Here is a 72,089-nt window from a genome sequence, read left to right as displayed (position 1 = left end):
AACAATGCCTAAATTGATAATGAGATGGGATCCTTTGTGCTCCAAAATAGGGGCTATTTATAGGATTTCTAAGACCAGGGGTGAGGTGGCAGGAATTAACGGTCAAGATTGAGTCTGAAGATATCAAGGATAAAATTGGAGGAGGTTGGAGAAGAGGTTGGAGGAAGGGACACTTGTCATCTCTATGGTGGCAAGTTTCAAGGAGCCTTGCTCATAAGAGGGCAAGTGTCCAAGAGAGGAGACATGTAGCCAAAGTGTCATGTGTCTCAAGGGAAGAATATCCACACCATAAGAGGTTAGGTTAAGGAGGTTAGAATGTGCAAGATAGGATAGGGTTAGCCAAACGCAAGGTTAGGTGGAATGGGTTAGGTTAGAGAGATGGTTAGGTTAGGTGGTTAGAAGTTAGGAGGCATGAGGGTAATTTGAATTTAAAAATTCAAATAATAGGAAAAGACTAATTAATTTTCAACAACTCATAAATTGATTTATTTTAATTAATTAGGGGATTAGAAGAATTGATTGAAATGGGGGGAGGGTTAATTAATCAAAACGGACCATTGAAATGAACCTATTAGATAAATCCTTAGATTTATTAATAAGTAGATGAAAGGGAGAATTTAATCAAATTTCTAATGAATTCAATTAAATTGGGCAGGAGGATTAACTAAATAATTGCTTATTTAATTAATTATCTTCAGACCATTTTTAGGTGTATACATTTTGCCCCTCTTTGAAGCAAGGTGTGATGATGCGTTGATTCAAAGAATAATCTCATTTTGATGATGATATTGGTTCGATAGGATGCCCCAGACATTGTTTGATAAATTGTGGTATGATGATGCCCTCTTGGGAGATCAATTGAGATAATTGATTTTTGGAGTGTGAATTTTTGTAAAATTGATATCCCGATTATAAATGATTCAATTTCTGCAACTGTGGTTGATGAAAGTGCAAGTTCTATGATCACGATGATGTGGTTCTTGATTATTGATAAAGCTTGATTGATTAGATTGATAAGATTGATAAGATCGAGATTCAGTCTGGTTTCAGGAATGGCACCTCCTATATAAGACAAAGATGATCAAAGCGACTGGTTTCAGGAATGATATATCCTGTATAAGACTTGATCAGAACGTCTGGTTCTAGGAAAGATACATCCTATATAAGACATGATAGAATCGATTTAGATGTGATCGATTGATAGAATTGATAAGGTTGATTGAGTAAAGAACTGACAGTTTGTTGATATTAAGTTGCAGGAGGATCCAGATATGCTAATGCTGGTTCGGTTGAGGGGGTAACATAAGATTTGCACTGGGTCGACAATATCTGGAGAGAGATGAGTCATCAATCTGAATGTGTATACACTTATGATGATAACTTGATGATTCTTGCGATAGATTTAACCTAGGATAAGATGACCTGAGTGTTGCTTATGTAAAATAGATAGTATTAACCATTTCAATACGCAAATTGGAAATGTCTTCGATGATACTCTGATGATCATGTCCTCAAACAAATTTGCACATATTAATGATTAATTTACAGACAACAGACAAGAAAAATATCATGTTCCTTCCTTGTTCCTCTAGTTAGAGACATCCTGGAGTCACTCAGAAATCATAATACCGAAAATCAAGATAGAAAAGCTGAACGATCATGTTAAAATCATTATCCAAAAGATATCATCAATTGAAAGGTGTGTTATGTGCTTAGACTGACATGTGATAGTTTGATGGTTGACAATTTGATCTCGTGTTCAACATTGGATGTGTCTCAGTTTTCGCTTGATAAGAGTTCCCTGACTATTGTTCTCCCTGTTTGATTAAGCTCAAAATGATCAAAAAATTTGCCCCCAGGTAGGTGCAAAATTTTGCCTCAAGCCTAGAAACAAAATCATTATGATATACCCAATGATCCAAACCACGGTGAGAAGCCACCTGGGATGTCTGCGTATATACAAAAACTTTATTATGGATATGAACAGCGTTGATGGAAAATGAATGCAAGCGGAAGGATGCATGAACTAATAGATGGAAGAGCTAGTGGACAGATAGCGCCTGTTTGTCAGGTTTTCACCAACTGTTTTTATTGCACTTTTTCTCATATTTGATTTTTTTTTTTTTTAATTTTACTTTTTTTTAATTTCTGATTTGGGATATTTCTGCTTTTTCACCGTTTTTGGATTTTTCTGTTTTTCACTGTTTTTGGATTTTCTGCTTTTTCACTATTTTTGGATTTTTCTGCTTTTTCAAACATAAAAATTCTTCAGATGCATGCTATTGATGGGTTCCTCGAGCTAATCTTCGTCTTGTGTTGATAGCTGATATGCTCCTCACCCAAATACTATTGTGACCACTAACGGACCTAAATTTAAATATTATTAAATATAAAATTGAAATATTATTAAATATTTTTTTATCAAAGATCAATTTTAAAATTGAAACCAAAAGAATACCAATGTTTAGTATTTTTCTTTCTAATCAAAATTATTTTATATAAATTAAAAATTTAACATTTATGTGAAAAAAAAACTACTTTATTGTTAAAATATAATTTAAAATATAAAACAAAATATAGATAAAAATAAATGTGTTTAAACATTTTTTTAATAAAAAATAAATAAATTTTTTGAATATTTTTCATTTCAATTATCTATAATATTTTATATAAATTAAAAAGTTCAATGCTATCAGATTTCGACAACCCATGGTTGAATTATAAGTGTATAAATTAAAAGTGCATAAAGTTTATTAAACTATAAATTAAAAGTGCATAAAGTTTATTAAACTATTAAATATATAGAAAATATATTTTAATTTATATTAAATGTAAATTATGTAATTATTTATGAATTATGTAATATTATAATTTTAATTTTAATTTATAAAATTAAATATAGAAATATATTAAAAATTTAAAAATAAAATACATTACCAAAATAAAAAAAATATATTAAAAATATTTTAATAAATTTATTTAACAAAATATCAATAAATATATAAAATTTAAAATATAATAATAAATAAAAATATAAAAAATATAATATAAATAGAATACATAATTTCTTTTAAAGGTGCAGCGTAATCCCTTAAATTGCTGGCCAGTCAGTGCCATGTTGATTATGGCTCTAATCCGTATGGTCACTGTGGAGAAAGAATAGACGCGTCTGTACGACAAGTCAGATGGAGATAATTTTTGTCCCAATGGAGACAGTGCAAGGTGCGTACCACCAAAAGTCTCTCCATTGGAAGGTGCGTAACACCAAAAGTCATGTCAGAAACTTTACAGAAACTTCAGCAACACGGAAAAGATACCGGCCTCCATAAATCAGTCCACAGAGAGTCTCTCTTGCACCGAAGGAGTTGAGCAGCCCTATTTAAGACAGGCCTGTTGCAGAAATATTTTAGTATACAATGAAAGGAGGCTATACAATAATGGCGTTGACGATCATAATCATGCAGGTGCAGGCGCTTGCTGTAGAGAAGGATGTAAGACTTCAGCCAAGGCTAGTTCAAACTGGTATTGTGTTTTTATCGTTGCTCTTTTTTTTCACTTGAAATACTTTTGTTTTCATTCTTTTTCAATTTTCTGTAAAATAAAACAATGATTGTGGTTTGAAGTTATTATCATCGATAACAGATCAATGAGACTGCAAAAGGAATTTGTTTATTTGAAATTTGAAGAGGAAAAAAGAAAATAAATTATTGTTGTAAATGTTTTTGGATTACGTTTTGATTTTTTATCGCATCAATGTTGCGGATCAAACTCAATGATCCATCATCAGGATGAGTGAGCTGTAGGTAGTAACATTTCGGATCAAACTCAATGATCCATCATCAAGATGAGTGATCACGAGGATGAGTGAGCTCTACAGTTCACTCGTCCTGATCAGCTCACTCATTTTGATGATGGATCATTGAGTTTGATCTGAAATGTTGATGCAATAAAAATTCACACAGTGTAATCTAGAAACATTTAAAAAAACTGCCCATGGATCATTGAGTTTGATTGGAAACGGTAATGCAATAAAAATTCACAGAATGTAATCCAGAAACATTTAAAAAAACTGCCTACAACTCACTCATCTCATTGAATTTCATTCAAAATGTTGATGCAATAAAAATTCAGAATGTAATCTAGAAACATTTACAATAATCGTCATGATCTGTGGAAATTTGATTGCTCTTAAAAGAAATTATGTAAAATACATTGTTATTTTGAAAAGTCTAAGTTTTAATCCTAAATTTAACTGAATTTAACTCTAATTGTGTAAGGAAATCACAGTGCGGACGACGCTCTCCTAAAGTCAATTTGCAAGGAAATAAAGCAAGTATGTATTAAATTCAATTTACAGAACTTAAAGATGTGCACAGACAAATGAATAAAAAATCAAAACAGACAACACAATAGAGAAAGAACACAAGAGTTTCGTGGGAAAACCCTTATGGGAAAAACCCACCACCTAAAAGAGATCACTTTATTTCAGTAAACATATGATTACAATAAAGTTTCACATATTTCATTCCAGACATTTACTCTGAGAACTCTTTCCATAGACTAATAGAACAAAAACAGTATGCCATTCAAATAGCCCATACTATTTTGGTTCCCTTTGGGAACATATACTTCTGAAACGACCCCTGTCTGTTCAACTATGTGTTCATTCAACCGTCAGGAAGCTCAACCATCTATTCGTTCATAAACTAGTGAGAATGTATTATCCCACATTCACTAGGAGGCGAGTCAGTTTGTATTCTTATACACCAATGCAACCACATTAACTGTCTGCATGATAAAACTTTTGACCATTGACCCATGTGGACACTTGTGGTAAGTAATCGCTCATCGGGAGAACTCCCTCTATCGGCAAGAGCAGTTTTGACTTACTCTGACACCCAATGAACAAGCAATGCGTCTCCATCGACAGAAGACCCTCAAGGTTACTCCAATCGCCCGATCGCCAATAGGCAACTTCATCGGCATAAGACACACCATCGGCAAAACACCCTCAATGATTACCCTGATCACCCGATTGCTAATACGAAACTACATCGGCATAACGCCCGCTATCAGACAGACCACCATCGCGCTACTCTGATCCCGGATGAACAAGCAATGTGGCTCCATCAGTAGAGGCTACGCCGATCAACACGAACAAAGGGTCAAGTGAATTTGAGGCACTTTTCTAAAAAACTCCCACTTGACAAGGAATTCATTGGACTGCTAAACGTTTTCAGACGTTACTGAGAACCATGGGTGCTAAGACCCATAGAGTTAGAACACCACTTGTACTTGTAAGTGCTTACTGGTTTCGTTAAGGCATCTACAACTTTTTCTAGAGTGTCTACCTTATTTAGATTTACTTTTCCATCTTCCACCATGTCACGAACAAAATGATATTGGACATCAATATGTTTAGACCTGGCATGGAATGTAGGATTATTTGCCAAACAAATGGCATTTTAACTATCACAACAAATTTCAATTTGCCCTGCATCAAAACCAATATCAGAACTCAAACGCCTAAGCCAAACAACTTCTTTACAAGCATGTGTGGCAGCCATGTATTCTACCTCTATAGTGGACAAAGCGACTACAGGTTGTCACTTGCTCATCCAACTAATAGCACCACCATTCAACATGAATATATATCCATTGGTAGATCTCCTACTGTCAATGTCCCCTGCCCAATCAGAATCCACATATCCTTGAATGCTGATAGTCCTCTGTGATCCAACCAAATGTCCATGGTAACACAGAGCATATTGAGAAGTACCTCTCAAGTATCTAAACACTCTCTTCACAACATCCCAATGCGGCCTTCCCAGATTCACCATAAATCTACTAAGTACTCCCACTGGTTGGGGAATGTCTAGTCTAGTACAAACCATCGCATACATAAGACTGCTAATAGCACTTACATATGGTACATCCTTCATGTCATCAATATCCTTTTGAGATTTAGGAGTGTCATGCACAGATAACTTTGTTCTCTACGGGATCATAACAACTTGCTATTTACAGTCAAACATATTAAACTTGTTGAGAACATTAGTAATATATTTTCTTTGACTGAGCCAAAGCTTTCTCTTAGATCTGTCCCTTTTAATTTCCATTTTGAGAATGTACTTTGCTGGCCCCAAGTCTTTCATTTCAAATTTCAAGGACAACTGAGATTTCAAATCTAGGATCATACCTTTACCATTTTCAATGAATAACATGTCGTCTACGTATAAAGCAATGATAAGAATCCTATCACCTTCATTTTTGTAGTACACACAATGATCAACTTTAGATCTCACAAATCCTAAAGATAATACATAGGTATCATATTTCTGATACCACATTCTGGGAGACTGTTTCAAACCATAAAGAGAATTTTTGAGTTTACATACCAAATGTTCTTTACCTTTTTCCACAAAGTGCTTTGGCTGGAGCATATATATTTCTTCTTCAAGATCACCATGAAGAAAGGTTGTCTTCACATCCATCTGCTCAACTTCCCAATCATACGCTGCTGCAAGTGACAAAAGAAATCTAATAGATGTCAACTTAGCTACAGGAGAGAATATTTCTCCATAGTCAATACCTTCCTTTTGAGAGTATCCCTTCGCAACCAGTGTCGCCTTGTACTTATCAATGCTGCCACCTGGACCATACTTCTTCTTAAATACCCACTTACAACTCACACGCTTCCTGCCTTTAGGAAATGGTACCAGATCCCAGGTTCCATTCTTTTCCAATGACGTCATTTCATCATTCATGGCTTCCAACCAAGAATCTGAATCAGACATGTTGATAGCCTCTTTCACAATCCTAGGCTCATCAGCATCCGTAAGCAAAGCATAGGCATAATTAACATTCAGCATTGAGTAGTTAAACCTTTCTGGTGAATAACTGTACCTAGTGGTTTGCCGTCTCTCCCATGTGGGTCTCCTTTCTACCTGTGGTGAGACTTCATGAGGTTCAATAGGAGGTTCATCATCATGTTCTTCTTCTGAATTTTCAGAGCTGCTTGAACTCTCTACATTTTCAAGTACATTTGGAGTTTGTAATTCCTCTCCTAGTGGAATTTCAACCACATCTTTTTCTTTCTTTTCTGTTTGTCAATCTATTGACATAGGTTTTAGCTCACGAAAGATTACACTTTTGTTGTACACAACCTTTCCAGTCACATGATTTCAAAGCTTGTATCCTTTCACACCAATGCCATAGTCAATGAAGATACATTTGACATCTTTGTTATCCATCTTAGATCTATTTACTTCAGGCACATGTGCATATGCCTCTGAACCAAAAACACAAATGTGTCTTAAAGAAGGCTTCTTACTAGATGATGCTCCCATAGGTGTCTTGTCAACCAATGTTGAAGTAGGGAAACAATTTAATAGGTAACATGTTGCAGCAACCGCTTCAGCCCAAAAATTTTGTTCTAGACCAACACTACTCACCATGCTTCTTGCTTTCTCCATCAGAGACTGATTCAACATTTCAGCAACTCCTTTTTGTTGCGGAGTGTAAGATGTAGTCATATGCCTCTTTATTCTATGATCTTTGCAATACTGTTCAAATTCTGCAGAATAGATCTCACCACCATTATCAGTCCTTAAGCATTTAATTTTCCTGCTAGTCTGATTTTCAGCCAGGTTCTTAAACTGCTTAAACCGATCGAACACTTCTGATTTACTTTTCAAAAAATATACAAATGCCCTTCTCGAATAATCATCTATGAAAAAAACATAATATGTAGACTTTGATAACGAAGGAACCTTTATTGGACCAAATACATCAGAGTGAATATAATCCAACAAACCAGAAGATCTATGAGGACTAGAATAAAAAGTGACACGGTGTTGCTTTCCATATATGCAGTGTTCACAAAATTTGAACTCAAAATTACAATCATCAAGCCCCTCTACCAGATTCTTATTTTTCAGAGCTTTTAAACCCTTCTTTCCAATGTGTCCGAGCCTATGATGCCATAAATTTTTTTTCTCTACAGGAAGTTTAATTTCCATAAAATTTACATCGTGTGTTAACATAGTAGTTTTTTCATATTTTACAAAGATATTATAATAGCACACAGGTTTAGCATTTAACTTATATAGAGTTCCAATGCGTTCACCCTTAACCAATACAATAGACTCTCTAGTCATCTTACAGCCACAAGACATAAAAGTTACCTAAACTCCAACATCATTCAGCTTACTAATAAAGAGTAGATTTCTAGTTAGACATGGTATATGAAGAACTCCATCAATTCCCTTCATTCTGCCATCAGGAAACTGGATTCTCACTCTACCTCTTCCTATGATCTCTAGTGTTGAATCACTTCCTAGGAACACCTTTCCACCAACATATGGTTCATACTTTGAGAACCACTCTTTGCGAGATGTCATATGAAATGATGGCCCTGAATCAACCAACCATACATCATTAGATGCAGGCACTGCTAGAGCTTCTACAAAGGTGTCTGCATCACTCTGAGAAGATTCTATATATGAAGTATTCTTCTTCTTGTTTTTACTCTCCTCTTTGCAATCCTTTTGAATATGGCCTTTCTGTCCATAGCTCCAACACTTCACCTTGGACTTCTTTCCAAGAGACTTTAACCTCTCTTGTGACTTGGATTTGAACTTTTTGTCTTTCTTTTTGTCTTTCTCCTTTGACATGCCTCGAACAGAGAGAGCCTCTTTAGCCACCTCAGAAGATTTCCTTCAAATCTCTTTTGACAGAAGAGAAGCAACCACCTCATTCATTTTAAACTTGGCAGTAGTACTCCCAATGGCCATTATCAAGTGGTCCCACGTGTCAGGCAGGGAACACAACAACAACATACAATGGTCTTCTTCCGTAATTGTATCTCCCATAGAAGTTAACTGTGCAAGGACCCTGTTGAAAGCATTCAAATGATCTGCTATAGATGTCCCTCCATCCATCTTCAAAGAGTATAACTTCTTTCTCAAGAAATATTTATTCACGAAGGATTTGTCCTGATAAATATCTCGCAATTTATTCCACAGAAGATAAGCAGTCTTCTCCTCATGAACGTTCAATAGAACTGAATCTACAAGGCTTAATCTTATCAGTCCTCTCTCCTTTCGGTCTACTAAGTCCCAATCCTCTTGCTTCATGCCTGAAGGTTTTTGTCCAGACACAACAACCCAAAAATCGCGGTCAACTAGCAAATCTTCAACTTTAAGTTTCCACAACTCAAAGTTTGAGCCATTGAACTTCTCAATGTCCACTCGCCCAGAAGTGCTCGCCATCTCAATCTGCAAATAGAACAAGTAGACTCTCTGCTAGACTCCCACTAAAACAAAACTGACACAAAAAACTAACCCTACCCAACAAGGATAACACAACTGGCCAAGCTCTGATACCACTTGTAAGGAAAGCATAGTGCGGAAGACGCTCTCCTAATGTCAATTTCCAGGGAAATAAAGCAAGTATGTATCAAATTCAATCTACATAACTTAAAGATTTGCATAGACAAATGAATAAAAAACCAAAATAGACAACAAGATAGAGAAAGAACACAAGAGTTACGTGGGAAAACCCATAAGGGAAAAAACCCACCACCTAAAAGAGATCACTTTATTTTAGTAAACATATGATTACAATAAAGTTTCAGATCTTTCATTCTAGACATTTACTCTCACAACTCTTTCCACAAACTAATAGAACAAAACTAGTATGCCATTCAAAAATGCAGAATGCAGCAAATAGCCCATACTATTTCAGTTCCCTCTGGGAACATATACTTCTGAAACGACCCCTATCTGTTCAACTGTCTGTTCGTTCAACCGTTGGGAAGCTCAATTGTCTATTCGTTCATAAACTCATGAGAACATATTATCCCACATTCACTAGGAGGCGAGTCGGTTCGTATTCTTATACACCAGTGCAACCACATTAACTATCCGCATGATAAAACTTTTGACCATTGACCCATGTGGACACTTGTGGTAAGTTAGGCAAACCTTAACAATAATCAAAGAAAGAAATCATGAATGTGAAATATAGAGATTTCTATATTCAGATTTAAATAACAAATAACCTTAGTATAATAGATTTGATTTTATAATGATGTCATGACGTGCCTTTAAAATTAAATAAAATGTATTTATTATAGTCCAAACAATCTGATTTTGATTGATTTAGTTACCAGTAAACATGAATATATAAATATGAAAAAATATAAATTTAACTGTGTAAAGTTATTTTACATTTAATTTTTATATGATTAATTGCAAACTAACTGATACAAAACAAATTTATATGATTAATTCCAAAAATATTAACATATAAATTTATAAATGTTTGTCTCCATCTTTAGACAATCTAACAACACAAGAAATATGCAAAAGCCAATAAGAATAGTAATACTGCAAAGAGTTTCCCGAACGATTTTTAGCAGTTTAAAAATGGTCTCAAAAGGAGTCTGTATGGCCCAATTATAGCCAATGAAATCTATGTTTGGTAATAAGTAGAGATCAATCTCGCCTTAAACAATATTGTATTCCCACGAAGAAATATTGGTATTGAAATCTCGGGCTTAAAAGAACTGGTCTAGGAAGATAAAAATAACTGGAACTGGTCTAGGAAGATAAAAAATATAGTTACTAGGAAATTAAAATGTGCAATGTGCATTCTGCTAAACAGAATTTATCAAACACAAGACACAAACTTTTGTTATTTTGTTGCTATTCCTTCTCTGATCGTACCGAACTATTTGATATAAGTGCATTCTATAGAAAAATATTAGTGAGTTCATATTTGTGTACTAGTTTTTGTTCAAGTGCTTAAGATTTGATTTGATTTTCATCCCCTTCTATGTTGAATTGAGCCGAGGCCTCGTCTAGTATTTGATTACAAATTTTTGGTCTTCTGTCATTCCTTTTCAGGAAAAATAACGGCAATTTTGTGAAATTGGGTGCCACTATAAATAAAGTTTAATTGTTTTCTGAACCATTTTTCAATTCAAGTTCAACATTCAGGCAGGCAATGTACCCTACCAACATGTATAGACAAATTTTGAAATAGAAGGAATCAAAGAATGTTCACTCTGTCAGTAGAAAACGAAAATATAGAGTTGTTTCACATTTGCTCCAGCAAAACAGTTGTGCTTTCCCTATTTCAATGTCCAGATTTTGCCCTTTAAACTTGAGCAAAATTTTCTGCCAAAACGTATGCAGAGACCTGGCAAAACCAGGTGACACTGATATCACCTGATATAAGTCCTGGAAGGGTGGGTGAGAGCTTAAAGACAATTTTTGAATTTTTCCCTCAACCGGGGGTCAATTTCATTGACTCAGTCTCCAAAACGATTACAAGCTCAAGTAACCTACGCATTATGACACTTTTCTAAATATCTCATGAGAAATTGGTATAGAATCCAAATGAACCAATATGTGGCTAAAAGTTTGGGAAAGTGTGCAGTTTTAATCGACAGTCACAAGTGGAAGATGGAAGCTTTCGCAACCGTCAATCTGACTGTCATCAGCAATTAGCAATTTGTTATCTTTGTTTTGCATATAGTTTTGCAATACATTACATCAATGATAGACTCTAATCAAATGAAGAACTCGTTGGACAACTGGTAACTTTGGATTGTGTTTTGATCTCTATATAATTCTCTATTTCTCCGCATCTATCTCTTTTTTCCTTTCTCTGAATCTCTACTTTTCCTTGTTCATCTCTCTTTTCTCTCTTTGTTCCTTTTATTTATTTTTCTGTGTAAATACTATCTAATCAGTATAGAGATATGAAGAAATCAAATCTGCAATGGTTTCCATGGAAGTAGTGGGAGTTATTTGTCAGATGACATTTATGATGGAGAAGTTTAAGTGATTGATTATCTTGAAATTCAAACATTGATTGAATCTAGTTTTTTTCAGAATGTATTAGTTTTGTGAAATATGTAGCACCTTTCACTCTTGAATACTCTACTTCAGATAAGACAAAGTCTTAACTAGTGTTATGTAAAATTGTTACATTGTTTAGTTTGTTTATTATATTTATTTATATATCTGTTTTCCACAGTTCATATAGCATATAAGTCTATAATTAAAAATTGATTTTTTAATATTATTTATTTTTTATTTTTCAAAATAAAATATAATTCATTTAAATTAGTTTATTTTATGTTGAAACTTAAATCCAAATTCTTCTATATATTATACAAAATCTCACCAACATCACCTACGGATAAAAGATCTCATTTCATACTTTTATCCCATTTAAAATTAATATATAAAATAGAACTTACATGATAATCACATTAATAAAAGAAATCTCTGAAAACCTAGATTTTAAAATATAATATATTATTCATAATTGATAAATTTTGTGAATGTCACTTGTTTCCAGCATATTTGTCACTTCATGACATGTGTATTCCTAGTAAGTCTAGGCATTCTACATACTATTCTTGGCAATGCATAAATGTTTGAAATAGACATTTTAATTCAAAGACGATATGAGAGGAGGTAACTTGATGTAGTTTGAGTGCACAAACAATAATCTCTCTAAAGATGGTTGGGACATATTTTGAGATGTTACTAGAGCCATTTATGAGCTTCACATGCCCGCTCGAGACCCTCTCCCCTAGAGCCATTTTTAAGCTCCTTCCATATGTTCAAAGGATCAAAGAATGCATTTCAATTAATGTATGAGTCAGTACTCCACATAGAGCTTTTGATCTTGCACTGAAAGAGTTGAGCACAGATATTTTAGTATAAAAATGCAAGCATTTGGTTTAGAGAAGGATGTAAAGCCTTCAGCGAAGGCTAGGGCATTTTTGTTCTCGTGCAAACTGGTTTTTTTTTCTTGTCAATTTTCTTTAAAAAGAAAATAAGATGGTTGTGGTTTGGAGTTTTGAAATTTTTATTATCATCTATAAAAGATTATTTAGTGTAAAATTATGCAGCTATAGCTGCATAGCACAAGATAGATCTAGCTAAGAGAAAAAAAGACAAACTTGCAGATCCAATGCACAAAAGATAAAATAGAACAGCTAAGAAAGGAACTGTAATAACCATCTTTTTCTTAGCTGCTCTGTTTTATCTTTTGTGCATTGGATCTGCAAGTTTGTCTTTTTTTCTCTTAGCTAGATCTATCTTGTGCTATGCAGCTATAGCTGCATAATTTTACATGGTATCAGAGCAGGTTGCTAGGAAAAATAATCGAAACACTTTTATTTGTAGGCATTGAAGATTGAGTTGTTTTTGAGTGAAATATTCATTGTATTGAAGGTTTTGTTTTTTGTACTTTTTTGGAGATAATTTAAAGAGTGAATCATGTATATGTATAAGGGTTGCAGATGCAGGTATTGTGGGAGCAATCAACATGGGCATGAGTGGTGTCCTCATTTCTCACATAATGCCTTTTAACTCTTTTTTGGGAATACGTCAAAATCTCAAACTGCTCCTTTTCCACCTACGAAAATAGTTGATGTACCTTCACCTTTACCTGTGAGTTTGATAGAGATCTTGGCTTCTTTGAATGCTACTTCAGATTCTTTTCAGCAGGGTCATTCTTGTCCTCTTGATGAACGAGATATCATCCTATCAGACATTTATCATTTGTTTGTTGAATCTCTCTTTGATCATAATGACAATTTTGAGGACACGTGTCTTCTCTCTGATGTTGGCTCACATCAAGTTGCATCTTCTTTTGGTTTGGATTCTCTTGTTTTCTCTCAACCTCTCCATGCTACTATCTTGACACATCCTGATTCTTATCCAAACAAATATCACACTTCAGTGGTCACTGTTTTGGAATCTTGTATTGCAAAGTTGCAGTTCAGCATTGGATTGGAGAAACATGAGTATTTTTCAGAACCATTCATCTTGATTCCTTCATACATTTCACTTGAGTGGGAATCCAACAGTTTGACAGCTCGAGGTTTCTATCTTCCAAAAGGAAGAGGCATCATTTGTTGCAAGGGAACCTACTATAGTATTCGTTTTGCTACATTCTGTATTGACATTCTTTCTCTTCTTTGTGAAGGCACAAATAGCCACTTTCTGCGAGACCTTTTTTGGTTGCAAGACATTGTAGCATATTAAGTGTCATGTAGAGTTAGTGTTTATTGTGAGAGGGGGTTTTGTTCCCACTGGGTTTTCCTTCTTTCCTTTCATTAGGCTTGTCTCCTTAGTTAGACTTAAGTGGGGGTGTTAGTGCAAATCTTCCTGTTTGACCATATAACACTTTGTTTGCTACCGTAATCCACGAAGAACTCATGTTACATGATAGTCAAGGGTACAGTTTGCTCTGCCTTGCATAAGCTAACTAATACGAACATGGTGTTAGGCTTGGTTTATCCGCCTCTTTCATTGCCAGTGGTTGCCTTTATTTCCACCATAATTTTAGCATGGAGTAGTTGTTATGAATTTGTTTCCTCCATTGCTAATGTGATGGTTCTCTATATTAATATGCATTTTTGCATAATGTAATTGACAAGATGGTTATTACAATTCCTTTCTTAGCTGCTTTGTTTTATCTTTTGTGCATTGGATCTGCAAGTTTGTCTTTTTTTCTCTTAGCTAGATCTATCTTGTGCTATGTAGCTATAGCTGCATAATTTTACAATAAGACTGAAAGAGAAAAAAAAGTTTCATTCTAATTTTTTCTAAAATAAAATAATGATTGTGATTTGGAATTTTGAAATTTCTATTATCATCTATAAAAATTAATGAGACTGAGAAAAATTATTTATTTTAAAAGAAAGAAAATGAAAAGAAAAGAAACATGAAGAAAAAATGTGATACAAGTTGTTCTCTTGCTGTGCTTGACAAACTGTGATTACTTTATTTAAAAAAAGCTTCTCTCAAATTAAGGCTAAACTTTGGTCATACATGTTAACTTATTTTGATAAATATCGAAAAAAGACTGGGAGCTTATACTTAAATGGCATAAGCTTTCAACAATTCATGTAGTTTGAATAATAAGATTGTTTTGTAATTTATTTATATATGTTTTTGTATTGAATGATTTTTTATGACACTCAATAATCTATGATTAGGAAAAAAAACGTCTTGACCTTTGACTTTACTTTTATATATATATAGTCTGATCTTATTTATATTTTTTTATGTATTTAAGTAGTGGTGTTTTATCACTATACAAAGTTCTATTGACATTGTTCTTTCAATAGTGTAAGAGTTTTAAATGGTAGTTTAGTTTCTCTTTTTCAGATGGTTTCATACTACCGTAATTTGTTGCCAATTTCTATGAATTGAGACAGGAATCCCTTTCAAACTACTTTCTTACATGATGTCATGCTTCTGTAATTTGCTTTGTCAATACAATTTGATTTATTTATTTTCTACTTCTATTACATTAAAAAAAATATATAATATTTTATAAAAAAATATATATCCTTTCTTTTCCCTTATTATCTCATTCTGAATGTGAAATTAAGATTAAAAATTATCTTGTATGACATTTTTGAAATTGATCCTGGTATAGTGAATTGCCAAAAAGAATGTGATACAAGGTGTGCTTTAGTAGGGCGGGCAGACAGATGTATTCAATACTGTATGATATGCTGCGATAGATGCAAGTGTGTATCTTCTGGCAGCGTTGGATATTTCACTGGGGATTGCGACTGCTACGCAAACTTGAAGAACTCCAATGGAGGTCACAAATGTCCTTGATTTTGAAGGTATTTTATAATAAATTTACTTTAATGATTTAATGTTAAATTTTAATTATATATTAGTTGGCAGTTAATTTTTGAAAGATCGTTTAGGAAGTTGATGTTTTATAAGCATTTGAATAATTCATTATAAAATCTGAACAGTTCAATAATATATTTTTTTTTTATTGTTTTGTCTATTACAATGGTTTGATCTTCCAATTAGTGTTTTCATTAAGTAAGTTGAGAAGGGTACGGACATGTCTACTTAACAGCCTTCAAGACGTTAGAGAGGGGTTTCACAAGGAATGAAACAACAAAAAAATAGAATTTTTTTATTGGAGCTAGGAACCCACGGGAAACAAATGTCCCGACCTTAGAAGAAGAACTACTCTTTCAGAATAGATGAAAGGGGGGAGATGAGGTACTAGGACCTTTCCTCTATCTACTAACAATAGTCCATGCTATATAATATTCTGAACTCCCACAAGGGGGGAAGAGGAGGAGGAGGTCCCCCCTTGGGAGACAAACAAGCAATGAAGGGGGAACAAAAGAAAAGGGTGGGATGAGGCCAGCTACAATTGAAGAAAAAGTGATAGGCTAGGAGAAGAGACTGGTCAGAAGAAGGAACCACATAGAAGGGATAGTAAGCTCTCCATCAAAGCAATCCTTATAATCTTGGAAGAGACATCCATTAAAGAGGTCAAATCCACAATTGTCAAGTAATCATCAAAAGAATTATTCCACCAAGTAGCATGCCCCTTCCAATGGCCTAGAGAGAAATTTGAAGCCAAATGACAATTTTCAAAGTAATGGTGATAGAAAAATAGGATACCCCCATAGTCTAAAGTTTGAGACTAGGGCTGGTCTCCAACCATCAAAACCAACTCTCCATAATGAGGTAAAGAGAGATCAACATCCACCTAAAAGTGATCATAGTTAGAGTACCCCATAAAACAAGTTGACTCATCAACCTTTGATGATTGGTCAATAGAATATCAATGGCTTCACAACAAGTCATCTCTTAGAATTGGAGGGGAAGATTAGGAAGTTGCACCTATACTAGATGCACAAATTCTGTCCAAAAACAAGTTCCTCTCTTTGAAGGAAGAAAATGAAGTAATTAAGAAGCCTTTAGCACAAGGATAAAGCTCAATCTTACCCACTCCAAGTGGTTACCAAGAATCCACCACCCAAACATGGACATTCCATAGGGATGACCAAAAACTAGAAAATCTATAGACCAAGGCCAAATCTAGTAGAACTCTTCATTTTCCACTACGTCCTACCCACAGGCCACTAGAGCAGGGGTCTTAGCACAAGTAAGAGGTCATAATTCATATTCTAATTAGTTGTGCTCCAATTTTCAACATGATATTAGAACAATTATATTCTTGTACTTGTGAGTTAAAATGCAGAGGTTGAAAGATGAATTATCATTTCAATGTCAAGACACTTTCTAAGCATGAGAAAAGGTATTTCTATTAATGCTCACAATTTAAAAATTATTATCTGAAATAAAATTAATGCTTGAACTAAAATATTGTTGTTTCTCAAAGTGTTTATTTATTTAACACATACAAATAAAATATTGATTTTACTATTGGACATGATTATCTATTATATATGTAATAAAATCAAATGAAAACTATTCTTTATCATCTTCTATGTGAGAATTGTGTGAACTATAATCACACCAAAATTGTCAGTGCAAGAGGCATGGTGTGAAAGAGGAAAAGACACAGTTCTTGAGAAATGAAATGATTTCAAAGCCAATGAATGGAGTGCAATGCGTGGGGATTCAAAGTGAAAATTTAAAATATATTGAAGGAATTTGTTCAAAGTTTTAGGTTCCCGATAATCCAAAATGATAGATTAACGAAGTAAATATAACCGAAGTGTGAATGCCTGCAAGTTCTTCATTATATTGTTGGGTGAAGTTTACAGTTATGTATTGATTTTTTGGACCAGTTTTATAGTTTGGAAAATGTGAATAAAAGAAATTAAATTTGTGATTTGAATTTTGTCATGTTGAATTTTGCAATGACCTGAGTCTCATTTAAATAAACAGAAAAAAAAATTTATATGCTTTCGAACAATTTCTGTGTATTTTATTTTCTTCAAGCACATGGTCAAAGCAAACAATACGACATGTTCCCCCAACTTCCATCACCAGAAAGATCTAGTGTGTCATACTCTAATATTAAGGTTGTTTTAAATTTTATTGTGTATGTTTTTTTATTTCAGGCCGGTATTCCCAAAATCTTAGCCACATATTGGTTCATTGGGTTCTGTACCAATTCCTCATGATGCATTTGGAAAGGTATCATAATGTGTAGGCTACTTAAGCTTGTAATAGATTTGGAGACCGAGTCAATGAAATCGACTGCCAGTTGAGAGGAAAATTCAAAATTGTCTTATACCGGGACTGCTAGGTCCCTTTTGGCAGAAAAAGTTGCTAAGTTTGAAGGGCAAAATCTGGTTTAATGGCAGAAATCGGTGGACACTGACATAGAGAAAACACAACTGTTTGGCTGGAGTAAATGTGAAATAACTCTATATTGTCACCTTTTACTGATAGAGTGCACATTCTTTGTTTCCTTATATTTCAAATTTTGTCTATACATGTTGGTAGGGTAGGGTACATTGCCTAAAGTTGAACTTAATTGAAAAATGGTCCAGAAAAACAATTAACTCAATTTACAATGGAACCAAATCTCACAAAATTGCAGTGTTTTACTTTTCTGAACAAGAATGATTGAAGACCAAAAAGATTTCAATCAAATACTGGATGAGGCCTCTGCTTAATTCAACATGCAGAAGGGGATGAAAATAAAATAAAATCTTAAACACCTGAAAAAAACAAATGGTACACAAACATAAACTCTAATAAATTTCTGTAGAATGCACTGACAATTAGTTCTATTCCGTCTGCCTTCATTGTGAAGAGTTTTCCAATCTTAAAAATATCTTCAGCTCCTTTGATGATTAAAAAAAATCTAGATTAATCACTACCTTTCTCTTGTTCATCCTGATATACACCATCATACTAATTCAAAGTTCAAAAATTTTCCAATGTTGGATGACAGGTGCTCTTCTGAAGTGTTTTCCCAAATGTTTGATTAGCTCGCTCGGGATGTTGAAAATAATTCTCTCGCTCGGTTAAGGAGCCCCAGAATCATGTCTCTCCTTGTTAAGAATCTCTTGCAGTTAGAGCAAGATGTCATCAGAAAATAGTCTTATGGTGAGGGTCCAAACTACTTGTTTGTCAAGCTTTAGAGTTTTGTACTGAAAATTTGGGACAATATTTTAGTGGCCTGATACTTTGCATTGATACTATGGTGTTCTATTAGGGTGTGTTGTTATATGGTACCGATGTAATTTTTTGATTAATACAGTGAAATTCAAAAATTTTATGCTAATGGTATTTATTTTTTTTCCATAATGAATGGAAATGAGTAAGAGAGTTTTGGAATTAATCATATAAATTTTTTGTATCAATTAGTTTGTTCACACAAAAAATTAAGTGTAAAGTATCTTTACATGGTGAAATTTAAAAAAAACATATTTATATACTCTGTTTACTAGTGACTAAATCAACCAAAAATAGATTATTTGGATGATAAGAAATACTTTGTAAGAAAATTACGTTTTAACACTGCAAAAAATAGAACGATGAACATTTAGACATAATGATTAAACATGTTAGCCAACTCATGTTTTATCTTATTTTTGGATATAACTTAGAATATATTTAGAATTTTTAGTTGGATACATATAATCAAATGTATGTGTAATTTTCATTCTACATAGTTTTGATTTTAAAGATGCCATGACTTTATAACAAAATCAAGTACATTATACTAAGATTTAAATCTGAATATAGAAATCTATTTCACATTCCAAGATAACATCTTGAAAAATATTTTGTTTCTCTTAAAATATAAAATAAGGAAATTCCTCTTTCTATCTCATTAATCTATTATAGATGATAATAGAAATTTCAAACTTCATATCAATCTTTGAGTTATTTTTTAAAAAATGAAAAATAAAATAAAACAAAATTATTTCAACTGAAAAAAGCACCTATGAGAAGAACGCAGCACAGGTTTGCAATGTCCTTGGTTGAAGAATTAATCCTTCTCTACAACAAGTGTCTACACCTACAAAAGGCAATAAACTTTAAGCAAATCCACAATAAAACAAACTTTAGCATTCCATCTAGTCTTTGTAGAAAGAAATTTCGTGCATGATTATGATGTAGAGGACCATCAAAGACATTATTTTATGGGATGCTTCCATTCTATAGTTAAATATCTCTACAAAAAGCCTATTTATATATGTTCATTCTATTTTATATGGGTGACAATATCCACATTCATTGAAGAATCTCAACACCTATTTGAATGGTTGATGCTTCATATCTTAGATCTGACATGCCATTGGTCCCTTCTAGTTCTACATTGAAACCTTTGGTATTAAAGGTGAAATCAATAGTAAAGGCATTTGATATTTATATTCTAGATGCTCTGATCATATGTTAGGAAATGAGAAGTTATTTTCAACAAAGGATGAAAGTTTTAAATCCAAGATCCAACTTCGTGATGATAAAATCATCGAAGGTTGTTGCAAAAGGAACTAACGAAGTCCACGCAAAATAAGGTATGAATATTTTTTGAGACATTTATTACACTACACAGTTGAAGCATAATTTGTAAGTGTTGTGAAATTACATGAGAAAAACTATTAAATTATCTTTGAAAATAAGAAATGTACAAATTATGATAAAAATTAAGGAAATGGGGTGGTTATAGTTATTCCTTTAACCAAAAATATAGGATGTTTCCATTGAAGTTTGGTGAACATAACAATAGTCTTACCAATATGGCATATGAGGATACAAGTTGGTTGTGGCATCTCAAGTATGGATATTTTTTTTTTTTAGGATACAAGAAGGTTTTGGCCTTACAAGCATTAATTTCTGGTTTGCCCAAGGTTGAAAAACACAAGAATATTTTTGAAGAATGTGCTAAAGGAAAACACACAAGGGAGAATTTTTCAAAGGACAATGCATGGAGGGCCCATCGTCCACTTCAGTTTGTTCATTTAGATATTTTTGGTCCTATGCAAACAAAGAGTTTGGGTAAGTTATCATATTTTATCATTTTTATTGATGATTACTCACAAAAATGGTAGGTGTTTTTTTTGAAGACTAAGGATGAAGCCCTTGATATGTTTCAAGAGGTTTAAAGCCCTTGTAAAAAATAAAAAAACCAAATGCTTAAGAATTTATCGTGGAGGAGAATTTTGTTCAAGAGATTTTTTAGAGATATTATGAAGTGAATGGCATCAAGAGGCAACTCACCACTACATACACACCTCAACAAAATGAAGTGGATGAAAGGAAAAATCGTTAAATGGTTGTAAATGTGAGGGCTTCACTTAGTGAACCTAGGTTATATATCATGTGCATTCATGACATACTAAAGAATCCCCTTATTTTCAAAAAATATTGCCCTAAAATACTTTTTATTTACCCCCTCCCAATACATAGCTTGAATTAAAAGCTCCCCAATTTTGTCAAATATTATAATTTTTCATAGCCTAAATTGAAAACCCCGTTATTTTCACTAATAGGCAATATATTGTATCCTCATTTTTGGGATATTAAAGCTCCCAATATGAATGCATGTGATATAATATTGCCTAGCTAGTGAAGCCCCCATGGGTGAAAATGACAAGGAGCATGTTGCAAACCAAGGGTTTAAACAATATCTTTTGGGGAGATGCAGTTGCTACAATAGTGTGCATCCTCAATTGAAGACCCACAAGAACACTTGACAAGATGACTCCTTATGGATTCTAATATGAGAAAAAATCTGATGTCAATCATTTAAAATTTTATGGTTATTTAGCCTATGATAATGTATTTGATTTAAATAGACAAAATTTAGATAAAAAGTGAACCATGCATTTTTTTTGGATATAATGAGGAAAGTAAGTCTTATAGGTTGTATAATCCTCTCACTAATCATCTTATTGTGTCAAAATATGTAATTTTTTATGAAGGGGGAGTGTATGGCCATCAAAAAGGATGCTGAGAAGGTAAAATCTATTTTGAATAAAGTTATTATTGATTAGATCATGAGCAACCCACTAATGTTTTTGTTTCAAGTGTTACAAATCCACCAAAAATCCCCTCATCTAGTTCTTCAATTCCAAGTGCAATTCTAGCTTCAACTCCAAGTTCTACAAGGAAGGTAAGAAGATTGAGTGATGTTTATCAAAGGAGAGAAAATCAAGCACATGATAAAAATCTAATAGGTGTGAAAGTAAATTTTTATTTATTTACCAAGGCTGATTTTGAACAATCATGTTTTGAAGATGCATGCACTAATGAGGCTTGGATGCAAGCAATGCAAGAAGAGATGGATTCTATTAATAGGAATGATGCTTGAGAGCTTAAAGATATTCCACATGATAAGAAGAAGATTTAGACCAAATGGGTCTATAAAATTGTTTAACAATGATGAGAGTGTTAAAAGGCATAAGGGAAGACTAGTTGCTAAAGGTTTCACACAGAAGTATGGCATTTATTATGAAGACAATTTCACCAGTAGTAAGACAAGAGACTATCATAATTTTGATTTCATTAGAATCTTTGAAGAATTGGAGCATACATTATATGGATATAAAAAGTGCCTTCTTGAATGCGTACTTAGAAGAGGAAGTATATGTGGAATAGCCACAAGGTTTTGAAGTGAAAGGAAAAGAGAATCATGTCTACAAGTTGAAGAAGGTTTTATATGGCCTCAAACAACACCAAGAGCATTGTATGCTATGATTGATGGATACTTTCAAGAGAATGGATTGAAGAGAAGTAAGAGTGAACCTACCCTTTATTACAAACAATAAGGTAATGATATTCTTATTATAAGTTTGTATTTCGATGGTTTGTTGTATATGGGTAGCAATTCTAAGATGATAGTTGAGTTCAAAATTGCTATGATGAATGAATTTGAGATGAATTATCTAGGTCTCAAGAAATATTTCCTTGGAATGAAGGTTTATCAAAGTAAGGATGAAATTTTCATTTGTCTAATGAAGTATGCAAATAATACATTGAAGAAATTTGATATGGTTGATTGTAACCCATCCTCCACTCCAAGTAGTCACAAATTGGTGTTGTGTAGAGATGATTGTGTTGAAACAATTTATGAGACTACTTACATAAGTTATGTTGGGAGTTTAAGGTTTCTAACCCACACAAAGCTTGATATTGCATATTCAGTTTCACTTGTTTCATGGTACATGACAAATCCATCAGAAATACACATGAAGGTAGTGAAGAGAATTTTGAGGTATGTGAAAGAAACTCTAAATTTTTGTATTCATTACTACCTTTCTAAAAGGTTCAATCTTGTTGGCTTTAATTATTTAGATTGGGGAGGTAGTTTTCTATGACCATAAGTCCACATCTATAAATTGTTTCTCTTCTAGTTTTGGTTTGATTACTTGGAGCTCAAAAAAGAAAAGTATAGTTTCTCTCTCATCCACATAAGTAGAGTATGTTTCTATAACCTTAGTAGGTGCACAAGCTCTTTTCCATAGAATTTTTTTGAAATAAATTGGAGAGAAGAAAATTCAACCTACAATCATTTTTGTGAGATCATGAGCGCCATCAAGTTAACAACGAATCCTTTGTCCATCATAGAAGGAAAAGTAATTTTGATATGAAGTATCACTTCATCTGATATTTGGTGCAAAGGAACACATTAGAATCAAAACACATCATCACTAAGGATAAACTAGTAGATATATTCACTAAAGTAGTTGCAAAAATCTAGATTTTGACTCTTTGAGATAAGATTGTGAGACCCCTTAGCATCCATCCCATATGAAGACAACTTATGCTTCTATTTCATGTCAAAATGGATTCAAGTTGGATTAGGACCTAAATCCACTTTCACACAAACATTGAAATATGAAAGCACCTAAAGGAGTGACCTTACTTGACTCTCTTGTGAAAGAGAGTCGAGTGGCACTTATAGGGTTTGTATTTCTTCACTATTATGGAAGTGAATATGTAAATTTTGAGAGAGTGAAAGACTATATTAAAGGATGAAAGAAAGTGAATGTAAAGGTACTATAACAAATTGGTAATCAGCCAAAACTAAAATAGAAAAAATAAAAATGAAAGGAGGATCTTACTATGCACATGTAGTTGAAATCAAAGACCAAGATGCCAAAATGCCTTTGTCTTTTGAGATTGAGTTGTGGTTAGGAAGGTTGAATCTCGAAATAGATTAGGTGCCAACCATGAAATCTAGAGAAAAAATGGGAGGACCAAGGTTCTTTGGCACCTTGGTCCTAGGATAAGGATGCCCTAGCACCCTAGTCTTTGAAAACTAGGCTCAAATTCTGATGGCAAACTTGTACCAACTCCCTAAATCATTTTGAAGTCTTCCCGCTTTGTTAGATACTTGTAACTACACTTGTAAAAAATATAATGGTAGGGTTGTGGCTATATAGGGGTTTGCCTTGGTTAACCCCAATGTGGTGATTTCTACCTCCACAAATAGCTGATATTACAATTGGAAAAGTGTGTGTTCTTGAATCTTAAGCATGTCTAAGATTGCTATGAACTAAGATACAACTAGAGTCCTACTGAAATTTGTTAGACAAAACCCTAAATTATTGTAAATGAAAATTCTTTAAATCACAATTAGGATATGTGAATCTAAATAAATAATGTGAATATGAAAACTAATATGATGGATATTTGAAGCTCAAGGAAGAGCACAACAGTAACATGAAATTATACGCAATATCTTAGGAAGAGGTACAAGGTAATCATCAGTTAGTGATTCCCTTATTATCCTCCAATGTATCTTGAAGCTTCCATGGTTGATGAAGATGTTGATGAAGAATTGATAATTGATGAATTTACAGGTTTGAGACTTCACCTAAAAGCAATACTTTCACTTTACAAGGGTCTCCTCTGGAATGCTAGAATTAGATCCCCAAATGAGGAAAATACTTGCCTTATATATGAATTCCTAGATTTAAATTTGATCAAAAGCCTACCTAGAATTGATATATTTTTACATAGAGTAGGATTTTAATTCAATAATACCTCCAAATTATCCTCCCAAAATTTGGGGAAAAAAGAGTGGGACCATGGTGGTGGGTCTCCTTGGTCTTGATAATATCTTGTCGATAATATTTTTTGACTTTTGGGGAATGAAAGATAATATGGTTCTAATGATGAATATAGCTTGATGGCTCAGACTATAATGCATAAATATGCATGATGTACTTTTCATGTTGAAATTAGGGCAAGATTATGATTAAATCGAGATGAAATAATAAAAGGGGTACACCTAAGGTCAAGGGACCAATTTTATGATATGTGAATTGATAAGAAATGACCTAGATTTGAATAAATTATTAATTAAATGCCTAAGGAAGTCCTATATTACATAATGCAATGACATAGACTAAGGTGAGTGCTAGCTAATCATAGGTTTGGACAACCTAATTAAGAGTGTACAATTTACAATCCTACATTTAGCCCCCACTTTAGCTGTCATATGACACTACGTACATATGCAAGGTAAAGTATAAAAAGGTAAACATTCATGTAAAAGGGATATGTCCATAAATGTCGAACAAAACCCCTGACAATGCCTAAACTACAATGTTAGGAACCACATCCTACAAAACTACATTATTATTCAAAAACACAAAATTTCCTAGAATTCTTACTAAGAGTGATGAAATTTGAAGGTAGCTATATGCCCCCCTATTTCAGCTTGCTAATGAGGATGTTGAAATAGGGTACCATGTTTACCACTTCAAATTGTGAATGATAATTGATGAAAAATGCTTGCAATGAGGCTTGATACCATACTAAAACTAAACAAGGGTCATTTGGTAAGAGAAAGAACTGCATCACAATTCCAATGCAAACAATGATGTGGAAATCAAATCTCTCTAGCTCGAGATATGTAATATTAAGTGCAACATAGAAAATTAGGGTTTGAGGAAGAATTAGATTTTAAATAGTAACAAGGACACTATTCATTTTTTTTATTCACCTTTTTGTCTTGAAGTTTAGCTTGAGAGCCCACAAACTGAAGAATTTCATGTTGATGACTAGATGTGCCCATGAGGATAAAGAACTCGAGGCAATCAGTCAAAGAGGATTTTCCATTGGGTGATATAGGTCTATCAACTTTATTGTGTTGATGTATTTCTTTTTTATTTGTTAATTTTTTGCTATTAACCCTAGGTTTTCACATGGTCTAGCCATAATGGGTGCATTTGTCTCATTTGGGTTCCATGGTCCCCTCTAGGTGCCATGGTCACCTTAGGGAACCATGGTCCCATAGGGATGCCATGGTTAGAGAAAGGGCACAATGTGACACACTTGAGGGTAGAATAGCTTTGAGATGATGACATTGATGCATGAATTTTATTATTGTAAGAATTACCCTACATGTGAGAGCATATTGTGGGTGGGTGTGTGCACCAAGATGGTGTGCAAAAAAGTGGACACACCCCCAAAAAAACATGAAAAAATACAAAACGTGTATGGTGTATTTCAACTTTAAAAAACCCCATACACGTTTAGGCTCGTTTTGCCAAGCTTAACTAAAGCTAAACTACATACAAGATTTAAAGTATAATAACCATATACACGGTTTAGAAACTAAAACCCTATACGTGGTTTAGAAACTAAAACCCTATACGTGGTTTAGAAACTAAAACCTCATACGTGGTTTTAGTTTGTAAAGAACGTACGCGTTTGTCTTGCAATAAAATTTAAATTAGTAATATGGACTTGTATGCAATTCATTTAGCATTCCATTAGGTTTTTCGGCAAGATATATACATAAAATATAACATTTACTCTTTGTCTTTTATTTTTCTTATACTTTAAGCTATATTATATATATATATATATATATATATATTGTCAAGATGTTTGATAGTAGTTCCAGATCTCTAAGAGTTATAATGTAGATTCTAGTTTTTTGAGTATTCTTTTAAATTTCAGACTTAGTCAAATTTTAGTAATCAGCATACTCGTATCAACATTTTCTTTCTCATCTCTTCCCTACATTCCACCCTCTCTTCCTCAACCCCTACCTTTTTGTCTCTTACGCCTCTCCCTCTCTCAGGTATGTCTCCCTCTCTTTCTCATCTCCCTCACCCTCTTTCTCTCTTTTGTCTATCCCTATATTTCTCTCCCTCTCTCAAATATCTCTATCTCTCACTCTATCCCCCTCTCTTTGGTGTCTCTCTCTCTCCCATTCTCTCCCTCTCCCTCCCCTTCCCTTTATCTTACTCTATCAAGTGTTTCTTTCCCTATAACTCTCTTTCTCTCTCCCCCTCTCACTCCATTTCTCTATCAAGTCTTTGGCTATCAACCTCTATCTATCTATCTCTCTCTCCTCTTCTATCAGGTGTCTCTCTCTTTCATTATTTCTCTGTCTCTGTCTTTGTCTCTGTCTCTGTCTCTGTCTCTCTCTGTCTCTGTCTCTGTCTCTGTCTCTGTCTCTCTCTCTCTCTTACTCTCTTTCCCTCACTTTCTCTCCCATTATTTCTCTCTTAAGTCTCTCTCCCTCTTTGCCTCTATCTCTCCATCTCACTCTCCTCCTCTGTCAACTCTCTCTCTCTCTCTCTCTCTCTCTCTCTCTCTCTCTCTCTCTCTCTCTCTCTCATTCTTTATCTTTGAAGTCTCTCCCTCTCATCCTCTATCTCTCTATTACTCTCTCCCCTTCTCTCATGTGTATCTCTCTATCATTCTCTCCCTCTATCTCTTAGGTCTCTATCTCACCATCCCTTCCTCCACCTCTTAGGTCTCTCTTTCTCTCTCAATCTCTCCATCCACCTCTTATATCTCTCTATATCTATCCCACTCCCTATCTCTCTCTCCCCCTCTCTTAGGTGTCTCTATATCATTCTCTCTCTCTCTCTGAGTCCCCTTCTTCGTGTCACCCTCTATCTCTATCTCTCCCTATATTGTCCTCTTTCCCTCTCTCCCTCTCTCCATCTCTCTCTCTCCCTCTCCCTTTCCCTTTCTCTATCTCAGTCCCCCCTCTCTCTCAAGTGTCTCTCTCCCAATCTCTCTCTCTCTCTCTCTCTCTCTCTCTCTCTCTCTCTCTCTCTCTCTCTCTCTCTCATTTATATTGTCTCTCCCTCTCCGTCTCTATCTCTCTATCTTACTCTCCTCCTCTCTTAGTCGTATCTCTCTCTCATTCCCTCCCTCTCCTCCCCCTCCCTCCCTCTCTAGGGTCAGATAATATTCTTAGGGTTCATATGGTATCCTAAGGATCCATGCATGTGTCCTAAGGGGTCATAGGAAACCATATGACCCATAACAATATATAAGGGGTCATAGGACACCATATGACGCCTTAGCAAACCGTATGACCCATAATAACACCAAATGGTGTCCTAAGGGGTAATAGAACATGATATGACCTCTTAGGACACCATACGACCAATAACGACACCATATGGAGTCCTAAGGGGTCGTAGGAGACCATATGACCCCTTAGGACACTATACGACCCCTAACAATACCATATGGTGTCCTAAGGGGTCATATGGTGTTTTAGAGATCATAGGACACCATACGACACCATATGGTGTCCTAAAGGGTCATATGGTGTCCTAAGGGGTCATAGGGTGTGAGGCCCTACCGCGAGCCATCATAGCATTTCAATTATTTTCATGTTGGACTTATTATTGATACTATATTTTGATGCATTATGGACATAGATTCTCTATGATCGAATGATTGGATAACATTGATATGGTTATGTCATTTATTTTGATTTGCAAAACTGTATTTTGATGCTAGAAATTATGGATGCATGCTCTATAAATGATTAAATTTCATGATGATTACGATGATGCCATTCAATAGATTATTTCATGTAGATTTTACTAGATAATTGGAAACTTGATTATTATAATTGAAATTGTATGCAAATGTCTAAATTCTATTCTTTTAATATGATAATATTATATGTGATTTTGTGAATTACTAATGTGCAAAGTGAGATGTGCAAGAAAACTGATCCATGTGACCATGAAAACTATTCGAAGAATCAAGCCTAAGCCTATGTGCGTTTCTGAAGCCAAGGGTTGTCTATTTGGAAAGATAACACCTCGTGTGTAATTTTTTTTAATTTGTAAATGTTTATGCTTGGATGTGTGTTTAAATTGAATTTTTTTTAATTTATTAATTCCAAAAAAAGCGGCATTGCCATGTGTATTTAAGTAATATGTAATTTTGTGGTGTTACTTGACACATGTGTTGCAAAGAGAGTTGGTAGTGACATGTCCCTTGGAAGGAATTTGTTTTACCAATGCATTTTTCAAATATCGTAGTATGGTCCCAAGAAAGTCTTGGATAGGGAGCCATTAGAAAGGTCAACTTGGGGTTGACCCATGGGTAAACTTTGGGTGAGTTTCTAGAGGGTTAAACTAACTCCTAAGGTCAAGTTAGGCGCATTTTTTATGGGCCAAATGATGTAACTATGGATGAAGGCCAATTTTAGCCATGTGTCCACTCCCTAGGGACTATTTAGTCACCCCAAAAGTTGAATTTTTCAAGATGACCGAATTTCAACTTTTGAGGATCTTACCTAGGTTAGACAACCTTCCTCCTGAGTGATATTACTCTTCCCCATTCTTTTTACCTATTTCAGGTGCATTGGCTATAGAGCTTGTACGGTGTTAGGAAGACCAATCTATGGACATCCCTCACCCTTCCCAAGAGGATTGGAAAGAGTGAGGAGTGTCTTCTTAGGGAATGGTTTGGGAGGAAGAATTTTGATCACCCACTCTCCATTTTTGGAGACATAGATTTTAAAAAGTTTGGTTTTTGGATATGAAAGTTTTGGCTAAGTCTTGAGAAGGAAAAGATAGTGGATTTTGGCAGCTCTCCTATAACTTTTATTCATCCCATTTACAGTTTTAAGGTTGGTTGAATACTTCCTCATGTATTTTATTTTGTAAATTTGAAAAGATTGTTTGTTGTTTTCCATTGTTGTTTTCTTAGTAAGCTTAAGAAGATGTTGCATTATTCCTTGTGTATTTTTATTGCATGTATTTATGTTATTATTTTGGGTGTTTCAAGGACATACTCACCCTTGGGAGGGTAGAGTAGCCTTGGAGTGAAGGGTTGTTTGACAACCTAAGAGTGTCGAGGCTCTCTTTGGAAGAGAGTGATACACAAGGGATTATACGACCCTTGCTGCATAGTGTTTTACTTATGCAATGGGGGTGATAAGAGGAGTTTGCTGGCTTGTATGCCTTGGGGTACATAAGGATTTATTGGGACAAGTTTGGAACTTGTGGTTATTCTACTTGGTAGCCTCGTAATGGCATTATGTTCTCCTACTTGTAGATTTCTCCTCTAGGCATTTGGTCCACCTTCACCCCACAAGTTATAGTCACTAAGTGACTTTGTTCATCCTTATGTTGGGAGTGTTTGTGTTGTGTTCTCCTCTTGCTCATGTGTTTATGCTTGAGTGTAACTCATTTAGCCTTGGTTCTCCTAGCTTGGGGGTGGCTTCTTATAAGCCTAGGTTGGGAGGTGAGCCTCCATGGTCACAACCTAAAAGCTTTTATTGCAAGTTTGCTTGGGGAAAAGATTGGAAGGAAAGCTTTAGAATGATCCTAATTTTTATTGTATTCAATTACAAAAAAAAATGTATATGGTAAGCCCTCATTTAGCAGAAATGAGAGGCATGATTTAGTTATCTTCCTATTTTAGTAAAAGAAACTATGATGTACTAAATGTAACTATTGAGATAGTTTTTACCATGTAATAAAGATGTATTTATTTTGAAGTATATATTCTTGCAAGGAGAAGAATACATTTTTTGATTATTTCTTTAAGTGATACAATTACTTGAAAAAAGATTGAGAATGATATTATATTCTGTTTCTAATTATTATTGGAAAAGAAATGCAAAGTTAAACCTTACATCTAAACTGTTGTATTTATCTTTAGAAGAAAAAAAATAATACATATGTTGCATCTATGTTTAAAATATACATTTGAGAAACTATGAATCAACTAGAAATAAAAAGAAATGTCTATTACCTTAGTATTTTGATTTTATTATATTTTAATCTTGAAATAGACTGTTGTCAAAACCCATGTATATATATATTAATATATACATATATTAACATATATATATATATATATATATATATATATATATATTCTTATATGTATATACATACATATATACGTATATACATACATATATACATATATACGTACATACACACACACACACACACACACATATATTTATTTATTAAAATATACATATATTTCCTGCATATCGAATTAAAACTTTTTAAGATTTAAAAAAAAAAGAGAAAAAAAAAATACCAATGTTGAAGATCGGGATGGGGGAGCCGAGAGCTCTACCCCACCCTGCTTCCTCTAGGGTAGCCACAGTGTAGTGCGGTTGCCATTGCAAGTTAACTACAGTGGACGGCTTGACTGCCAATGTGGTTAAACCACAGTAGATGGCTACGACCGCTACTGTGGTTAACCATAGTTGACGACCATGGTCACCATCGTGGTAGGACGGCTCGGTCACCACTGCACCCCCCGCTCGCTGTTAAACACTTCGGCCGCCGCTTCTACCGCCTCCCTTGGCCACCTTTGGCCCTCTATGAAATGCATTTCCCCTCCCATTTGTCATGCCACTGCCATGCCCACTTGCGTGCACACACACACACACCAAAAAGAAAATGTTAGGTTTTCTCCATAAAACCCTAACCCAATTTCGGGTTAGGGTAAAATGCGGAGAAGAGAAGATAAAAGTATGAGTTAGAAGATTTAAAATCAAAACCCTATTTTGGGTTAAAATTAAGAGTAAAAGATATATGAGGGGGGAAAACCATTTTCAAAATTTGAAAAGGTTAACCTCCCATTTGCATTTAGTCAGTGTGTTAGAATTGTTTAATATTCTATTATTGATTAAAAGGTAATTGTTCTTAATGTAAATTTTATTATAGATAGATATTTTTAAGTATGCATATATTTATATATATATATATAGGTTAAATTTCTTTTGAAAAATTTATTATTGGAAAAATATTAAAAGTAAAGGGTTGTTTTTTTTACCTATAGGGCCAATATTAGCTGAATATTAAATACATGATATTTAATATTTGAAGGGATTCAAATTTCACCTTATTGGGAAATGAATTTTTAGGCAATTGTGTATTATTGTTTTAGTCAATATTATAGTCGAATCTAATCGCATAATTTACATTTGCTCATTTAATTGTCGTAAATTCAATAAACTAAGTGATAGCATTATTTTTAATTATTCCTAGAGCAGTTCAATACTATTGGAGATAATTAATACCTCTTGTTTAATTATTTAAGGATTATTTGATTAAATCAATTTATTAATTTTATTTTTTTAATAAAAGTGGCCAAGCCACTAAACTTTTTTATTAATTTTAGAAATTTTTACAATGGGTTCAAAAGGCATACCGGCAGGAAAGGACCCATTCATTTAAAAGTTAACACTTGTGTGGTTGAGGTATTTAAATTAACTTTAGGAACCCATTCGTTTAACACATGAATTAACCCTTAGCTTAAATAATTTTATTTATCTCATTTTTATCCTTGAGTAATTAGTATTTTAAGTTGTAATAAAAAAAAATTGTTGTTGCGTTTTTGCCCAAAAGTTTGGGCATGACATTTTGGTATTAGAGCAAGGTTTTTAACACTAGGAACCTTTCTCCATTATGTTTCACTTTTAATATTATTTTATTTAAGAATTGTTATCTATTTATTTATTTAATTTATTTTATTTTATTGATCATTAAGGATGCCTCCAATTACGTGACAAGCTAGTAAGAGCGGTAGGGGTCTTAGACGTACTCGCATGGCCCACAAGGACGTTGTGCAGGACGAGCCGGATCTAGAAGGGGATCAGGAAGCTCCTCCTGAACAACCGAATGACCCCAACCGAGACATTTTGGTTGCACTTTAGAACCTGATAGGAATAGTTCAGGATAGATTCCTAGTAGTAGATCATTAGGTAGAGCACTAGAATTCTGAGAGTCATAGATCTACAACTAGAGAGTGGAGTAGGAGTCCACATCCTAACCGTATAGAGGCCCAGACTAAGCATGAGCCTAAGTCAGTCCATCTACCTAAGGCACCTCCAGTAGTGGAATGAGTAATATTTGAGAGAGAACCCCATGATCCCAGGGATCAGATCAGAGAGATTTTACCTCTTGAACCACCATCATTTGCAGGATCTACTAATGGGGTAGAAGTTGAGGCTTGGCTATTGAGTCTTAAGAGGTGCTTCAGATTGCATCCCTATGAGAGCAATCTGAAGGCTTGAATTTCTATTCACCTTTTGAGAGGGACAACTTCCACATGGTGGAGGCATGAGGAGTACAAGAATGACATAGTTTCTTACACCATCACTTGGGACATCTTCACAAAGAGATTCAGAGATATACCTATCAGAGAATTTTAGGTAGTGCAGGATTGGTGAGTTTCATGACCTTCAGTAGAAGGGTCTCTCCGTGTCCCTGTATGAAGGCAAGTTCTTTGAGCTCTTAACCTATGTTGACTACTTGAAGGACGAGAAGCTACTCATCAATCGGTTTATTAGAGGATTGAATGTCGGTATAGTAGGAGCAGTTAGGATGGCAGCTCCAGGAAGCCTTCGGGTTTTTGTGGAGAAGGCCTTGATATCAGAGGAGATTCAGGGTAGACCTCAGGACATGCGGGATTGGTATCATAACTGAAACCCTACACCTTAGTCTTTTGGGTTCCAGAAACCCCACTAGACAGGTAATCACAGGCATTCATCGGGGTCCTTCAAACCCTCTCTTCCTCAGCAACCACAACAGAATCAGAGGGAGAGCCCTCCGCAGGATTAGCGGGGCTTTAAGCCCAAGCAGTGGAAAACATAGGGTCCTAGGCACGATCAATGACCATAGGTTCCATACACACCTCCGACATGGACTGAGGAGTCCTCTAGGGGTGGTTTCATTGGATCGAGCAAGATAGGAGGACAAGGATACTCTAGGCCACAAAGTGTTCAGTTTCAAATATGTGGTGCTTGTTTCACTTGTGGGGCCATGGGACACATGGCGAGAGAGTGTCCATAGAGTCAAATGGTAGGCAGTCAGGGGATGGCAGGTTCAGAGCCTACAGTTGGGGACATGGGTAAGTCCCATTGAGTTTTTGTAGTGGTTGACAACTGCTAGATAGAGCATTAGGCCACAGTCATAGAGGCCGTAGGTATGATAAGAGGTAGTAGTGTTTCTATCTTGTTTGATTCAAGAGCTATAAATTCTTTTATATCTCCATTGGTTGTGGAGCGTTGCGGGCTAGTGGAAACTAGGCAAGGTGTTAGTTGAGAAGTGGAGTTGGCTTTAGGAGATAGAGTGTCTATTGAGTCAGTGGTTACGGACTGTCATCTTTAGATTGGGAGTACAACCACCTTAGTAGACCTTCGAGTCACACCTCTAGGATCTTATGGCATTGTTCTTGGCATGGATTGGCTATATGCCCATAGAGCCAAAATGGATTGTCGCTAGAAAAATATTGAGTGTGTGGATGATCATGGTACCTCCATAGTAATTTCAGGGATTCAGACGCCCATATCACTTTGTATGATTTCCACTATCTAGCTTAAGTAGAGCATGCGGAAGGGATGCCTGTTGTTTGCCATTACCATCAGTGATAGAGAGGAAAAGAATGAGAAGGATCCTTTCCTAGATGATCATCCTATCCTTGAGGAATTTGCAGACGTGTTTCCTTGTGATCTACCTAGTATGCTACCTAGTAGAGAGATTGATTTTCACATAGATCTTGTACTAGGAGCTGAGCCGATTTCAAGAGAACCATATAGGATGACTACTAATGAGCTCAATGAGCTTAAGATGAAGCTTGAGGAACTCTTAGAGAAGGGTCACATTCATCCTAGGGTATCCCCTTGGGGCACACCAGTCATCTTCATGAAGAAGGATGGATCCCTTTGGTTATGTATGGATTATAAGTAGTTGAACAAAGTAACCATAAAAAACCGACATCCCTTGCCTAGGATCGATGACTTATTTGATTAGCTTCAGGGTGCCAACGTATTTTCTAAGATAGATCTAAAGTCAGGGTACGATCAGTTGAGGATTGTAGAGATGGATATTGATAAGACTTCTTTTCTTACTAGGTATGGCCACTATGAGTTCACCATGGTTCCATTTGGTCTTACGAATGCTCCAACTATATTCATGAGTCTCATGAATGGGGTATTTTGAACTTTCCTTGATTGATTTGAGATTGTGTTCCTCAACAACATATTGATATATTCTCTAAATGAGAAGGAGCACAAGGAGTACTTGAGGCAGGTATTGCGGTGCTTGAGAGACAATCAGTTGTATGGAAGTTTGTCGAAGTGTGCATTCTTTAGATCAGAGGTTAGATATCTAGGGCATGTTATATCCAGTGATGGGATATCAGTTGAACCATCAAAGATCAGAGCTATTATGGATTGGCCAGTGCCAACTTGTGTGATAGAAGTTAGGAGTTTCATGGTTCTAGTAGGGTACTACAGAGGCTTCATTGAGGGGTTCTCTAGGGTTGCACATCCTATTAGACAAATAGGTGTGAGAGGGCCTTTTAGAATCTCAAAAGGGCACTCACTAGGGCACCTATTCTTGTTGTGGCAGACCCCTCAACTGATTTCATGATATGCATAGATGCTTCCTTGGATGGTTTAGGAGCAGTCCTTATGCAGGCAGATCGAGTTATAGCATATGAGCCTAGGAAAAATAAGTATCATGAGCTTAACTACCCTACTCATGAACTTGTGCTTGTAGCAGTGGTGCACACACTTGTGAGGTGGAGACATTTTCTTTTGGGTCATCATTTTGAAGTTCATTCAGATCATCAGAGCTTGCAGTACATATTCACTCAGCCAAATCTTAATGCTCGTCAAAGAAGATGGATGGAGTTTTTATGTGAGTATGATTTTGATGTTCACTACATCAAGGGGAAAGAGAACATTGTTTCAGATGCCTTGAGTAGGAGACGTCATGGGATATGCTCCATGTCTATGGACACAAATTGGAGAGGTCATATATTGCAGCAGCTACTAGAGGATGAGTGGTATTTAGAAGTATGTTAGGTAGTGCGATCTCAAGAGGCCCTGGAAGGGAAGTATGCAAAATATTCATTAGAGTCCGATGGATTACTACGCCATAGAGGGTGCATATATGTACCTTCTTCCGGAGGATTGTGTGAATTCATTGTGTTGGAGGCTCATAGAGCTCCTTATGCAGTGTATCCTGGAGTTAAGAAAATGCATGCAAATTTGAGATAGTTATATCATTGGCCAGGTGTATGGAAATTCATTGCTATACTAGTAGCCTAATGCCTTGAGTGCCGGAGGGTCAAGGCGGAGCACCACCATCCAGATGGGTTGCTCTAGTCTCATGCGATACCAAAGTGGAAGTGGGATACTATATCGACGGATTTTGTCATTGGTCTTCCTATATCATCGTGTCATCATGATGCCATCATGGTGACAGTTGACAAGTTGACCAAAGTAGCCCACTTCTCACCAGTTTGGACTACCTTCACAACACCAGCAGTGGCACAGGTATTCTTCTAGGATATTGTCAAACATCATGGCATTCCATGCAAGATTATTTCAAACAGAGATTCCCTCTTCACTTATTCCTTTTGGAAGGCGTTACAGGTAGCAATGGGTAGTAGACTCAACTTTAGTAAAACCTATCATCCAGTAACAGATGGACAGATAGAGAGGGTAAACTAGGTGTTAGAAGACATGCTTCGTATGTAGGTCATGGATCATCAGACTAGATGGGTAGAGTACCTTCCTTTGGTACAATTTGCCTATAATAATGGACATCACAGTTCCTTGAGGATGCCACCTTTTTAGGCTTTGTACGGAAGACCTTGCAGGACACCTTTGAGTTGGGACCGCATTGAGGATAGAGTAGCTATTGGTCCTAAGATAGTTTTTGATATGGACCAGTAGGTGGATTTCATTAGACAACACCTTAGAGAGGCACAAGATAGACATAAGAGGGATGCAAATGCGAAGAGGATAGATTGTAGCTTCATGGTAGGGGACATAGTTTTCTTGAGAGGGTGTCTGCATAAGAGTCCAATCCATTATGGAAAGGGTTCTAAGCTCGCACCTCGCTTTGTCAGACCATTTAAGATCCTTGAGAGGATAGGACCAATTGCATATCATCTAGCTTTGCCACCTAGCCTATCATGCATCCACAATGTCTTTCATGTATCAGTTATGAGGAAATATATTTATGATTAGTCTCATATTTTGGATTGGGATGCCTTGCAGGTGGAGTCAGACAAGCAGCTAGCTTTGGAACCCATAAACATTTTGTCTCATTGGACGCTGTCTCTTTGAGGTCGAGAGCTGGACTAGGTTAGGGTCCAGTGGGATTGTTATGATGAGGTTATGACATCATGGGAGGATGAAGCAGGGATGATATCTTTGTACCCACATATTTTTGATGAACACAAGGAGGAAGTTCATGCCTAGACGGGCAGGGTGTGAGGCCCTACCCTGAGCCATCATAGAATTTTAGTTATTTTCATGTTGGGCCTATTATTGATACTATATTTTGATGCATTATGGACATAGATTTTGTATGATCTAGTGATTGGATAACATTGATACGGTTATGTCATTTATTTTGATTTGTAGAATTTTATTTTGATGCTAGAAATTATGGATGCATGCTCTATAAATGATTAAATTTCATGATGATTATGATGATGCCATTTAGTAGATTATTTTATGTGGATTTTATTAGATAATTGAAAACTTGATCATTATAATTGAAATTATATGCAAATGTCTAAATTGTATTCTTTTCATATGATAATATTATATGTGATTTTTTGAATTACTAATGTGCAAAGTGAGATGTGCAGAAAAACTGATCCATGTGACCATGGAAACTATTTGGAGAATGAAGCCTAAACCTATGTGCATTTGTGAAGCCAAGGATTTGGAGAGGTAACACCTCATGTGTAAATGTGTTTTAATTTGTAAATTTTTATGCTTCAATGTGTGTTTAATTTGAATTTTTTTTAATTTATTAATTCCAGAAAAAGGGACATTGCCATGTGTATTTAAGTGATGTGTAATTTTGTGGTGTCACTTGACATATTTGTTGCAAAGTCAGTTGGTAGTGACATGTCCCTTGGAAGGAATTTGTTTTACCAATGCATTTTTCAAATATCCTAGTATGGTCTCAAGAAAGTCTTGGATAGGGAGTCATTAGAAAGGTCAACTTAGGGTTGACCCGTGGGTAAACTTTGGGTGAGTTTCTAGAGGGTTAAACTAACTCCTAAGGTCAAGTTAAGGGCATTTTTAATGGGCCATATGATGTACCTATGGATGAAGACCAATTTTGGCCATGTGTCCACTCCCTGGGGACTGTTTAGTCACCCCAAAAGTTGAGTTTTTCAAGATGACCGAATTTCAACTTTTGAGGATCTTACCTAGGTTAGACAACCTTCCTCATGAGTGATATTACTCTTCTCCATTCTTTTTACCTTTTTCAGGTGCATTGGCTAGAGAGCTTGTACGATTTTAGGGAGACTAACCTATGAACATCCCTCACCCTTCCCAAGAGGATTGGAAAGAGTGAGGAGTGTCTTCTTATGGAATGGTTTGGGAGGAAGAAGTTTGATCACCCACTCTCCATTTTTGGAGACATAGATTTTGAAAAGTTTGGTTTTTCGATATGAAAGTTTTGGCTAAGTCTTGAGAAGGAAAAGATACTAGATGTATGCAGCTCTCCTACAACTTTTATTCATCCCATTTGCAGTTTTAAGGTTGGTTGAATACTTCCTCATGTATGTTATTTTCTTAGTAAGCTTAGGAAGATGTTGAGTTCTTCCTTGTGTATTTTTATTGCATGTATTTATGTTATTGTTTTGGGTGTTTCAAGGCCATACTCACCCTTGGGAGGGTAGAGTAGCCTTGGGGTGATGGGTTCTTTGACAACCTAAGAGTATAGAGGCTCTTGTTGGAAGAGAGTGATACACAAGGGATTATGGGACCCTTGTTGCATAGTGTTTTGTTTATGCAATTGGTGTCATAAGGGGAGTTTTTTGGTTTGTATGCCTTAGGGGACATAAGGGTTTGTTGGGACAAGTTTGGAACTTGTGGTTCTTCTACTTGGTAGCCTTGCAATGACATTATGTTCTCTTACTTGTAGATTTCTCCTCTAGGTATTTGGTCCACCTTCACCCCACAAGTTATAGTCACTCAGTGACTTTGTTCATCCTTGGGTTGGGAGTATTTGTGTTGTGTTTTCCTATTTCTTATGTGTTTATGCTTGAGTGTAACCATCTTAGCCTTGGTTCTCTTAGCTTGGGGGTGGCTTCTTGTAAGCCTAGGTTGGGAGGTGAGCCTCCATGGTCACAACTTAAAAGCTTTTATTATAGGTTTGCTTGGGGAAAATATTGGAAGGAAAGCTTTTGAATGATCCTAATTTTTATTGTATTTAGTTGCAAAAAAAAAATGTATTTGCTAAGCCCTCATTTAGTAGAAATGAGAGGCATGATTTAGTTATCTTCCTATGTTAGTAAAAGAAACTATGATGTACTAAATGTAACTATTGAGATGGTTTTTACCATATAATAAAGATGTATTTATTTTGAAATATATATTCTTGCAAGGAGAAGAATACATTTTTGGATTATTTCTTTAAGTGATATTGTTACTTGAAAAAAGATTGAGAATGATATTATATTCTGTTTCTAATTGAACTATTGAAAAAGAAATGCAAAGTGAAATGTTAATAGAGTACTCACTTTTAAATAGAAATGAAATATTTTCTTAAGTCTATAATTTAGATACAAAGGAAAAATAAATAGATATTTTAGAGTTATCATCAATAATGCATTTCATCTTGTTGTATATTGATTTAAAGGATTTTAGAAAAAGTTAGTTGCAGCTATAAATAAGATTATTACTGTCATATTTCCTATCCTGTAAATGCATGTATAGTAGAAAGTAAATAAATCTAGATATTGTCATTTTTTATTTTTTTTTAAAAGGGGGGTTAGCTGCTACTTGTTTCCATTTTTTTTAATCATTCAGTATTAATCATCATCCCTTTTCATTGTCTCTTATTAGTATTTTTCCTTTGTGCATATGTATTGGGAAAGGGTATATGTTGTGATTCTCCTCATTGCAATGTCACAAACATGCTGCGAAAATACTATATATAAGTTGAACAAAACCAATACACACTAGCTTTTTTAACTGACAATATCCACTGGACTTTCTAAGGGAAGCTAAATATGGCTCGATTCATAAATCTTTTCTTCCTTACATATGATATAATCTATGTAAGTTCTTTTTCTTGTTTCTTTAAGACTTGTAATTCTTGTTAAAACATAGATGTTTTAGTAAATTCCACAAAGATATCGACCCCTCTCTTCTAGACATAGTCCTCTTTTCTAATTGGTTAAGTTCAATGATTTTAATATCATATTTTGGGAAGGTGTTCCCATCAATAATTCAATTAAGAACCTTAGCCAAAGTATATTTGATATCACACCAGTCTGTTAGAGGGAGTTAATCTTCATCGTTATATGATTAGTAGATTAATCTAAGCACAAAAGATGCCTCTTAAGGGACCAAGGATTATGCAATGCATTTCTTACAAACTGAATGAAATCAATTTATATGGTGTAGGAAGTCTCTGTACATAATGTACTGGATTTTCTCAAATGCTTATATGTTTTATTCCTTTAAGATATGTGTCATCTATAGTGTCCTCTTTGCAGCACAAAATATTAAAATGAACAAAGTAACATTGCATAAAGCATATATTGTGTTTGCAACAAATAATTAGCTGCTCTGGAAATATAATATCCAGTGTTGCTTTTGTTGGATTATGTGCAGTTTGCTTGCAATGCTCATACTATCTATGATAGTGAATTAAGGCCTAAAGGGACAGGTCTTTATTCCATTATCTCCATCATAAACCATAGGTAATTGACTTTTCTTGATTGGATTTAATATCTGAAACATGGCTCTTATGACATATAGATAGGATAATTGATCTTCAACCTGACATACACAATAAAAATTAAAAAGGCTTATAGACATTTTATTGCAAGTGTGTTTGGGAGTAGTGAGATAACTTTTCTTCTATTATAGTCATTAACTGTTTATTTTCTTAGTTTTGTTTGATCTGGTTTGATATTCTGTTTGTGATTTCATCCAAGCTTTTAAAATGCTCTATGGAAAACTATAGTTGCTTTCCAAATGTTGTTCTTTTGTTCGAAGGAAAGAATGGCTCTTTTCAATGCTTTTTAATGAGAATTATCTCTCATGGACTACTAAGTTTTGAATCACAGGTGCATGTTTTCTATGTCATATCAGATGAGTATTGATATTGCTCTATTGGAATTTTTCTCTATAATAAAGGGTATTAATTAGGAAACGTTTAGGCTTAATGTTTTAAACCGTACATCTAAACTGTTGTATTTATCTTTAGAAGAAAAAAAATAAATACATATGTTGCATCTATGTTAAAAAATATATATTTGAGAAATTATGAATCAATTGGAAATAAAAAGAAATGTCTATTACCTCAGTATTCTGATTTTATTATATTTTAATCTTGGAATAGACTGCTATCAAAACCCATGTATATATATTAACATATGAGAATATATATATATATATATATATATATATATATATATATTTCTTGCATATCGATTTAAAACTTTTTTAAGTATTTAAAAAAAAAAGAAAAAAAAAAATACCAATGTAGAAGATCGGGATGGGGGAGCTGAGAGCTCTACCCCATCCCGCCTCCTCTAGGGTCTCCTCAATACAGCGCAACCGTAGTGGACGGCCATGGTCGTCACTATGGTAGGACGACTCGACTACCACCGTGCCCCCCACTCCCCCCTCCCCCCCCCCCACGTTGTTAAGCACTTCAGCTGCCACTTCCTCCACCTCCCTCGGCCATCTTCAGCCCTTTGTGAAATGCATTTCGCCTCCCATTTGGCATGTTGCCGCCATGCTCACCTGTGCACACATACACACACACCAAAATAAAAATTTTAGGTTTGCTCCATAAAACCCTAACCCAATTTCGTGTTAGGGTAAAATGGAGAGAAGAGAAGATAAAAGTATGAGTTAGAAGATTTAAAATCAAAACCCTAGTTAGGGTTAAAATTAGGAGTAAAATATATAAGAAGGGGGAAAACCCTTTTCAAAATTTGAAAAGGTTAACCTACCACTTGCATTTAGTCAGTGTCTTAGAATTGTTTTATATTTTATTATTGATTAAAAGGTAATTGTTCTTAATGTAAAATTTATTATAGATAACTATTTTGAAGTATGCACACACATATATATATGTATACTAATAAACATATATATATATATATATATATATATATATATATATATATATATATATATATATTTGTGTGTGTGTGTGTGTGTGTGTGGATGTTTAGGTTAAATTTATTTTGAAAATTTAAAGGGTTATTTTTTTAACCTATAGGGCCAATATTGGTCAAATTTAAATACTTGATATTTAATATTTGAAGGGAATCAAATTTGATCTTATTGGGAAATGAATTTTTAGGCAATTGTGTATTATTGTTGTAGTCAAATTTATAGTCAAATCTAATCACATAGTTTACATTTGCTCATTTAATTATCGTAAATTCAATAAACTAAGTGATAGCCTTATTTTTAATTATTCCTAGAGAAATTAAATACTATTGGAGATAATTAATACCTCTTGTTTACTAATTTAAGGATTATTTGATTAATTCAATTTATTAATTAATATAGTAGCAATAACACTTTTTGTGCATTTAAAAGTTAACGCTTGCGTGGTTGAGCTATTTAAATTAACTTTAGGAACCCATCCATTTAACAGATGAGTTAACCCTTAGATGGGTTGGGAATCTTCTTGAGGAAAGACATTAGTTTTATCTTTCAAAGGAAGAACTTCCTTCTCAAGAATGATAGGAATATCAAGTTTGGGTGTTCGAGGTTCACTTAGAGATAGGATCATATCTTTTTTCCAATTTTGATAAGATTTGAAAAGATGATCACTTCGTGGTGGAAGAGATTGGAATTGTTTAGGCCAAAAATAATCAATAGGAACACTAGAAGTTCTTTCAGTTGGTATAAAGAGACTATGATTGATAGTAACAACTTCACCATTATGGGGAAATTTCAAACACTTGTGAATAGGAGAAGCAATAGCTTTCATGGAAGATAGCCAAGGATAGCCTAGCTTCACACGAAATTGTTCAGATGATGGAATAATAGCAAAGCTCACATCAAGGGATTTGTTATGGACCTCAATAGGTAATGTAATAGAACCAATTGTAGGAGAAGAAAATGCATCAAATAATTTCACAACCACATTTGTTTTGTCATAGATCACTTGATTCAATTGCAAAGTAAAAAGAAATTCTTTAGTAATAACATTAACCATGCAAGAAGGATCAATAAGCACTCCACGGCAAGGTGTATTCTTGACTTTTGCAACTATATATAAAGGACCATCAGGTGCCCTGATAGTTTCATTGGAATCAAATGTGATGAAAGGTTCTTTAGGGATTTTCTGCTGCTCTACAAAGTTAATCACATTCGGACTCATAGACATAAGACCATCAGGTGAGAAAGAGGAATCATTAGTCTCAATCACATTAGAGGTATGAGAAGGTAATGGATCAGTAAAGATCTTAAGATTTTGGTAAGGAAGAGCTACAGATGTGTTGCCTTTATCATTCACACCTGAAACAGAGATAGTATTATTATCAATCAAATCTTTAATTTTATCCTTTAAAGAAAAACATTTTTTAGTATCATGCCCAGGTTGACGATGAAATTGACAAAAAGATTTGTTATCAAAATAGGGTGAATTAATCTTTGCAGGATCTATTTGCTTTATAGGAGGGAGAGTAAGCACATTTTGTTCCAATAACTTATTCATAATACTATGCAATGATTCATTCAAAGGAGTAAACTCTCTTTCTTTCTTGAAAAACTTAGAAATAGGAGGCACACCTGATGCTGCATTCACATTGTTGTTGATGATGTTTTCATTGAACTTAACGAACCCTCTGTTCGGTTTAAACTTCCCAAATGGTTGTTGACTACTATCACCCTTATCACTCGGAGCCATAGGATTTGCTTGTTCCATTTGACTCATAGTCAGTTGATAATTGTGAAGAGTTGCACACAACTGTTGGAAAGAAGTAAACTCAGAAAATAGAAGTTTTTCTCTAGTATCTTTTTGTAAATTAGAAATAAAGATTCTTTGAATATCATTGTTAGGTACTGGAGAAGAAATTTGAGCACACAAATGCTTATATCTACCAATGAAATCAATCACTTTTTCTTTAACACCTTGTTTACAATGCATTAAATCAATCAAAGTAACTTTAGGACTTATATTGTTTTGAAATTGTTGAATAAAAGCATTTGCAAGTTGTTGGAAAGAAGTAATAGAATAGGAAGGCAATGAGCAATACCATTGTAGAGCCTTATCTCTTAATGTTCTAGTAAACAGTTTTGCAAGCAACCTTTGGTCATGAGCAAAATCGGTACATATTGTTTGAAAGGTCTTAACATGTGTTAGAGGATCACCTTTACCATTATAAAGCTCCAACTGTGGGATTTCAACATGCTTAGGGGGGATAGCTCGAACAATGTCTAGAGAAAGTGGGCTCGCAACATCAAATGTGGGCACACTAAACTTAGATTGATTCATAGAGGCAATTTGATGCTATAAAGAAGAGACAGTTTGTGCAAGATTGTTAATGGTCACTTCAGTCGAAGAGTTCATATTAGACATGTTAGATTGTGATGGAGGTATTATGTTATTGAAAGAAGGTATTGATTGAGAGTAAGGTGGCGGGACACTATGATAGTTAGTCATAGGAGATGATTGGAAAAAAAGAGCACTACAAGGAGGAATGGAATGGTTGAATGAATTGCCCCCTTGTGTCATGTTCATTTGTGGAGATGTAATAGGGACACTCATTGAAGGAATGATTGAAGAAGTCGGATTGAATGAAGGAAGAGGGTTGATTGAAGAGGAAGGATTGCCCCCATGACTGGTGATCATAGGTGGAATGTTTTGTATTGAAGTAGTCATTATGTTTGATTTAAAAGTAGTTATACTAGCAATAGAAGTTGTCAAAGGGATAGAATGATTGACTTGAGTAGGAGGTTGTGTATAACCTAAAGTTTTGGCACAACTCTTCATAGGCATCACATTCGAATCCATGATGTGTGCAATACTATGCAAAATATCAATTCCATTCTTATCACTTTGAACCATACATTTTAGACCCTCAATTAATGAAAGGGCTTGACTATCGGGGTATTCTTGAGACATCCATTGCTGAAAATCATCAAATTGGTTATCCAATTTCGAAAGTTGTTCTATAGAAACCTCATGGGGAGCTTCTCCATCATTAAGAGGATTAGAGGAATTACCCATGTCCTTGTTAAAAAGGCCATTCAAATTAGGTTCCATCTCCTCAGTAATTAAACCTTGGAAAGACTTAATTCTAAGGCTTCGTCTAACGGGAATAGTGTAAGTAGGGCTTATTGTTGTAAAACTCATGCACTAGAGAGGGAGAGAAGATTTTGAATTTTGAAAAATAAAGTTGGCAAAATTGAACAATGAGATAATGATTATCCAATTTGAACTTTGTGAAAGAAAAGGGAAACACAACTTCCAAGAAAGGTAGGCACAATTGAAAAATTAGGGCCAAGGGGGGTAGCTCTTAATTTTAATTGTTATCTTGAAAATTGAAATCTTGAATTTTGAATTTATTTTCAAATTTAGAGGTAGCAAATTTCAATAAAATCAGCCAATCTCTTGGATTTAAGCTGTTAAATGCAATCATGACAATCTCTCAAAATTTAAAAAAAAATGTCGGGGACCGTGGTGAACGGAGTGCACACGGTCCTTGCAACTTTTTTCGAAATTTTCAGGGATGAAGGTTATGATGATTTTAAAGCTAATCTGAAAAAATTGAGTGATTTTACGATCTGTAGATAGGCCAAATTAAAGTTGCAATCTCAAAATTGAATCCTACCAAGATTGTTGAAAAATGCAAAATTTGAATTTTGAAAAAGAGAGGGAAACTAAAATTTTGAATTTTATGATTTTAGAGGGAATACTAAAAGCAATGCAAGCTTTGAAATTTAAAAGTTGACTCAATTTCATGCAAAATTCAATTTTGAAAGCGGAAATCAAAGTTGTTGCAATTAAACACTTAATTTCAAAAGTCACAAACTGCAAAAATTTGAATAAAGCACTGAAACTTTGAATGAATGCCAACACACTTTTCAGATTTAGGACAGTAAGAAACACAATTTTAACACAAAATTTCAATTTCAACAATTTTTGAATGATTAGAAGCCTTAATCCAAGCAATCACTAGACCAACTTTGACTTTAATTTTGAAAGTGTTAGAATTGATGAAATCAGCCAAGATTCTGGATTCTAGCAGAAAAATATAGTAAGATCTAGCTCTCAAAATTTTGAAAAAAATGTCGGGGACAATGACGCTTGAGGTGCACATGGTCCTCACAACTTTTTTCAAAATTTTCAGGGATGAGAGATATTATGATTTTGTTGCAGAATCCAAAGTTACAACCGATTTGGAGGTGTTCTGATCAGTGAAATCATCGGTCAAAGGTTGAATCAAAAGGGTTTTAAAAATTAAGGTTTTGACACTTAACCACTTAATTTTCAGAATCAAGGCACAAATATGAATTGATAATTTGTAATAGAACGGTAGATCTGAAACAAGCATTAACAATTAAACATTTCACAAGCTCAATTACTAAAAAGAAAATTTAGGGTTTTTATGCAATTAACCTCTAAAATTTGCAAAAGATCAAACATGGAAATGTAATTAAGGAAGCAAAATTTTTCAGATCTAACCATGAATAATCAGAATTAGGATGTTCACGTCGGGTTCACCAAAATGTAAAGCAAAAAATTGAACCCTAGGTGTTCCCCCACTCCAAGGAGAGAGAAAGGAGGTCACTAGGATTGACGGTTTTCACTTAGGAGAGACTTTACATTCAAAAGAGGGGTTGGAACTCACAAGATCCAATCCCACACAATGCAAGATTGAATTCTAAATGAGTTTCAAGGGTTGAGACAGCAAGGATACCCTCTTTTGTAAAGAATGTAGATAGAAGGATTGAACTAGGAATGTATGTGAAAGTAAGAAATATTCACTTGTAGATGGAGATAGAAACATGGGATGACGCTATGGACCTGAAATTAGTAGTAAAATGTCGACATGATGTTGTCCTACAAGTTTGAGTGAAAGTTGACAGGATGATGGCACCCGGAGTGCACACAGTCCTCCGAAAAATCTGCGAAACGAAGGGGGATTTGTTCATCTCTACACAAGGATTCCAGATCTTCAATTACAGTCGCGTACCTGCAACCTACACACAAAAAAGAGATGACGATTGGGGGGTTAGGGATTAGGGGTTTGCCTTCAGATCAAACACTGGTTTTGGAATTAACCAAGAAATGAGAATGTTGTAAATGTAAATATTTGTAATGTAATCAAGTACTGATACCTTGTTGTAAGAATGTTTGTATTCTTACATGTGAAGGTGTAATGATGTTGTATGTTGTGTTTTGTAGGTGATCTCCTCTTCAATGGTTGAATCCTTGTGTTGAATGCAACACCTAGCCTTGAATGGAGACCTAGAATGCTCAATTGCTTGAAGGAATGCTTGAATGTTTGAATGTCTGAATGTTTTAATGTTTGCCTATCGCTTCTGCCTCTTGCACACATATGTTTTTCCTCCCTCCTCTGGGAGGGGAAATGTAGTTTATATACTTGTCAATTAGGGTTAGGAGACTGATTTTTCTGACCTTAGGCCGACCTACGAGCATTATTTTCCAAATTGCAAACTTGAAGACCCGATGCCCAACAAGAGATCGGGCCCAAAATAGGGCCAGGGACCAGGGCGCTGGGCGCCATGGTCCCACCTCTCGGGACAACAGGGTGCAAGGAGGATCAGGCCAAGGTGCAGAAAGATGCAGTTTTTGATGTCGTAAATAGGTTTCGGGGTCTCTATTCAGGTTCAATGTTGTGCCACCATCGTGAAGACCCAAATGCAATTGAAATTGCAAGTGTCACAATTTTACGATGCTACACTTCCTGATTTGCTGCTTCCAATTCAGCTTTCTCTAGTTCCATTTGGAGATCCTCCTTTTCTTTCCTCATTCTTTCCATTTCTTTCTCATGTGCTGACAACCTATGAGAAATCTCCTCTGCAGTTTTAGATTCAATTCCATCATCTACCCATTTCTATTTTCCTTTATCCATATTTATCCTAGGAAGCAGAGAATCACTAAATACTTCCTTGTTTGGTTGGACTACTGGCCTATATGCTTGCTTAGCTTTGGGGATCAGGATTTCTCTAATCACATGGCCTTCTTCATCACTCTTTTCTTTTTCCTTAGCTAGCACTTCAAGGTCAGCTATTTGTCTAAGAAGCCTATCTCTCTCCAATAATTTAGCTTTAACCTCTTTCTCCTTGTTTGCTTCCTTTTGGGCTCTTAGAGAGATTAAATGGTGAACTCTTCTATTCAAGTCTTCAATCTCTTGGGACACTTTATCTTCATCAGGGAAATTTTTCTCAGAATCTGATATATTGACTTGGTCTATGCCAATCAAACTAATGTTTCCATCTATTGTTCTAGGCACAGAGTGTCTAATTGCATTTGTCCTGGTCCTATCTCTTGTAGAAACACTAACATGGGATAAATCTTGAATTAAAATAGGTGCATTATCAATATTTCCAAACAATCCTGAATGGAAACCTAATATATCATGTTCTAAATCTCTGGAAGAAGAATTGGACTTTGCATAAATAGGTCGATCAGGCATCTTACTAGTATTATTTTTCTTTTTTACCCAAGTAGCATTTGATGGCTCATGTAGCACAAATCTCTTCTGACCTCTCCGTGACTTCTTTGGCAAACCTTCTTGTAAAGTTTCACGAGGATGCTTCTTCATGAATGACCTGGTGTTTTTTCCTCCTTGCATTACGCTTGTCTTCTTTTCTTTTTGTAATTCACAAGAACTGGTTCCAAGATAACAGAGTCGCCACCCACAAGAATATGGGAATTATTAAAACAAGCTATTAGACTAATACGTAGGAATTCCACAAACACAATGGTTTTCTTTACAAACTTAAGCACAAATCAGCGTCTGGATCCTTAATGTGACTCTCCCCAGTAGAGTCACCACATTTGTTGTCTTCAAAATCTGATTCACTTCAAAATCCTTATAAAAAGATGATTAAACTCTATGCAGGAGAGATGTTAAAGGGAAGGAAACTCTTAGGACAACATATGACAAGGTTTGATTTAACCTTCTACACTTTGGACTTACTCAAAGTCCAAGTGGGTATACCTTTGTGAACTAAATCCACACTTTCAAAAGATAAATCCACAGCAAACCAGTCCAGAAAACTAGTGGATCTAATCACCTTGAAACTAACTGAAACAAAGGAATGAAAATTATACTCATATTCAATATTTTGATCTACAAAACATGCAATAGACAACCTTGATCTATACCAGTGCCTTATCCAAGGTCACAGAGTCATCTAAATTCAAACAATACTCCCCAAAAAAAATATCTCTACACATCCCATTGGCTTGACTTCTATTGATCCCTATATATGCCTGACACATATAAGAATTTATGCATACTAAAGTAAAATATGCTCAACAAGATTTAAGATCTCTCACAAGGAATTTACTGGTAGAAGTGATCCCCACATATTTAATTTCCCTCCTAAAGAGAAAAGCTAGCAAACACGTCTACTGAAAGTTGCCTTACAACCCCTATTCAAATAAAATAACCCTGGATTATTCAGAATGAAACAATAAATAATTGCAAATACATTTTAAGACGACATAAAGTTTTTACTCAGAACCGATGGTCTGTATATTGATATTATCTTCAAGAAAGTATTACAAAAACTTTTGAATATTCTCCATTAAACTTAGAAAAGCTTAGATAAATTTCTGCAGTGTTTTCTTACAATTCTTTGCAATCCCTCTTTCACTAGTCCTAGTATCCATTTATAACAATATGGATACACATAGCTTCGGACTTTCCTAGGAGAATTTGTTACAATTATTGGTTTTCAAGAAGAAGTTACAATTTTTTTTGCAAAAACGGTTATAAGTCCTTTTCGAGCTCTGCAGCTTCTTCTACTTGTTGTTCAGTTGCAACCTCTTCTAACTATTCAGGAGCACCCTCTAACTACTCTGCATCCTAGATGGCATATTTTCTTGTCCACTCATTGTACACATCATCAGTTGGCCACACGAAATTAATCACTTTTGTCTTAGCCTTGGTCAACCTTTTCTAGGAATTTCTCATCTTGTTGACTTCTGAATTGAGAAAACCATAATGAGATTTGATTTTCTCTATCTCCTGAATTGTCACAACAAAGAAGGAAGCATCATCTAAATCAACAATTCCTTTAATTCTGGTTGATAGTTTGGCCTCTAATTCCTTGAGCCACACTTGTTTGTCCTTTAGTTGATCTAGGCTAGCAAAAACTCCTAGGAGCAACTCAAAAACCTGATCAGCATACTCCTTTTTCTACAAGTTAATTTTCCTATCAGCATTATCCACCCCTTCTACTAATTTTACTAGGTCTTTGGTGGTGTCACAAGTGGATTTGATGATAGGATTGGCCCCTGCTTCATCATAAGATGCACAAATAAGCTCCAAGTCCTGCTCTCTAGGCCTCCACTTGTCAAAAATAGGTGTCAAAATGGCCTTATCTCCATTGAGCTCATTCCACATATCCAAAACCTTACTTATATTATTATATAATGGTGAGGCATTCATTGTATCTGCAAAACTCGAAATAGTAACCCTTACTCTTTCCTCATATTTCTTTGCATACAGGGCCTGGGCCTATTTCAAATTCTCTAGCTCTTGAGGAGTAATCTCAATGATTTGGGAGTTGGAAGGTGCTGGAGATGGTGGGAACTCAATGATGGGGCTGCTAGGTGGAGGTCTTATAGGAGAGGAGGAAATCATCAGTGTTGAAAACTCACCTTGATGGTACTGTCTTGTCAATTGGCTCTGCAACTTAGCAATGATGTTATCCTTACCTCTTACCTCCTCCTTAGCACTATTATAGGCCTTCAGAATTGTCTCCAACTTGACCTGGAGGTCTGCTTTTTCCTTGGCCTCCTTTTCTGCAACTGCAACACTAAATTTTGTAGTCTCTAGCACAATGCTAGTAGCTTCTACCACCCCTGTGTTCTGCACTCTCTTCACTATCATTCCACCAAAGTAACTTGACCCTAGGGTATCTTTGCTTCTCTTATTTTCATCTCTCTTGAGAGACCACATGACGAGTGCAGCATTATCTTTGTTGAAAGTAATTCCCTCCATGGGCTTAGTTTCTTTCCTCACTGCCTCCAAAACCAGGGCATTTTCTATGTCCCACTCAGGGAGAATAAGCACTCCAGCTTGTGCCACCATATATCTTCCTTGCTCAGGAGTGATGGTCTTAAATTCTTCCATCATTTCTTGTTTTATTTCCTCCTCCACTAGAGCTAGATCTTTGTTAGGATGCTCACCTTTTCTCTACTCACATCTTGCATTGTATTTATCTATATTTTGTTTCCATACAAACTGCAGAAATGCTTCTGATGTAACAAAATTGTTGTCAGCCAAGAAGTCATCAATGGCCTACTTTATCTCAGGATTCTACTCCTGGCCTTTAAGTTTAGTGGTATTAATGTTCATTTCAGTGGCAAGGGGCTCTTCTGGCATTCCTTCCTCTACTTCATCATATGTATAGGCAATTTCTTCTAGACTGCCTAACTATATCAGCTGCTGCTTGCTCATCTCCTATGTGAATAGGGGATTGGGATGGAGAGTACAAAGGTGTATCAGATTGTATTTCTTTTCCTACTCTCTGCTTCTTAGGGCTCTCTTAGATGTCAATGACATATTGTATCTTCCTCTTTCCTTTGGAGGTAGAGGGCTCCCCTATTGTAGGCATCAGCACACTATAACTAGATTTCTTGTGCAGTGTATAGTCACCAGGAGGGATTGCTTTGGTGGAGGCAGACCTACTTAGAATCATTCTTGCCGTTTTAGAGTTTCTTTTAATCATAGCTTCCCTCTTTTGCTTAAGCATCGGCATCACATCCTCAAAGCAAATAATTAAAAACTTTATTTTCTCCTGAAAAGGGAAAAAGCTAGACAATGGGTCATAGTTGGCATCAAACTGATGTACAATGTCTAAGGATTTCTTATAAGCCACCCATTTTTCTTTCCTCAGTTCCTACTCATCCAAATCAAACTCATTTCTAATGAGGTCTTCAGGAAACTGAAATTGATGGGGTCTACCTCTGCACACTGCTCTCTTTCTAAACATGCCATTGAAGAAGTCTTCTAGATCGGCACACCTGGATACTGCAATTGAAAAATGATAAGTTTGAGAAAGTCTTCAAAACAATTCCAACCTCCCTTGGTTATTATAAATTGATGGGCTATGGTAACAGTAGGGAAAATAGTCCCTTTACCCCTACCTGTCAACTCTGCCTCTTGTATACTACCAATCTATCTAAGGACTTCTGCAATTCCCACTTTGAGAGGGACCTGATAGGGCAAGAAGAATGGAGTGCCTTTGAAACCAGAAATTCTAAAAACTGTTGAGACTGGGTATAGGTATATAGAACCCCAATTATGAAAGATCTTTATACTCTCTGCAAATTCTTTTGGTCTAACAAACTCCAAAAGAACCTTAGGGATTCTTGGGTTTTCTGAGCAGAGGAAAGTCCTAATCTTTGATGCAAAATATTTATCAAATTTTAAGAAGCTAGCATCCTCCCTGCCCCATGACAACATAGTACTCCATAGTTGCATTGGCATCTTTTCTCCTTCTTTCTCTTTTATGAGGTCCAATCCACCGGTAAAGTAATCACCACCTTTGAACATAAATAGATGCATGAGGAGTTAATACCATCCAAAAGGCCTATCCACCTTCCCATTTTTTATTCCTACTAACCCTCCGTGGATAGCATCAGTAATGAAAGAAGCATAGTCAAATGTTACTACAAGGGAAGGATTCAGAATCTGAGCAATCATTAGCAAGTAGTGATTAGGCATATTTGCTTCAGCATCTTCTCCCAAAACCTAGCAGAGTGACTAATACATTCCTTTAGCCCTGAGGGTAAACAGATTTAATGAGAAGGGCTCTTCAGTGTTGGGTCCTACAACTGTCAACCCACCTATCTTCACAAAAAATTCCTTAAGAGGCCCACTCCTAAGGTGATTCCTCTGTGCACCATATACTTGAGCTAATGATTTGAAGTTAATGGGTTCCAGAAAATTTGTAAACTCATTGAGCCCAAAAGAACTTCTTAACTCTTCATTATTGATTTCAATAAGGACTTTCCCATTTATATCTCTAATGCTTCTTGTGACTGGATCATAATTATGTGCAATTTGAGTCAATAGATCCATGTCCATGAATACCCCTGGAACTACCAGCTTCCCTACATCTAACTCCCAGATGCTATTCTATGGGGTTGGAGAATTTCTCATTCCAAATCCAACTCTAAATAACCCCAACCCAGACAACCTAACCTATGGATCTCTCAACCAGTTGCCCTTATCATATAGCCCTTCTCCTGTCTTCAAGCGAGGAGCTCTAGGCACTAATTCTTTTACCTTTGATGCCTGATTAGTTGACACTGTCAACTACTCAAGAAAATCATCACAAATGGCCCTCTCCCGATAATTGACTTTCCTGGAAAATTCTCTCTTAGGTGCCATTTTGAAAATGCAAGCAATCAAAATACTACCCCCAAATGGTTCAGCGACAAATCAAGACCTTACTTAAAACACCACAAAGAAACTGCCACACAGGAGTACAAGAAAACCTGATTTTAGCTCGAAGGAATCTTCTCTGCAACTGAATTGACTCGCTCTGTATTTGAAGACAAAAGATCTGTATCTCCTCTTCTGCAACAATTCTTTTGAATGATACCTTTACTTAATCGATAGGAGATCATATATGGTACCCAGGCTCTTGCGACATTGATACTGCATGCTTCGGCCGTCCCTTTAGAATTGAATTCATGAAAGAATTCATATTTTTTGCTCCAATGGGCCACAACATTCTTGCAATTCTTTCCTTTCACTCTTTCATTGTTTTGCGAAGCATAACCTTTAGGTAATTTCGTTAAATGAAATCATGGCTACCGTCCGATCAAAAGAAACTTGATCGGCCGTTATACTGACTTAACAGTCTTGCCTCTGCACTGGGCCCCACCTCCTTTTTGCCATTTCGCAGACTTTATCTTTCAAGCACTTCTCCTTCGTGAAACTGCACCAGACGTTAGATGGAATTCTTACTGCTCGACATTTAACTCTCAATGAGACTACTGACATCTTCATTAACCATGCCTTTACCTTGACTACTAGCGGTCTTTTTCTCTTTCGTGAAGCTTAAACATCTTTCAGCTTTGGGTCACGAAACAATGCAAGGTGTTGTATCATATTGGAGATCACCATCCTTTAAGGGAAACCCTTTATGCCTGCTTTGCTTACACCACTTTTTCACTGGTTACTGACTACCACGTGGCACTCAACCATTGGTTTTAGAAAACCGTTCAAGCCCAGTTCAACGTTAGCCATGTGTCTCTCCCTTTTACCACCAGTTACACCTTGGTGGGCCCTCAGCTTCTTCTGAAACCACATGTCAATAGACATGTCACTATCTAGCTTGACACCTGGACAAACCCTTTTTAATTTTGCTATTTCGTGAAGCATATCCTTCAAGCATCTCGCAACTGCAAAATAATGCTAGCCATTGGATCAAAACAAAGTTGATCCTCCTTTAACCTTATGTTTTATCTGCCTTTGGGGACGAAAAACCTTTTTGCCATTTCGCAGAGCATAAAGCATGAGCACTTTACCTTTGCAAATTCATGCAGGCCATTAGATTATATTTTACTTGCTCGATGCTTAACCATCTGAACTAACTCTGGCAGACGTGGGCTCTTCGACTCAACCTCAAACACCAAGCATCTAGTCACTTTCAAAGTTGACATGTTAGTCTTTCATTTGCTTAGAGAAAACACTGGGTTCCAACTCATCCTTGCCACCTGTATCTGCCAGGTCACCTCTTATCTTGCAGCATGACTCACTTCCAGGACCCACCTTCTTTTAACCGTTAGACTCGCCTCGCTGACTATTGTGGCCTCTGCCACATGCCACCATCTACTTGGAGTGCCATGTCATTTTGCCACTTCATGAAAGATAACTGTCGAGCATTTTCATCCTACGAAACAACGTGAACCATTGGATCAGATTGGACTTGATCACCTTTTAGTCACTTAGAAAATCCTCCCATGCAGGGTCCCACCAAACACTTTTGCCATTTTGTGAAAGGTATTTCACTTGCAATTTCAGGCTGCGAAATAACGCCAGCCCTTGGATCTTGGACAAGTTGAGACCTCTTTAAACCAGACCAAAATCGCCATTTAGAACGCATTTCGTTTTCGCCATTTCATGGGTCTTAAAGTACATGCAACTTCGCCTAACGAAATAGTGAAAACCATAGATCTTCCTGAGAGATGCGCACAACTTACTAGGCCCGACAACATTATGAGGAAAATATATAAGGTGTAAAATTTTACAATTAATTCAAATGACTGCCTAGGCAAATGACAAGTGGGGACACCTCTTACGACCCCAGGACCCATTACTTAAGTGGATAAAGTAATGAAGGAATAGAAAACAAAGGGTTTTTTATCAGACATTAAGCAATTTAAAATCAAAACCCTAAACCCCTAGGACCTAACACAGAGCTGAAGCAATTGATAATGTGTCTAACTCAAAATTTCAAAAACTTAGCCAATTATGGGAAAGGAAATCCCATTTTTTAGATAGTGATAACACCAGGTACTCATCAAGAAAGGAAAGGATAAAACTCCATATGAGTATTGGACCGGTAAAACCCTAGTGGTAAGCTACTCGAGAGTTTTTGGTAGCAAGTGTTATATCAAGAGAAGTGAACACCAGAGCAAGTTTGAGGCAAAATGTGATGAAGGAATATTCTTAGGGTATTCCACCAAGAGCAAAGCTCTCAAGTGTTTTAACAATAGGACTCAAAGAATTATGGAAAGTATCAATGTTAGAGTTGATGAAACCTCTGACAAACCTGAGGAAACTAACAATGAGCGAACGGTAGATGAACTAGTTGTAACCTTCTGGGAACCGGTTGCAAAACAACCAAGTACTAGTAACAGTGCTCCTACACTGGTAGATGTTGATGCTGATGAAGATGAGGATGAAGAGGAAAAGCACGAGGAATCAGTTAAGATCATTCCTAGGTATGTAAAGCTAAATCATGATCCAAAGCAGATCATAGGAGATAAGGATGTAAGAATTCTTACAACAAGAAAGGTCAGAGAAAATTCTTGCATGATCTCTGAATTTGAGCCAAAAATATTTAAAGAGGCACATAAAGATGAAGACTGGATCAAGGCTATGGAAGAGGAACTTGACCAGATAGAAAAGAATGGTACATTGTCATTGGTACCCAGACGTGAGCACAAAAATGTTATTGGCACCAAATGGGTTTTCAAAAACAAGTTGAATGAAGATGGCTCAATGGTAAGAAACAAAGCAAGATCGGTATGTAAAGGATATGCTCAAGAGGAAGGAGAAGACTATGGAGAAACCTTTTCTCCAGTAGCTAGATTGGAAGGAGTTTGAATGCTACTTGCATATGCAGCCTTCAAGGGATTCAAAGTGTATCAGATGGATGTGAAATCTGCATTCCTGAATGGAATACTTGAAGAGGAAGTGTATATAGAGCAACTAGATGGGTTTGCCCTATCTGAAGATAGTGATATGGTATGTAGGCTACATAAAGCCTTGTATGGCTTGAAGCAAGCACCTAGAGCATGGTATGAATTTCTACACTCCCATCTTGTGAAGATTGGATTTGAAAGAACAAGTGAAGATAGCAATATCTATCTAAAGTCAGAAGGAGACCAGATTCTGATCTGTGAAGTGTTTGTTGATGACATAATTTTTGGTGGAGATGATAAGATGAGCCATGTGTTTGCAAATGAAATGAAGAAGGAATTTGAGATGTCATTAATCAGAGAGATTAAGTTCTTCATTGGACTACATATTCAAAAAATGAAAGATGGTATCTTTATCACTTAGTCCAACTATGTCAAAGAGGTGTTGAAGACCTTTGGCATGGAAGAAAGCAAACTGGTTGGTACACCAATGATGATTAGTTATAAATTATCAAAAGAAGATGACTCAGCGTTGGTGAATGAGAAGGAATACCGATCAATGATTGGTAAGTTGCACTATGTAGTACACAATAGATCGAACATTGCACATGTAGTGGGCATTGCTGCACATTTTCAGAAAAGTCCAAGAGAATCCCACTTGGTAGCAGTCAAGCAGATTCTTAGATATCTGAAGGGAACTATAGATTATGGATTGTGGTATCCATATAGTAATAATTTCAATCTCAAAGTGTTTAGCGATGCTGATTGGGCTGGTAATGTGGACGACTGGAAGAGCACAACCGGTGGTGCATTCTTTCTCGGTGGTAGACTAGTCTCATGGATGAGAAAGAAGCAGAGTTATATCTCTCAGTCCACAGTAGAAGCAGAATATGTAGCTGCTTTTCTGAACTGCACTCGGACAATTTGGATAAAGCATGTGTTAAGTGGTTTTAAAGTCCCTGTATTTGAACTGGTGAGTATCTTTTGTGATAACACCAGTGCAATTAACATTTCCAAGAATCCGGTATTGCATGCTAGAACCAAGCACTTCAAGCTCAAGTATCATTTCTTGAAGGAGAAAGTTCAAAACAAAGAGATTGTATTGGAACATGTTTCCCGTAAGGAGCAGTTAGCAGACATATTCACTAAGCCTCTACCGAAGGCTACATTTACCTATTTAAGAGGTGAATTAGGGGTGTTCCCCTTCAAGAGGTGAACTAAAGGTATGTGCTCCACATCAGTCAGGTATTGCATTGTCAAAACTTTTCATGATTGGTGTATTGAAGGATGCTACTCCTCAAGGGGAGCAGCGCAGTGGAAAATTGATGTCTATGCCTCCACTTTGGAATTATTGTCAAAGGGGGAGAAGGTGTGAAGTGAAGAAGATATCTGCAGTATTGAAGACTTCTAATATGGAAGAAGAGGTAGAGATATCTTTGTATATTTCCATCAATGCCAAAGGGGGAGATTGTTGGCATATTTGCAGAGTTTGATGACATGATGATAATGTATGTTGTCATTGATGTCAATATGCTGAAGTATGAACTGGTATATTGAAGTAAGTGAAATGATAAGTGAATCAGTATGATGATACAAGTGAAGCGGTATGTTGAAGAGTGAACCGGTATGATTGTATGAACTAGTATATGCAAAAAGTGAAGTGGTATGGTGGAATGTGAACCGGTATATGCAAAGTCTGTATTGGGGTTTCATTTGATATGACTATCGGTTGGTAGCCTTAGCTTCAGGGTTTCTGATTGATGCAATCCAAGTCTATGTGATTCAACCGATGACATTTTGTGTTGAGTTAGCATTGAAATGAAGATCAGATCGTGTTGCCACGTCAGCCTTGGGTGTGTGAGGAATCTCCTTGAGGATATTGCATGAAGAAGATTGATCCTATCTACCTCGAGAATGTGTGAAGTCTCAGTAAATGGTGGAGAGCATGTGATGGGTTACCAGCTTCCAGAAGCGGCAAAGAATGAACGATGGAGAACGTCTTGAGATTTGTTCAAGATCCTTTTACATTATGAAATGTGATTGAACGGTCAAGATTGGACCAACTGTATTGATAACCTAATTGTTTAGGGTTTAAGGTTTATGCCACCGACCTATCTGTTATCTATAAGGTTGATGATGTTTTTCATTTGAAGTTGTTGGCAAATGTTGTGTGTGTATCCGAGTGAAGAGATACTTGATTCTTGCTAGACCAAAGAAGTGTGTTGATACCTGCAGAGTGTGATTACAGAAGTAAAAGAGCTAAAGTGGATCTGCATTGGCATGGAGTGTTGTTATCAAATCAGTGTATTACCTGTTGACTTCTAACCATTTCAGCAATTGGAAAATCCCTTAACCGAGTAGCTTTAACAGGATTTCTATAAATCCTTTAACAGGGTGACTTAGATTCATTGAGTTTTTTAAATCCTCTTGTGAGGTAACCTTTAATAGGGTTTTAACCTTTAACCGGGTATTTAGCCATTCCTTAATCGAGTGGTCCCTAGCAGGATCGGTTCCTAGCAGAACCTATTGTAAAGTCTTTAACTGGACTAGGCTCCTAACAGAGCAAATTTCAGAAGAGTTCAAGAACAGCTTGTGGATATTCATCCCCACCGTGGTTTTTCCCAGTTGGGTTTCCATGTGAAAAAGCAGTGTGTTTTGTGTGATGCTTTTTCATTCCAAGTCTTGGTGTTTTCTGTCAAGTGGTAAAGCATGTTGATCCCGTGGTCATTATATTTCTGATGATGTATTACTTGCTTATGCATATGGGTGAAGTGGAAATGAGGTATTAGGTTGTGTGAAGATCTAAGTGTTTCTAGTTTATGTGTTTCACAATTTCATTGTGTTTTACTGGTAGTACCCTGATTTAGATCAGTGATGTTGTTTACTGGTTAGTGCAGTCTTTGCAGTTTGAGTTGAGAAGAAAGTTTTTGTCCATACTGATTCACCCCCCCCTCTTAGTATCTGTTGAGTAGTTATTGTTCATTATTATTCATCAAAGCCTCACTTTGATAGACATGTGGAACCATCTCAACCTTGGAGCCATTCAAGGGAGATTGGTTTACCACTCCAACGGTCTTCCCAAGCTCATCTCGAGTGTGCACGCTTCTAGGGCTATGAGGTGAGGCCACAAAACTAATTATTATCTTGTTTAGTGAATTCCTAAATACCCAAACCCACTAATTGATTATTGAGATTATCACTTGTAATTACAAGAAAACTCTTCATGTGGTTCCAACAAGTCTATACCCCTCCAAGAGGCCTAATGCTCAAGACCCTGGTCCACATGCAAGAGCTCACTCTCCCAACCATGGACCATAAATATAGGGTAAAAAACAACAAAATACAACACAATAACAATATGAAGCTCAACATGGAAAGCATCCAAAATTCATTACAAAACTGATACAACTGAATCATAAAGATAGCCTTCAACATAAAACCAAGAGCCCTTTAACAAGGATCAAGCCATAAGATCATAATGCCAAAATGCAACAATAAAGAGAGCCTCAAAAATGTTAAATATACATAAATAGGGGCAATACATGAATCCAATAACATAGAATGATCCTCCATAGCTAGACACAACATAACCTCTCGTTGGAGTTACAATTAACCATCCTCAATAGCAAGGAATCACTCGACTTGATGGAGCAACACATCAAAACCTCAATGAACAAGCACAAAACCACTTGCCAAAGCCCAAATGGATTCACACACATCACAAATGAATGACGTAGTGCCCCGAAACCATCAAACATAATAAAACAATCCTCTGGAATAAAGACCAAGCAGAGAAATCAATTGAGGGACTCAAAAACCAACCTAGAAATATGCTAACACTACTTTGGCACTATTGTAGCCCAGAGTAGTGCTATTATGCTTTGTTTTAGTTCTATTGTAACAGGGGACCAACTCACGAAAAATGAGATACAAAGATACTCAAATTTGCCCAGCTTCGGGCACGGGCCTTACAATGGCATAAATACGACCTAGAAGTCACTAAAAGCCAATAATAAACCAAAACATAACCTTGTCAAGGCCAACAATACTATTAATTTCAAGCAATCAGATGTTAATCTAACCAATAAATTATAATCAAACTGTGAATAAAAAGTAACAGTAATAAAACACAAGATACAAGACGCCAATACCCTGGGAAAACCTCCCTCTTGGAGGTGAAAAACCCAGCCTTAAATATGATATGTATTATCTCAATTGTAGGCAATTACAATATAGCAAACTTATCTCAGATTGTTATCCAAACAATAAGTTGACAAGGTAATGAAGGATGTAGCCCTAATCAACAGTAGATGACCAAAAGAGGGATCAGCAGTAGATGACAACAATAGGTTGGAGTAGAATTGCAGAAGATCTTGACAACTTCGCCCAACAATATCCTTGACTGAAATCACACAAGTGAAGAGTTTGCTAAATGTAGGAGAGAGGATCGTATTTGCTAAGAATGATTGTGTAAATGACTTCATCTTCAAGTGGATTATATACCATCCTTTTTGGTGCTAAACATCCTCAAGTCGGCTTGCAAGATAAATAATTAATATTATACATTTTCTCATGTTATGTATTGGGTCCAGCCCAATAGCCACCATGTTACAATTGAGCCCAGCCCAAAACATAGTTAATTGTTACATTTGGGTCTACCCTATCTACAAGTTACATCAGTATAGGACCACAAGTTAAATCACCCAATTAGGGTCAGACCAAATAACAAGGTACATTTATAGGGCATGTCCTATCCACAAGTTACATTATATATAGGTCTTGCCCAAACAAGACATAATTATAAGTTACATGTATTTGGGCCCAGCCCTAAGTTTAATTTACATAATAGATAATATATGTGTATTTTAATTGTCATTGACAATAGTAAAATAAAATAGATAGGTATTCGAACTAGCTACTATTTCAAAAATACAACACATCCAAAAGTTCCAACATATACCGGTAATAACTTACACATAAAAGATTATAGACATAGCCACTCTAGATCTAATCAAACCAAATGGACACAAGACAAGGTATGCAACAACAAATAAACCTCACAAAACCAACAGTTACCACAATGCATCAACATACACAAATGCCCTATTCCAGCAATACCAGCAATAACTTACACATAAAAGATTATAGACATAGCCACTCCAGATCTAATCAAACCAAATGGACACAAGACAAGGTATGCAACAACAAATAAAACCCACAAAACCAATAGTTACCACAATGCATCAACATACACAAATGCCCTATTCCGGCAATACAACACACGGATTCATAAAATCTCATATAAATCTTTTTCCCAAAATATTACTCCCAATTACTGATAACAGAATAATCATTCATTCCCAAATCTTCCCAAACAATCTTTTAGTAGTCACGAAGAAAACATCTATTTTTAAAAATCAAAATGCAAGAATGGAAAAATATCTCCAACTTGGAAGTAAAGTGATGGTAATGCAATTGTAGAAGAGAAAAAATACAAACCAACAAGCTTTCCAAAATCCAACCCAACCAAACAATTCTCAGTTCAAGCAATTCTAAAATCCAAAATTCGCAAAAAGATATCCAAAAGCACACCCACAAAATGCTCACAAAGCCAATAAATAGAATCTCATTCAAAACTACAAAAGAATATCCGCCAATCAAAATATTCCAATAAAATATATTCTATACCAACCCCCCTTCCAAAAATTGAGGTAAGAATATAAAATAATATTATTTACTTACCCTCAAATATCAACCAATAAAATAATAGGGTAGGTGTAAACATAATATTTAATTACTCAATTAGTAACAAGAAAATGTAATAATAATATAATAAACAATAATAATAAACTAAAGCCCAATAAAATAAATCAAAGCCAATATAAATAAATGCTCCAATTAAATATAAAACCACAAGTAATATAAATAAATAAACAAACAATTAAATAATATTATCCTCACAATCACAACTCCCAAGAGGGCCAATCATAACAAGGGGTAGGTACATGAATAATAACAAATAAATAAAACAACAATGCAATTAAATAAATAAATATTCAAAACAATAAATAATTACATAAACAATAAATAATCTAACAATAAATAAATAATCAATAAGGAAGATAAATAAATAAATGTACGGACATACATAAATACCCATCTAGTAATTAAAATAATAAATAAATAAATAAATAATCAAATAAATCAAAAGCTCAAATAATAAATCAAAACCAATATAAATAAATAATAAATAACCAATAAATAGATGAGCGAAAAATAAATAAACAAATAATTAAATGTACAATACATATAAATGCTCCAGCCAATATAATTTAAACGCAATACTATGAATATCCCCCACATACATATAAAATAATCAAATAAATGATAAATAAATAAATGGATGTACTAATAAGCATAAATACTCAACTAATATAATTCCACCAATTAATTATTAATTAATTATAAACTCTCAGTAAATATATATGTATAAATATATTGTATTTGTACTAACCATTATTTAATAATTTACGTCAATGTGCTAAATGTAGTAATTGATTAATTACTTTCCAAATAACCAATTAAATATAAATCCGTAAAATAAACTAATAAATAATAATTCTCCAATAATAATAATAATCACACATTAATATTAAATATTAATGCCATCTATTGATTTAATATAATATTTATAAACTATATAAATCGATTAATTATTAATTAATTAATAATCACAAACTCACAAGGCAACCTAACATAAGGTTGAACAACATACCACATGACGCAGACCAACAATTCAAGCCGAGACACTAATTGACAAGGGTATCAACTTAAGCCTAGAGTATGAGAGGGAAACACATGCCATCTCCAACAACTCGCCATTGGGATAAAGACATGCTCAGACCTATGAGATCAGGTGGAGTCGATGTCTGGTACCTGCAATCGGACATCCACCACTAAACGCAACACAACATATATACAACACATATACATCATAAATGATCAGGCAAGTGATAGAGAATCAAAACGTCATATCGTGCTTGCATTGAGTGGTATGACATTGTCTCTAATCACAAAGACACTAGAAGACAATCACAAACATTGTAGCATCAACTCATTCATCATAATCATAGAGTAGGGTTAGCCTTATCATAATGTCATCAAAATCCCATAAGCAATATGATTCATCATGAATAATGATCAAATATAGATCCATCATCATATCCAACACAATCATGAAATAGGGTTAGTACATAACATGATACCATCAAATCATCATAAAGTAGAAAAAACTAGATCAATATATTCCTTTGATGTACAAAAGGACAAGATGAATCACAGAAGGGCACTACAGGCAATCACCCCTAACTTCTCTCTCAGATATACAAATGTATCTGCAGACAAAAGATTAGTGAAAATATCTGCGATTTGTTCCTTTGTAGACACATGCTCCAATCTGACTTCTTTATCACCAACTTTCTCTCTCAGAAAATGAAACTTTATTGATATATGCTTTATTTTAGAGTGCAACACTAGATTCTTAGAAATATTGATAGCAATTGAATTGTCACAATATATAACAACAAGCTCATTATAAACAACTCTAATATCCTTCAGCATTTGCTTCATGCATACTACCTGAGAACAAATACCCGCAACAACAATGTATTCAACTTCAACTGTAGATAATGATATAGCATTATGCTTTTTGCTCATCCATGAAACCAACTTCTTCTCTAGAAAGAATGCACCACCACTTGTACTCTTTCGATCATCAACATCACTTGCCCAATCAACATCAGTATAATCTCTTAAAATGAAATCATCATTCTTTGGATACCACAAACCATAATCAACTTATCCCTTCATATATGAATATCATTTTCACAACAGTAACATGAATTTTCTTAAGATCAGTTTGGAATCTTGCAACAAGATATACAAAATTCATAATGTTTGGTCTAGTCTGAGTCAAATATAGTAGTCCACCAATCATAGATCTATACAAAGTCTGATTAACCTTCATACATTCATTATCTTTTGTTATTTTGCATCCAATTACCATAAGAGTTCCAATAGGTTTGGATTCTCCTAACCCAAACTTCTTCAACAATTTCTTCACATACTATGATTGAGATATGAAAATGCCTTTACCAGTCTATGTAGTTTGCAATCCCAAAAATAATTTCATCTCACCTATCATAGACATCTCAAATTCTTTTTGCATATCATCAGAAAACTTCTTACTCAAATCATCATCTCCTCCAAAAACAATGTCATCAACAATAACTTCAACAATCAGAATGTTATCATTATCAATCTTGAAGTATAAATTACTATTAGTGTAAAAGTACAAACTTGTGTCTCACTTTTATAAAGGAAAAGGCTAACAACAACAAAAAAGTTCAACTTTAATGGCACAAAAGTGATATTTCTACAATAAAGCAGAAAAACATGATAATCAACAATAAAACTGAGAAACCAAAATAGAAACGAATACACAACAATGCATAACATGAAGTTTAACGTGGTTCACCATTACTGCAAGAAATTATCATATATTAACTGTATCCAAATTACAATCCAGTACATAGACTGCACATATATTTATACATTCATATTCAAGTATGAATCCAAGAGTTGAGGGAGTCGAATGGTTATATCACCGTTGGGCTTCATATACCCAACAACTAGATCTCTTCCTCCATCCACGGTTCTTAACTCCATTGATAGGTTTCTTTCTGCACCTTTTATTACCATATCTCTGATTCGATGCTCTTGGGAACTCTTTATTTTTCATTAGAATGACTTCTCCTGCGCACGTGTCTTTCCTAATCAGGGGAATGGGGTTGAGTCGGTTTATTCTGCTCCCATGTTTTGAATGGTCGTGAGAGTGTCATGCCTGTGAAATGTGATACCTGCAAGTGCAACACAAACACTCAATAGATCATTACAAGCAAGGTTAGGAAATAATAAACAAATGAAAGATGAACCATGACAAAGCGACCTATCACCTCCTAAGAGATGCAAGTATGAATTTTCTCTCAGATCTGGATAAGCAATCCTAGTGACTTGACTACACCTAGACGGAGGATTTGAAATGATGAAGATGTGCAAACTAGATGAGATTGATTATGCTAGATTGATCCAAGAGTCTAATTAAGGTAATGATATGCATGATTAAGCTATGATGATGATGCAATTAAGCTAGAAAAGAGATTGATTAAGCTAGAAAAGAGATTGATTAAGCTACATGATTCAACAATTATGCTAAAAATGATCAAATTAAGCTAATGCAATTGCCTATAATAATAATACTCAAATGATATGCCTATAGTAACAATGCCTAAATTGATAATGAGATGGGATCCTTTGTGCTCCAAAATGGGGGCTATTTATAGGATTTCTAAGGCCAGGGGTGAGGTGGCAGGAATTAACGGTCAAGATTGAGTCTGAAGATATCAAGGATAAAATTGGAGGAGGTTGGAGAAGAGGTTGGAGGAAGGGACACTTGTCATCTCTATGGTGGCAAGTTTCAAGGAGCCTTGCTCATAAGAGGGCAAGTGTCCAAGAGAGGAGACATGTAGCCAAAGTGTCATGTGTCTCAAGGGAAGAATATCCACACCATAAGAGGTTAGGATAAGGAGGTTAGAATGTGCAAGATAGGATAGGGTTAGCCAAACCCAAGGTTAGGCGGAATGGGTTAGGTTAGAGAGATGGTTAGGTTAGGTGGTTAGAAGTTAGGAGGCATGAGGGTAATTTGAATTTAAAAATTCAAATAATAGGAAAAGACTAATTAATTTTCAACAACTCATAAATTGATTTATTTTAATTAATTAGGGGATTAGAAGAATTGATTGAAATGGGGGGAGGGTTAATTAATCAAAAGGGACCATTGAAATGAACCTATTAGATAAATCCTTAGATTTATTAATAAGTAGATGAAAGGGAGAATTTAATCAAATTGCTAATGAATTCAGTTAAATTGGGGAGGAGGATTAACTAAATAATTTCTTATTTAATTAATTATCTTCAGACCATTTTTAGGTGTATACATTTTGCCCCTCTTTGAAGCGAGGTGTGATGATGCGTTGATTCAAAGAATAATCTCATTTTGATGATGATATTGGTTCGATAGGATGCCCCAGACATTGTTTGATAAATTGCGGTATGATGATGCCCTCTTGGGAGATCAATTGAGATAATTGATTTTTGGAGTGTGTGAATTTTTGCGAAATTGATATCCCGATTAGAAATGATTCAATTTCTGCAACTGTAGTTGATGAAAGTGCGAGTTCTACGATCACGATGATGTGGTTCTTGATTATTGATAAAGCTTGATTGATTAGATTGATAAGATTGATAAGATCGAGATTCAGTCTGGTTTCAGGAATGGCACCTCCTGTATAAGACAAAGATGATCAAAGCGACTAGTTTCAGGAATGATATATCCTGTATAAGACTTGATTAGAATGTCTGGTTCCAGGAAAGATACATCCTGTATAAGACATGATAGAATCGATTTAGATGTGATCGATTGATAGAATTGATAAGGTTGATTGAGTAAAGAACTGACAGTTTGTTGATATTAAGTTGCAGGAGGATTCAGATATGCTGATGCTGGTTCAGTTGAGGGGGTAACATAAGATTTGCGCTAGGTCGACAATATCTGGAGAGAGATGAGTCATCAATCTGAATGTGTATACACTTATGATGATAACTTGATGATTCCTACGATAGATTTAACCTAGGATAAGATGACCTGAGTGTTGCTTATGTAAAATAGATAGTATTAACCATTTCAATACGCAAATTGGAAATGTCTTCGATGATACTCTGATGATCATGTCCTCAAACAAATTTGCACATATTAATGATTAATTTATAGACAACATACAAGAAAAATATCATGTTCCTTCCTTGTTCCTCTAGTTAGAGACATCCTGGAGTCACTCAGAAATCATAATAGCGAAAATCAAAATAGAAAAGCTGAACGATCATGTTAAAATCATTATCCAAAAGATATCATCAATTGAAAGGTGTGTTATGTGCTTAGACTGACATGTGATAGTCTGATGGTTGACAATTTGATCTCATGTTCAACATTGGATGTGTCTCAGTTTTCGCTTGATAAGAGTTGCCTAACTATTGTTCTCCCTATTTGATTAAGCTCAAAATGATCAAAAAATTTACCCCCAGGTAGGTGCAAGATTTTGCCTCAAGCCTAGAAACAAAATCATTATGATATACCCAATGATCCAAACCACGGTGAGAAGCCACCTAGGATGTCTGCGTATATACAAAAACTTTATTATGGATATGAACAGCGCTGATGGAAAATGAATGCAAGCAGAAGGATGCATGAACTAATAGATGGAAGAGCTAGTGGACAGATAGCGCCTGTTTGTCAGGTTTTCACCAACTATTTTTATTGCACTTTTTCTCATATTTGATTTTTTTTTTTTTAAATTTTAATTTTTTTTAATTTCTAATTTGGGATATTTCTGCTTTTCATCGTTTTTGGATTTTTCTGTTTTTCACTGTTTTTGGATTTTCTGCTTTTTCACTGTTTTTGGATTTTTCTGCTTTTTCAGACATAAAAATTCTTCAGATGCATGCTATTGATGGGTTCCTTGAGCTGATCTTCGTCCTGTGTTGATAGCTGATATGCTCCTCACCCAAATACTATTGTGACCACTAACGGACCTAAATTTAAATATTATTAAATATAAAATTTAAATATTATTAAATATTTTTTTATCAAAGATCAATTTTAAAATTGAAACCAGAAGAATACCAATGTTTAGTATTTTTCTTTCTAATCAAAATTATTTTATATAAATTAAAAATTTAACATTTATGTGAAAAAAAACTACTTTATTGTTAAAATATAATTTAAAATATAAAACAAAATATAGATAAAAATAAATGTGTTTAAACATTTTTTTAATAAAAAATAAATAAATTTTTTTGAATATTTTTCATTTCAATTATCTATAATATTTTATATAAATTAAAAAGTTCAATGCTATCAAATTTCCACAACCCATGGTTGAATTATAAGTGTATAAATTAAAAGTGCATAAAGTTTATTAAACTATAAATTAAAAGTGCATAAAATTTATTAAACTATTAAATATATAGAGAATATATTTTAATTTATATTAAATGTAAATTATGTAATTATTTATGAATTATGTAATATTATAATTTTAATTTTAATTTATAAAATTAAATATAGAAATATATTAAAAATTTAAAAATAAAATACATTACCAAAATAAAAAAAATATATTAAAAATATTTTAATAAATTTATTTAACAAAATATCAATAAATATATAAAATTTAAAATATAATAATAAATAAAAATATTAAAAATATAATATAAATAAAATACATAATTTCTTTTAAAGGTGCAGCGTAATCCCTTTAACGCAACAAAGGGCACACTTTTCAAGCTGAGGGGAGAGGGTTGCACGATGCTACAGGAGGAGGCAGGCACTGGCTGGCTAGTCACTGTGGAGAAAGAATAGACGCGTCTGTACGACAAGTCGGATGGAGATAATTTTTGTCCCAATGGAGACAGTGCAAGGTGCGTACCACCAAAAGTCTCTCCATTGGAAGGTGCGTACCACCAAAAGTCATGTCAGAAACTTTACAGAAACTTCAGCAACACGGAAAAGATACCGGCCTCCATAAATCAGTCCACAGAGAGTCTCTCTTGCACTGAAGGAGTTGAGCAGCCCTATTTAAGACAGGCCTGTTGCAGAAATATTTTAGTATACAATGAAAGGAGGCTATACAATAATGGCGTTGACGATCATAATCATGCAGGTGTAGGCGCTTGCTGTAGAGAAGGATGTAAGACTTCAGCCAAGGCTAGATCAAACTGGTATTGTGTTTTTATCGTTGCTCTTTTTTTTCACTTGAAATACTTTTGTTTTCATTCTTTTTCAATTTTCTGTAAAATAAAACAATGATTGTGATTTGAAGTTATTATCATCGATAACAGATCAATGAGACTGCAAAAGGAATTTGTTTATTTGAAATTTGAAGAGGAAAAAAGAAAATAAATTATTGTTGTAAATGTTTTTGGATTACGTTTTGATTTTTTATCACATCAATGTTGCGGATCAAACTCAATGATCCATCATCAGGATGAGTGAGCTGTAGGTAGTAACATTTCGGATCAAACTCAATGATCCATTATGAAGATGAGTGATCACGAGGATGAGTGAGCTCTACAGTTCACTCGTCCTGATCAGCTCACTCATTTTGATGATGGATCATTGAGTTTGATCCGAAATGTTGATGCAATAAAAATTCACACAGTGTAATCTAGAAACATTTAAAAAAACTGCCCATGGATCATTGAGTTTGATTGGAAATGGTAATGCAATAAAAATTCACAGAATGTAATCCAGAAACATTTAAAAAAATTGCCTACAACTCACTCATCTCATTGAATTTCATTCAAAACGTTGATGCAATAAAAATTCAAAATGTAATCTAGAAACATTTACAACAATCGTCATGATCTGTGGAAATTTGATTGCTCTTAAAAGAAATTATGTAAAATACATTGTTATTTTGAAAAGTCTAAGTTTTAATCCTAAATTTAACTGAATTTAACTCTAATTGTGTAAGGAAATCACAGTGCGGAGGACGCTCTCCTAAAATCAATTTGTAGGGAAATAAAGCAAGTATGTATTAAATTCAATTTACAGAACTTAAAGATGTGCACAGACAAATGAATAAAAAATCAAAACAGACAACACAATAGAGAAAGAACACAAGAGTTTCTTGGGAAAACTCTTACGGGAAAAACCCACCACCTAAAAGAGATCACTTTATTTCAGTAAACATATGATTACAATAAAGTTTCACATATTTCATTCCAGACATTTACTCTGAGAACTCTTTCCATAGACTAATAGAACAAAAACAGTATGCCATTCAAATAGCCCATACTATTTTGGTTCCCTTTAGGAACATATACTTCTGAAATGACCCCTATCTGTTCAACTATGTGTTCATTCAACCGTCAGGAAGCTCAACCATCTGTTCGTTCATAAACTAGTGAGAATGTATTATCCCACATTCACTAGGAGGCGAGTCAGTTTGTATTCTTATACACCGATGCAACCACATTAACTGTCTGCATGATAAAACTTTTGACCATTGACCCATGTGGACACTTGTGGTAAGTAATCGCTCATCGGGAGAACTCCCTCTATTGGCAAGAGCAGTTTCGACTTACTCTGACACCCAATGAACAAGCAATGTGTCTCCATCGACAGAAGACCCTCAAGGTTACTCCAATCGCCCGATCGACAATAGGCGACTTGATTGGCATAAGACACACCATCGGCAAAACACCCTTAATGGTTACCCTGATCACCCGATTGCCGATAGGCAACTACATCGGCATAACGCCCGCTATTAGACAGACCACCATCATGCTACTCTGATCCCGGATGAACAAGAAATGCGGCTCCATCGGTAGAGGCTATGCCGATCAATGCGAACAAAGGGTCAAGTGAATTTGAGGCACTTTTCTAACAAACTCCCACTTGATAAGGAATTCATTGGACTACTAAACATTTTCAGACGTTACTGAGAACCATGGGTACTAAGACCCATAGAGTTAGAACACCACTTGTACTTGTAAGTGCTTACTGGTTTCGTTAAGGCATCTGCAACTTTTTCTAGAGTGTCTACCTTATTTAGATTTACTTTTCCATCTTCCACCATGTCACGAACAAAATGATATTGGACATCAATATGTTTAGACCTAGCATGGAATGTAGGATTATTTGCCAAACAAATGGCACTTTAACTATCACAACAAATTTCAGTTTGCCCTGCATCAAAACCAATATCAGAACTCAAATGCCTAAGCCAAACAACTTCTTTACAAGCATGTGTGGCAGCCATGTATTCTACCTCTGTAGTGGACAAAGCAACTACAGGTTGTCGCTTGCTCATCCAACTAATAGCACCACCATTCAACATGAATATATATCCATTGGTAGATCTCCTGCTATCAATGTCCCCTACCCAATCAGAATCCACATATCCTTGAATGCTGATAGTCCTTTGTGATCCAACCAAATGTCCATGGTAACACAGAGCATACTGAGAAGTACCTCTCAAGTATCTAAACACTCTCTTCACAACATCCCAATGCAGCCTTCCCAGATTCACCATAAATCTACTAAGTACTCCCACTGGTTGGGGAATGTCTAGTCTGGTACAAACCATCGCATACATAAGACTGCTAATAGCACTTGCATACGGTACATCCTTCATGTCATCAATATCCTTTTGAGATTTAGGAGTGTCATGCACAGATAACTTTGTTCTCTATGGGATCGTAACAACTTTCTATTTATAGTCAGACATATTAAACTTGTTGAGAACATTAGTAATATATTTTCTTTGACTGAGCCAAAGCTTTCTCTTAGATCTGTCCCTTTTAATTT

Source organism: Cryptomeria japonica, chromosome 11 (genome assembly GCF_030272615.1).
Source record: "Cryptomeria japonica chromosome 11, Sugi_1.0, whole genome shotgun sequence".
Classification (NCBI taxonomy): domain Eukaryota; kingdom Viridiplantae; phylum Streptophyta; class Pinopsida; order Cupressales; family Cupressaceae; genus Cryptomeria; species Cryptomeria japonica.
The sequence above is the reverse complement of the archived record's forward strand: the minus strand, read 5'-3'. Positions refer to the sequence as shown.